The following is a 72,089-nucleotide window of genomic DNA, read 5'->3' on the forward strand; positions in this document are numbered from 1 at the left end:
AGAATTTAACAGGGATAGCTCAATAACTATTTATTTATAAAGGATCTTAAACTGATGAGGATTTTTTAGGTGTGTTCTGGCTACCTGCAATGCTGTTAATTAAAAAATTAGACAGAGATATAAATCACTATTGATAACACTTCCATGTGTAAAAGAGGCTGATACAGTGAAGTCATAGCAATATCAAAACAATCAAAGAGAGATAACTGGATCATTTGGTGAGCTAAGTCCTTTCAAAGAAATGCAGTTTAATGTAGCTAAAATCAAAGACATACCCCTAAAAAGAAGTTCATGACTACATAATAGAGACTGTTCTGAAAATCAGTGATTTTGGGATAGAAAGGTCTTTCATATGAACACATGTTTATGCCAGAGGATACAGTGGTGATTTGTTCTAGGGTTAGCTGCAAACCAAAAAACTCATTACTTCCAGTAATCCCCTGCTGTACTTGGTGTGAGTAAAATTTAGTCAAGGTATATGGTCCCTCCTCATTATAACTGGAAAAATTAACTCTACAATTCATAGCACTTTGATAGGTTTTCCTGCTGTTTCCCACTCATAATTTCTCTTATATTCTTTTCACTTCTCTCTAATTGATTGAGAAACAGAACAGTGAGATTATCCACTACTGCAAGGTAAAGCAAATCATCATATAGGAAAATGAGAGAAATATTTGCAAACAGAGAAAAGGATATTAGTAGGTCCTGTGAGAAGGAGGACTGGTCTATAGGGTGCTATGGGGAATCTACATCTAACAGGGGAAAAGGCTAAAGGGAAAAGAACTAGACAAAGGGAGGCAGACCCTCACTCCCATCCATGATTTCTAAAACTTTCTTCAGATTATAAGAAATCTCAGAACAAAATTGTTGTGATTAAAAAAACCCCCCAATTTCAGCTATACAGCGGAGAAGTCTTAAGACAGTTCAGGCTAATGCTCCCCGTGAATGTATGATAGAAAACAAGTAAGCATAATCAATGCAGAAATTTTACCTTTGTACTATGGTGTAGGCACTGTTAGATTTCAAATTCTGAATGCAACTTTGTTATTTCTATGCTTAAAAATGTGTGTTAAAAAATGAGAGGAGCAGAGAATCATGAAATAATTTGAAAATAAATGAATCATCTTAAAATGAGAATTTCTATCTCTTAGCTTCTTAATACGTCACAAGCAAAAAAAAATATCTCTGATTGAAGGTATCTTTTCTTCTCTTGAAGAAGAGAAAATATTGAGACTTAAGTAACATTTTTTTCCTAGTGAGAGTGAGCTATAAAACAAATTGGTGGTTAGAAAATTATTCAACCACATTCAAACATTCAATATTTGTTTGAATTAATTTTGAAATAAATTTGACCAATGGCTAATTTCTCAAGGAATCATTGAGAACACTCTTCACCATTCATGGAAATATACAGTACCTGACTAGACATGTTCTTGAGCTTCCAGCTCCAGCTGGCTTTGCTTAGAGCAAGACGGTTGGTCCCCTTTGAGAACACCTTCCAACCTGGGTAGTGTTTCTGTGATTCTGCAATTTTATCATACGTTATGCTTTATGGTACAAAGATCCTTGCAGTTTTTAAATGAACACCTTAACCTGGCTCCTAACAAAACCTAGAATTGAACCCATGTTACTTAAAAGAAAAACACTCTTAAGATAGTTTTCAAATACTGCTTTAAGGTGATGAGGGAAGATTTATGCAAAACACTGTAATATCAGGAAGGGACATATTTTCTAACATTCCTCTCTGTAGACATCTTTCCATAACATAATGTCATATCTAGGGTCAAATGTTAGCAGTGCTAAGGAGTTTTAGACCAGGTTGTACAGATGACTAAACCTCTAGTATAAAGTTATTCTGCAGTAACTCATAGATCTGCAATGTTTAATTAAGTGTGCTCCTGTCTCTAAATTTATTATATGTTACTTTTAAATAAATGCTATATCAACTGGATAATTCTTAGATATTAGAAATTATTAAACAATACTAAGTTAGTGTTAAAGTTTCAAATCCTTTTTTCCTCTATCATTAATAATTATGTTAATTTAAAAAGACATTAAATCAATTAAATAATTTTATTATTAAAAAATCAATAATATTTAATTTAAGCAACACATTTTAGTTACATTAATCTCTTAGAATTTCAAAGGTGTCAGAAAGCTCTCATGTGTACAGTAATATAAATTTAATCTTGCTCTAAAATCTTCACAAATACAACTTGTATATATAGTAAAAGTTTGAAAAAAACGTTAAAGCTAGGCAATAATAACACATGCAAGTTTATTTTCTGCATATACTTAAGAACTCTTTAAGTATTTTCAGATTAGATATTTTTTTGTAAATTTCAGGGGGCAAAATTATATGTATTGAGTTGAAATTTTTCCTAGAGAAAAATGGAAAATGGAAGTTGTGTATATTTACTTTATTCAGTGTTCAGAAGGAAAGGTTCTGATTTTTCATGGTGGAATTACATGTTTATTCTTAAACTTGTTTCATACAGAAAAAAGAATCTGAACACTTATTTAGTGAAATCAAATATTTCAAAACACTTAAAATCTTTAAAAAAGGAAAGCTATTGTCTTGACATTTAATTCTAGCTCATCCCGGAAATCTGTAAATTTTAGTATAACCAGATTAATTTTCCTTACTATTGCCCTATGAACACTATACATGATATAGAAAGTTTTGTTAGGTTTCACTGATAAAAATCTTAAACTTGAATGCTTTATTTCACCTATTAAATTTAAAATCAAGTGGGTAGAAACAAGGAAAAAATTAAGAATTTGGGAAAATAAGTAAAGATAAAAATTAAATAAGACTACAGGAATTATTAGATTAGAGTTTGTTATGCAGATAAAAAGTTCTACACAATCTTGATGCAGAGGGATTAAGTCATAGGACAGGGAGCTGAATATCTCTCACTGTTAAAAAATAAGGTCTAGTTCCATTAAAAATATGTATTTGGTGTAGTTGGGCTCTTAAATTCCCGAAGGGGGAAAAAAAAAAAAAAAAAAGTGAACAAAACAGAAGGATTTTCAAAATTAATAAGAAAATCTACTAAATTTTTAAAGATTAAAGTCTACAGGGTATATTCTAGTTGTCTCTGCAAGAAGCACACAAAATTCTTCAAGAACACATAAAAGAGGCTTGACTCGGCACTTAGAAAAGGCAACATAATTGCCATGATATCATTTGGAATTGATCTCAATATTAATGATGTCTACTCTGCCTCAACAATTATTAAATTTAAGAGATTTTCCCTAAAAAATGTAATCATTATGCCTACCACAAGGCACAGTGAGCAATAATCCTACTTGAGGTTTACTCACATACCCGTGAGCTTCCCAGACTTCCTGTACATGGGAAGGAGAACATGTTTTGTGATTTTTCAAATATGAAATCTCTGTACACAGAGTAAAGAGTAGGAGAAGGTCACGTGGTCACACTTTCTGGGGAAAATAAAACAACTCTTAAGTGCCTTTTCCATGTGGTCTTTCTTTCGATTAATCATTCACAGTTAAGCAAAAGGGGGAGAACAGAAAATTCTTCATCCCTAACTTGCTGATAAAATTTGTTCCTCACTAATCCTTCGTTTGGATTTGCTTTGATGCTGACCCAAGTTTATGGAGGGGTTCTCTTTTCTAGATAACTATGTCTTGTAGTCAACTCTACCAATTCCTACTTTATTTTTTAGTTATTGAAACAACAGCATAATAGGAAAAAAGACTAACAAGTCATGCCAGAACAGAAACAATAGCCTATAAGTCACTGCCAAGTACAGTTTTATTTCATTTCCCTCTGACATCTCTTAGCAAATGCATTCATAATTTAAAATATCTACAGCAGTACAAATGCTAAGCCTGAAGTAGCCAAGAGTTGCTGATGGCAGATTTGGAATTAGAACTAACGTGGCTGCTTGCCCAGAGTGAAGCAAGCCTATTTCGTAGTATTTTGGCTTTGTGCTTAAACTGTAAGGAGAAATGTATAGACATGTGTCAGTTGAATCTCTTTTGTCTATTGTCCATTTCTGTTGCCATTCACATCCTGATGCACAGGATTATTGAACTATTCCCTTTTTTGAGTTAACATTTTTCCAAGTGGTCCATCCTTATTTTATCCCTTGTTTTATGCAATCAGTATATATATTGCATTTTATTTAGTTGTTAGGTTATAATCTCTACATGGTCAAAGGAAGTCTTGGAACAATCTTTTTCCCTCTTCCAATAATTAACAACATTTTGAAATGTTCCAATATTGGTCATTCTATTTACTGGTTGCTTATATTTCTTCCATAGAGAGATTTAATTCTCGTATACCATATTGTGAATTTTTCCCAGCTCTTCAGAGCCTTTCAGAGAAGCTAGTGCTGTAAAGGAAGACAATATGGCTATATTTGCTATTCTTGATTATGCAGTGATACCTACATGGTCAAGAAATTTACCACTTCCAACAACAAACTACAAATCCAAGGGTTTGTAATGAACTACTGGTTCAAAATCATAACTTCAGTTATGCAAATAGGATAGAATCATAAAATAATTGAGGTTTGAAGGACCTTTTGGAGGTTATCTAGACAAACTTATTGCTCAAAGCAGAGCTACACCACCATTGATTATGGTTTTGTTCATCTGAGTCTTGAATATCTGCAAGGATGGAGATTCCACAGACTCTCTGGGCAACTTGTGCTAGTGTTTGATAACTCCCATGTTAAAAAAAAAAAAAAAAAAAAAAATCTGATACAGGTTTTCCATATTCCAACGTTGTTTTGTTGCCTTGAATTCTTCCACTGTACAATTCTGAAAATCTATATCTATCTTTCCTGTAAATAGATGCCTTTCCCTCAGCCTCCCCTCATATTTCAGTTTCTTCAACACCTAACTGTCTTGGTAGGCCTCCACTGGAGTATCACCAGTCTCTCAATATTTTTCCTGTACTGGGGAGCCCAGATCTGGACACAACACTCCATGTATTGTCTCATGAGTGCTGACTAGAGAGGAAGAATCACCTTCCTTCACCTAATGGCAAAGCTTTTCCTAACGCATCCTAGGATGCTGTTGGAGTTGGCCTTATTTGCTTAAAGAACATTGAATGTCAATGCCAATTGCTGGCTCCCATTCATTTTGGTTTCCACCAGAATTATAGATCCCTCTTTGTTTTAATATATCTGCTTCTTGTGAGTTTCCACCTACCACTCATTCAAGGATAGCCTCTCAGTGTCTCTTTTAACATGCATCATGGAACACAAGCTTTTGTCTCTGCAGAGTCCCTGTGAAGATCCTGTTAGATCTCATGTTTATTCTCCCTAATTTTGTAATAGTAATTATTTATCCTTGAACATTTTAAATAAGGATTTCAGACATTGAATCTGACACTGTACAATCTGTTTTTCTGTGTTTGTTTTTTAATCTCTAGTCTGTACACCTTTTAATATGCAGCTGCACTACATCCTTGCATTTGCTGGTTATTGACTGCCAAATTTATAAAGTCCAGATTTTTCTTTTCTCTAACACTTGATTCCTTGTATATTTAAATGCCTACTTAACTTTAAGTTCGTGAGTAGTTTCTCTGAAGTCAGTTCCACTGATTAATGTTAAGCATGATCTTAATTGCATTCTTGGACTCTGTCCAGAACAACTGATGTCTCATCTGTTGCAAGGTATTGATGAGTCCCTGTAATCAAGGCAGATGTAGTGAGAAAACAGGATGACTTTTTCCACAGTGAAGGGATGTCTGTCTCTTAAATTTAGATATCTAAAACTCAGGTTAAAATTTAAGACTGGAAAGTCTAAACTACTAATCAATGCTCTCTGTGATACAATAGAGACAAAGAGCTTCACATAATCTATCTTCCCACTGCAAGGAAGGTGAAGTATTCTTGGGAGCTATATTTTTTTCTCATTGTTTCCATTAGAAGGAAGGAAGACAACCGGCTCAGAACGCACAATAAACTTCATATAACAGAGGCAATGAGAGATGAATATCACCTTGATAATCAAAATCATGTTGCAACACTACAATGCTTGATCTATGGCTATTAAGTATGTGGGATAGACTTTTTTTTTCTTATTCTTGTGCCATAGAAAGCACAATAATACAGAAGGCTGTCCTTAGCTGTTGATCTGTATAGAGAGGAAGGCATAACTACTTATGAGCCTAGACATTTGGGGACTACACTTCTTAGAGAAACTTTATTAGAGGATTCGCAAGAAGAAAAAGATATGTTGATCTAATTCTTAACAGCAGACTTATCAATTCATAGTTCAGTGTGCTAATAGCCATTAAGTATTCAAACTCAGCTTTGTGGAAAAGGTAAGGCTCACCCACCAATTTAATAATACCCAATTTTAAGTTCAGCATGTTAGAGGCTTTAATCAAGACTGTTTCACTAAAAGCCAAATAGCCAGAGACAAATGGAAAAAAACACAAAACAAATCATAACTCTACTGAACAGCGGAACATAGTCTTGCAGAAGGAAAATAAAATCATTCAAAATGTAGAACAGTCCAAATAAAATCAAGTGGGCAGAGAATAAAATTTGTAACTTAAAAATATTAAACCATAATAAAGTAAAAATGGATTGGTTATAAAATTTTCTTTGACCACACTGGAAGTAGGGTCTATACAAGTAGCTGAAAGGATTCATAGATAAACAGGGATTAAACAGACTACACAGAAGGGATGGGCTACATTAGAGTAGAAACATTACTTTTTTTTTTTTTTTTTTTTTTGAACATACATATTTAGTATTAAGGAAGGTATAAATCATGCTAAAGTTGAAGCTTCATCTTTATGAAATGAGTCTCAAACTTTCTCACTTACGTCAATAAAGGTGGTTTTAAAACAAAATTTAAAAAAATAAACATTGTCTGGACCAGAGATTGTTCACACAATAGTTCTAAAAGAAATCAGATTTAAAATTACTGAACCTTTAGATGTGGTGTATATCACCCATAGCATTCTTCCACAAGAGAATGGAAGGCAGTAAACACAACATCACTTTTTTAAAAAGGCCTTGGCTAACCTGGGGAACTGTAGGCCAGAGGAAATGCAACAGAGAACAAAATAAAAACTAGAATACAAGGCCAAGAATCAATACACAGAGCATTAAAACCCACCGAACTTTGAAGTGATTTTCAGATGCAATGTTTGAATCCATAGCAGGAGTGGAATTAGTGGTTTTGTTTGTAAGTATAGTCTATTTGGAGAAAAATAAAATTTTCATAGGTAATTTGTGTCTCACACACCTTTGAAGAAGTTAGCCAGGAAAGGAAGAAACATGATCCACTCAACGTCCCTGTATCACTTTCTAGAAACTCTTCCAGTTTCCTAGGTCCTTATGCACAGTATCACAGAACCACATAATGGTTGAGCTTAGAAGGGACCTCTGGAGGTCAACTTGTTGAACTCCCCTGATCAAATAGGATTGGCTGCAATAGGGTTCCCAGAATCATGTCCTGTCAGAATGGTCACAATTGCACTTAGTACTGGAGAAGGATCATGGTATCAGAAATATCTCTGTGCTGTCCTTCCCTGCTGCTGCCTACAGCAATGAACACTAGGTGATTAGACTGTCTAAAAGCTCTGGTAGAGTTCAAAATGACCTAGAACACGACCAAAATTGCATCACAAGGTATGCTGCAGCCAATACGTAAGTGCAGATGCAGCCATAGCATATGTAATCTGTTGAGAAAAAAATATTAACTAGTTGTCTTGCTACCAAGCTAGGTAAATTAACAGTAACAGAATAAAGGAGAAAGTCTTTCAATAAGTAAAAAATATCTGAAAGGTAGAAATAAAGGAGGAACAATTTGATGCTTCTTATAGTGGAGACAAGGTACAGTGAAGTTCTCCAAAACTAGTGTGGAGTTGTTAACATGTTTATAAAGTATGTGGAAAAAGGAGTAAAAACTGAGGCAACAAGATTTACTGATGCAATTAGTGAAAGCTAAAATGTTACTAAAAATCTTCAGAAGAACCTCAGAAGTTTGAAAGACTGAGTGATAAGTGCAATTTAGTATTTTATTTGCAAAGCAGAACTGAAGAGGACAAGCAGCCATAATCATACATGCACAGTGATATGTTGGTAATTATCGCAGTTCAGGAAAAGGGTTTTAGGAATTTCCTATATAGTATTCTGAAAACAGTAGAACAGAGGCCATAAACCCAAAAATATTTATAAAGGGTCTGCCTGGAATGGAGTTGATCCTCTTCATAGCAGCCCATATGGTGCTGTGTTTTGGATTTGTAATTAAAACAGTGTTGATAAAATACCAGTGTTTTAGCTGTGGCTGAACAGTGCTTGTACAGCAGTGAGGGTTTTTTAGTTTTGTTTCTGTTTGAACTATTTCCCACTCTGCCACCCCAACAAATAGACTGCGGTGCTCAAGAATTTGAGAGGGGAAAAATGCCAGGACACTTGACCCCAAATGACTAAAAGCATATTCCATACCATATGACATTGTGTTCAGCAATAAAAGCTCAAGGAAAAGAGGGGGAAGGGGGTAGTCTGTGGTTATATTATTTGTCTTCCCAAGAAACCATTACATGTTCTGAGACTCTGCTTCCCAGGCAGTGGCTGGACATCTGCCTGCCAATGGAAAGTAGGGAATAAATTCCTCATTTTGCTTTGCTTGTGGATTTGTTTCACGTGTTAAACTGTCTTTAACTCAACCCATGAGCTTTTTTTCTCACTTTTGGCCTTTCAATTCTCTCTTCCATGTTGATTAGGGGTAATGAGGGAGTGACTGGGTGCGGACTTAGCTGCCAGTTGGGATCAATCCACCACAGTATTCTGAATTATTATTAAGAGAAAAAAAAACAACATAAGTTGGCAACTTTGTCACTCCATAGTTCCACAATGGACTTACATCTTGAAGATAAAATATATTTTGGGTTTTTTACTCAATTCACAGAAGATATTCTAGAACCAAAAATATTTACAGAAGAGGGAAAGAAGACTAAATTAACATATCAGATGCCTGCCACCACAGAAGGTATTAAATAAGCAGCTAGAAGAAATGGAGGATGTCGGGACATGCGTTAGAACGATGATAAAATTATGAATGGTGTATATGTTAATAAATAAGGAATAGTAATTCACAGCTGCTCATGGTTTAGAAAGATTGAATTATGCTTAATTTGCCAGACAGAAAGTAAATCAAAATAGTGTTTTTTCCACCCCAGCTGTAATGAAATTAATTAACACATCACCAAAAGATGTCATGAATGTCAAAAACATGAATTGGTTTAAAATGTATAAGGTGGAAGGTTTTTTTATTTATCATCTATAAATCTATAAATGGCCATTAAATGCTATGATATGGATGTTCATTTAAGAACTTTCATCTCCAGAAGCTGAGATGGAGCATCAGATATAAACTGTTTATATGTTTAATATAAACATATTTATATTAAATATGTTTATATTAATATATAAATACATATACACAAACAGAATCATCAAGGTTAGAAAAGACCTTGAAAATCATCCAGTCCAACCATTAACCTAACACTGACGGTTCCCAACTACACCATACCCCTCAGTGCTATGTCAACCTGACTCTTAAACACCTCCAGGGATGGGGACTCCACCACCTCCCTGGGCAGCCCATTCCAACACCTAACAACCCCTTCTGGAAAGAAATGCTTCCTAATATCCAGTCTAAACCTTCCCTGGTGCAACTTGAGACCATTATCTCTTGTCCTATTGCTTATTAATTTGGTTATAGAGACTCATCCTCAGCTCTCTGCAACCTCATTTCAGGTAGCTGTAGAGGGCGATGAGGTCTCCCCTCAGCCTCCTCTTCTCCAGACTAAACACCCCCAGTTCCCTCAGCCGCTCCCCGTACGACCTGTGCTCCAGACCCTGCACCAGCTTCGTTGCCCTTCTCTGGACACACTCGAGTCATTCAATGTCCTTTTTGGAGTGAGGGGCCCAAAACTGAACACAGGAATCGAGGGGCGGCCTCACCAGTGCCGAGGACAGGGGTCAGATCCCTTCCCTGTCCCTGCTGGCCACGCTATTGCTGACACAAGCCAGGATGCCATTGGCCTTCTTGGCCCCCTGGGCACCCTGCTGGCTCCTGTCAGCCGGCTGTCAATCAACCCCTCCAGGTCCCTCTCTGACTGGCAGCTCTCCAGCCACTCCTCCCCAAACCTGTAGCGCTGCTGGGGGTTGTTGTGGCCCAAGGGCAGCCCCCGGCATTTGGCCTCATTGAAACTCCTCCAGTTGGGCTCAGCCCATGGCTCCAGCCTGTCCAGGTCTCTCTGCAGAGCCTCCCTACCCTCGAGCACATCAACACTCCCACCCAACTGGGTGTCATCTGCAAACTGACTGAGGGTGCACTCGATCCCCTAGTCTAGATCATCAATAAAGATGTTAAACAGGAGTGGACCCAACACCGAGCCCTGGGGGACACCACTCGTGACCGGCCGCCAACTGGATTTAACTCTGTTCACCACAACTCTCTGGGCCTAGACATCCAGACAGTTTTTTACCCAGCAAAGTGTGTGCCCATCCAAGCTACAAGCAGCCAGTTTCAACAGGGAATGCTGTGGGAAACGCTGTCAAAGGCCTTAATAAAGTCAAGGTAGGCAACATCCACAGCCTTTCCCTCATCCAATAAGCAGGTCGCCCTGTCGTAGAAGGAGATCAGGTTTGTCAGGCAGGACCTGCCTTTCATAACCCCATGCTGACTGGGCCTGATCATCTGGTTGTCCCACATGTGTTGTGTGATGGTACTCAGGATGAGCTGATCCATCAGCTTCCTGGGCACCGAAGCCAAGCTGACAGACCTGAAGTTTCCTGGATCATCCTTCCGACCCTTCTTATAGATGGGCATCACACTGGCCAATTTCCAATCTGTCGGGACCTCCCCGGTCAGCCAGGACTGCTGGTAAATGATGGAAAGCGGCTTGGTGAGCACCCCAGCCAGCTCCTTCAGCACCCTCGGGTGTATCCCATCTGGTCCCATAGATTTGTGTGTGTCTGTGTGATGCAGTAGGTCACTGACTGTCTCCTGGATTGCGGGGGGGTCATACTCCCAGTCTCTGTCTTCTGGCTGAGGAGGCTGGATTCCCTCAGTACAACTAATCTGGTTATTAAAGACTGAGGCAAAGAAGGCATTAAGTACCTCAGCCTTCTCCTCATCACTTGTTACCATGTTTCCTCCTGTGTCTAGCAGGGGATGGAGGCTCTCCCTGGTCTTTCTTTTGCTGCTCACATACTTCCAGAAACATTTCTTGTTATCCTTGACTGTTTAAGCCAGATTAATTTCTAGCTGGGCTTTAGATCTGATTTCTGCCCTGCATAGCCTCACAGCCTCTTTGTAACCATTGTCAGTGGATAGCCTCTTTTTCCAAAGGTCACAAAATCTTCTTTTCTCCCTGAGTTGCAGCTAAAGCTCCCTGTTCAGCCAGGGTGGTCTACTCTGGCTTCAGCTTCTCTTACAGCACCTGGGGACCTCCTGCTCCTGAGCCATTAACACTTCCTTCTTAAAGAGTGCCCAGCCTTCCTGGACCCCTATACCCTTCAGGATCATCTCCCAAGGGATTCTGTCAAGCAGTTGCCTAAACAAGACAACGTCAGCCCTTTGGAAGCCAGGATAGCAGTTTGCTGCTCCTTCTGGCCTCTCTAAGTATAGAGAACTTTATTATTTCATGATCTCTGTGCCCTAGTCGGCCTCCAACTGCCATATCACCCACCAGTCCTTCTCTGTTCACAAAGAGCAGATCCAGCAGGGCACTTTCTCTGGTCAGTTCACTCACCAGCTGCATCAGGAAGTTGTCTCCCACACATTCCAGGAATCTCCGGGACTGGTCCTGCTCTGCTGTGTTGTATTTCCAGCAGATGTCTGGGAAGTTATAGTCTCCCCCAAGAACAAGGGCAGTGATAGTGAGATTTCTCCTAAATGACTATAGAATATTTCATCCACCTCCCTGTCCTAGTTGGGTGGCCTATAGTAGACTCCTACTACAACATCTGCCCTGATGGCCTTCCACCTGATTCTAACACAGAGAGACTGCACCCTGTCTTCACTACACTTGTGCCCAAATCAATCATAACAGTCCCTAACATACAGCACCACCCCACCACCTCTCCTTCCTTGTCTAGCCCTCTAAAGAGCTTGTAGCCATCAGTTGGCACACTCCAGTCATGGGAGACATCCCACCATGTTTCTGTAATAGCCATTACATCATAATTTTCCTGTTTCATCATGGCTTCAAGCTCCTCCTTTTTGTTACCCATGCTGTGTTCATTGGTACACATGCACTGTCATGTATCTCAATAGCTGTTATTAACCATTATTGGGGACAAGGTGTGAGATTAGATGTAGCAGACAGATCTTTCAGCTGTGTCATCATATCAATTGTCATAAATTTAAGTACCTCATAAATCTGATGTATTTGCATACAGTAAATGTAGTCAGTAGGAAGAGCCAGACACCTCTAGGCAGTTACTCATCTAGGTTTCTTTGTCAGAGAAACCTTAGGTAAATTTCCACAGTTGGATTGCATGAATTCTTCTCAATGATTTGCAACAAGAACACTCTGTTTGTGCAAAAGAAGAGATAAATGTCTTTTAAGTATTAGCAAGTATTCCATATATTGAGAAGAACAGAATATACAGTACTCAAGGTAGATGTGATTCTTTAGAGTTATTTTAGAATTCCTTTTCCTCACTTGTGCTATGCACAGATAAATGCATCCTTTATGCTTATAGAAAAACAAAATAATATTTATAAGATTCTGACTGCAGATCTGTAGCATATAACTCCATTCTGGTCATAAAAAATGTGATAAAAGTGTATCTTGTTAATTTCTAAGCAATCTTGTCAAATGGCCCTTCTTAGAATCACACAGGATCAAAGGGGAAAAAAACAAAAACAAAAACAAAAACCCAAACAAACCCAAAACTAAAAAAACCCAAACAAACCCACATAATTTTCTTCCAGACCTCACACATTTCACTAATAGGTCATATCAAGGTGCTGTACTTGTTCTGCTAACATCTCACTACATGCTGTATTAGGATGCTGCTGTTTCAGGTACTTAAAAGCCTTGCTTTAACACTCTCTGCCAAGACATGCCACAAATGTCAGAGTGTTTTAAATCAAAACTGAAAACTGTCTTGTTTTTCCCTTTGCTTTCCATCATTAGCTTGGCACTGCAAGCTCTGTTATTAATTATTGTACATCTCTTGTAAAGCACCTTGAGATATCTTGCTGAGTTAAGGCACTATGTCCTATAAATGGAAAATGTTGCTGTTATTCGGTCAAAAATGAGTCTAAAGTACAGTAGAACAAAGTCTTTCAAAAGTTCCATCAAGTATAGAATGTTTAATATAAATTAATACTATAAGGCTGATTCTAGAACCTGTAGCTTATAGTTTCCAGCTCAGAGAACCATTTACAACTGTGCATTATGCCTTCAAAATAATTGTATATTTATAGTGATTTACATCAACCTGGCACATCATTATTCAAGTACAACCAGCCACATAAAGGGAAGGACAGAGGAGATGCAGATTTAAGATTTTTGTTAGTATTCATACAATTCATTTCCTAGGCATAAGATTTGTACCATATGTTACTGTTAATGTGGAGGGACTAATGAGGAAGGTAGATAGCTCAACCTAACAGGGTAGTTACAAAAGCAGAATAGTTTCCTCAAGGAAGAAACTTCGTTAACACTGCTGAGCTATTTTTATATTTTAGTTAAACATTACAGGACTTTAAAAAGCATGAAAGACAGTTTATTTTAAAATGGGATTAGCTGTTGTTTTAGGATGCTGGGTTTCCCTTTGGTTTCAGAGCCAACATTATCCCTAGAGAAACTGTTTCAAAAATGTACTTTTTCTAATTTAATTGCAATTCAGGCTATGTCTTTTCTACAACAGAAGAGGGTTGACTTTACTGCTGAGGTCAAGGCTTGTTCAACTATACAGAGGACTGAAATTTCTCCTCAGTTATTTCTCCTTCTGGCTATGCATGAAATAAATATCTACCTCCTATATAAATCTTTTTGCCTGTACATCTCTAAATATTTAATATACAAAAATAATTGTTTCTCAGAAAGCCCAGAAGACCACTGACACAGCTGGACATCGAACTCAAGCCTCCAGTGAGTGAATGCAGCTCTCTGCTTACTCATTCTAGTTTTATAAGCATGTTTTCAGAGATTCTTTAATAAAGGCAACACAGATAATTATCTGCAGAGGAGCTCTAATGCAAGCAACTCAGCTGTGGCCAGGTGTTTATTAAAATCAATCATTAGTAAAAACATTTTGTCTGTCAGTTATGGAAATTGAAATACAAAATTGGAGAAACACATTCATCACTATTTTTCTAGTTCTTCTGTGTCTCAGAATTTTTGTCCTGTGTTTGGCATGAAATGAACAGCTATTGCAGGTACCCTGTGGCCCCCTCTATGCTCATTTCTGTCAGTGAATCATCATATGTCAAATGCCATTGTACTGTAGAGATGGAAGAACCAGATTTTGTGGTATCCACAGAAAATTGCCAGGGAACACTGAGACGTTCCCAGGACAAATATTACAACAAAATGGACAATTTTCACAATTGTAGCCTAGACATTGTTGGTCAGCAATGGACAAGCATAGAACAAAGTGATTACAGTATCCCAGCTGCAACTGAAAAATTTTCCATTTGGTGTCAGATCTAGTCTCAGGAAAAGCTTGGTGGTTAATAAATATTTTGCCATTAAGTATGGGATGACCATGCATGATAAAAAAGAATTCATTATGGTGAAGCTGTCAGTTATGGCAACATTTATCATTCTAAGCCTATGTGTAATTAAATGAGTAAAAAAGATGAGGCTAGTATCCTGATGAACAAGAAGGCACATTCTACTTATTTCTTGCTATCTATTTTTCATTCCTCAGCTGTGCATGACCATAAAGTGAAGAATATCACTTCTAACATCAAGGACACAGAGTTGAACTTAATGACGCAACAAGAACTGACTGGGCATTGACAGAGTCAGCAGTTTATCCCTATCTCTTGAAATTTCCAGGCTCAAAGCTCAGATCTGCACTTTATTTTGCCATTGCATCTTGCATAATGCTTGCAAAAGCATGTGTAAAACACAGGCAGAGGGCTTCAACAGCAAAAGAAAGTGTGACATAAGCTAAAACCATAGAGTGGTAGAATTTCAGTGTGATTTCAATTAAAGCATGCACTGCATTTTCATTTCCATAATAGTCAGAACACCCTGAAGATTTGACTAACTTTCTCTTCGCCCTTTTCTCATCACTGCATGTTATATCATTAGAGTTATGGAAACTCATTTACCCATGAGGCTGATGTGGTATCTTGTAAAAACTTGTACACTTCCAAAGACTGTATTTGCAAAAATTACACTCATGTTGAAGATACTTAAGAAGATGAAATGTGATGATGTTTTCCCAAATGAGGCTTTTATGAAAGACCTAATTCACATTTATTTACATTCATTTTCTTAAAATTACTTTCTTTCCTCTGTGAAGAAATTGTAAGTGGTAGTTCAAAAGAATCTTGATATCAAAGCTAATGTTTGAACTGATTGGTAAGCCATGTGCACTTAACAAACCCTTGTGATATACTTGCTGTACAGTTATCTCACAGAACATTTGATTTCAAAAGCAAATAATGAGCCTCAGATTATATCACATAGCTTTTGGTAAGCAGACATATTTTGATGTCTCTTTCAAATTGAACCTGAAGATTTAAATACTGGTCCAGCCACTAGCATAAGTAAGTGTGTTTCTAACAAGACAATTCAAAATAAATGATGCTATTGACTAGATGAAAATCCAAATCTTAACATTTCTTACTTTCTGTTCCTATTCTGTTCTCTTTAACATATAATTTATGTTTTATATACAAGTGTTTCATTATAATGTTGACAGAATTAACACTGAATAAATATTTTTACAATTAAATCTTAATTACCTAATGTTTCAAAGCGAACCTGGGCCTTATACTGACGGTGAATAAGAATATCCTCTAAACAGGAAGATCTTTTGCTTTCATATCTACAAGTCCTAACAGGCTTAAAATTGCTATAAAGATTGTATACCTTTTTAAAATAAGCATTCAGTTTCTCTCCATTCTTTCTTGTATATCAATGTCACAATACAGGCCTGAACAGCTTTGCATATACCAATTTTAACTAATTCAGAAGTCAATTTTTCTATACAAATATGTGTGATGAATTAATTTATATGTTGTATGTATGAATACATTTATATGTTCTACAGTGCTCAGCTGGAACACTTCTGCAGTACAATAGTCAATGGTCAACCTATCGTCTTGTGTTGTTATTCAGATTTAATTATTCACTGCTCTTCAAAAAGTTAAATGTCACCACATGTTCATGTGTGAATAAGAATGAAAAATTCAGGCTGCAGTAATTATTCACTGACAATTGTAGCTAACACAGGTGAGTAATGATAGATAGCTGCAAAACTGATGGATTTGAATTTTTAATCATATGTCAATTACTTCTTATAAGTAGTAAAACTGTGAAATAGTAAAATATTTTATTAGAAACTCAAATGCTTTGAAAATGTATTCATTTTACAAGAAAATATCCAATGGTATCAGAATGCAACATTTTGACACTTTAATTACTTGTCTGAATTACTGCTCTTTTTTAAAATAATCTGTAATTTTTACAAAACCTCCCAAGCTGCTAAAATATGAAATATGTATCTTTATTTGAAATTTTTTTCCCTGATAAGTTTACTTAGAAAGTTTTCATTGAAATTGAAAAAGAAATCCCTAACAAATTCTGTAAACTCAAAATACTTTACAACATTAAACTTGTTTTCCTTCCACCTCTACTTTTTAGCTTTTTCCCTTTTCAAATGCCAGTTTGTCTTATTTATTCTCATTGATTTCAACATAATTTCTAAAGACATTCAAAAATATTAAGATATATATAATCTGTCAGATTCACAGTAATTTAAATAATGGGGTCACATAAAATATTTTAGATCAGATATAATCATCACATTTGTTCTGACCTTATCTATGTCAAACAATTGCACTCATACTGTTACCCTTTACTGAACTCCAGTAACTATTTGTGACTAAATCAACTCGGACAACATCTTTGACAGTAATAATCTGTCCAATTTTTTAGTTTTTTCAGCTTCAGAATTTAGGAATCAATTCTTGTCATGCTTTGTAACAATAAAGAGGCTGTGAGAATTTAGCATTTTCTCTCGAGATTAATAAATGAAAGAAGGCATGTTCTAATTTTCTCACTGAAAAACTAAACAGTTCTATACGTTCAGTTCCTCCTCAGAAGTCTTCTTCCTTCATGCTAGTCACATCATCTTACAGGATTTTCTAGAATCTTATAGACAAAACTTCTAGTAACAAGCAGTATAAGGTATTGAAGAGTTTGTGAAAGGCATACAGATCAAAGCAGCAAAATAAACATCCTACACCCTGACACTACACCATTGTATTACTATCATTCAATTATTTGTATACCATGACCCCAACATTTTTTTCTTAGCCCTAGCGAGCTAGGATACAGTCCCCTGTACAGTAAGCGTGACCTGTGTTCCTGGCTTCTAGACAGACTTGTGTTTGGCAGCTTGAAATCATGTTTTGATTTAGTGAACTCAGCTTAAGCAGTGACCCAGATCATTGTGTATGACAGCCCTGTATGGTTCATTGTTTTCCACTCTGTCAGTCTTGTATTATCTGCATATTTTGTCTGTAATTATTTTATATTTACATCTATGCCACTGACAAAAGTATTGCCAGACCGATTATTTTACACTCCAGAAATCCAACGGAAATGTCCTCATTCAACGTCTAATTGTTACAGATGACTTCAAAGGATATATCAGCCGGGCATTACTATGCTTTAACTGGGTCTTTTAAAACCCTAGTATTTTTCTATACTGTTAAGTGCTATAAACAAGCCTATTCTTTTTATCAAAAGATAAAAATAGAGAAAACCTATTGATAATGTTCTTTACAAAGAATAAACTGTCGAAAGAAGTATCTAATGAAATGAAGAAGCACGTAGTGATCAGGCAGTATAACCTTATACTTCTAAAATGCTACGAGACATCTGCATTTAACCATCTGAAACCCACTGTTAAGAAATTATCAACACATTATTTTTTTCTTGATTAAACATGTTTCACATTTGGAGGTCAGATCAGTCATACTAAACACTAGCCTTTAATATTTAAAGTATCTGGCTTACTCACCAGCTGTGTCTCCAGAAGGAAACAGTATTGTTTGTAAGGTCCTGTGTCATGTGTAGCAGCACTGCTGAACTTCTGAAAAGGTTAGCTGTAGCTTGGTGGTATAATTATGTCCTGGTTTTGGCTGGTATAGAGTTATTTTTTACTCTCAGTAGCTAGAATAATGCTGTGGTTTGGATTCAGTATGGGATCTGGTATGAGAAGAATGCTGACAATCCACATTTGCAGTTGTTGCTAAGAGATCAAGGACTCTCCAACTCCCCATGTCCTGACCATGCACAGGTGTACAAGAAGCTGGGAGGAAGCAGGGTCAGAGAATCAAACCCAAATTAGCCAATGGAATATTCCATATCATGTAACATCATGCTCAGTTTAGAAAGGAGGGTTGGCTGGAAAGGAGGGGGTGCTCTCTTGCTTCCAGGACTGTGACTGTGGGATCTAGGCATTTTGGGATTTCGAGCTGGGAATGGGCTGATTATCAGTCAGTGAGTGGTGAGCAATAGCATTGTGCATTACTTTCTATTATTGTTTTATTTTATTAGAATTATTAAAGTATTTTTATCTCAAACTATTAGTTTCCATTTATCCCTCCAATTTTCACCTCCATCTCCTGGGCAGGGGAGGGTGAGTGTGGGGCTGCATGGTGCTTGGTTGCCAGCCAGGTTTAAACCACAACAAATTAAAAGAGCATTAGACCCTATGTTGACATGACTGTATCCTGCTCTCAGTGAGCTGAATAATTCTCCAAATTCCACTGGCAGCATTGACCAAGAGATCATTTTGTTTGCCTAAATATATACATTTACTGGTATCTGAGATACCATGTAGCACCTGAAACATGCACGCAGGACTGGTAGATATTATGTGGAACCTCTGGGATATTCACATTTTTTGCAGAAGCCAGACAATGAAATGAAAAGATGCCCCGATCTCCCTTGACTATAAAAGACACATCTAATAGTTTATATACAGTGATCAACATTCAACCAAGATACATGTTTATGTCTTCAATCAAAAGGTAAATTCCAACCTTTTGGCTTGTATAAATTTCTGGCACAAAGGCATATAATATAATTTGGGACACCCTAGGATGACAGGTCTGGCTTTCTGTAGCCATAGAGTGGTGAGCGTCTTCTATAGGTCCTGTATAATATCTGCAAATCCACATTTATACACCTTGAGGCTCCTTAAACCATCCTACATGTGGGTAAATGAACTAAGCTTCTTTTCACAGATAATAATAAAGAATAAGGCATGCTTTCCCAACTAAACGGAATGCTCTCAAAATGATTAAAACCTTCCATTTTATCTTAAAATTCTATTGCCATATGTATGTATGTATATACTTATATTCTGTTTTAATTTGTTTTAATATTCAAATATAGTTAAGGTATCACAGATCTAACATCGTCTATACATGCAGAAGGAAAGTCTTCAATTTTTCTTCCTGAAAATGTGCATGTTAGTTACCCCCTCTACATTTATTTGAACAGCAGTTCTTTAAGAAAACATCAAAGATACTTTATTTATTAGGAAGTATTTGTATTTCTTAGTATTAGTATTATCATCTTCATTGTCACTAGGTATTTTTTCTGCTTCATTTATCAACTGTAATTGAAAAATTGCTTACCGACAAGGACCTGTGCCCAAACTCATATACAAGTTTATTTTAGTTAATAGTCATATTTTCATTACATTCAGTGTGTATTTAAAAGTCCTATGAAGCCTACTGAACTGCTACAATATTTTTCATGTATTTTGAACAAAAATAATTGTTATATTACAAACATGTTCTTTATAAATGCAGATTCTTCTTTTACTTTAATTGTAATAAATTTATAAATTACAACAGCTATAACTGTTGACTAGGGGAAAATGTAATCTTCTTAAATAAGTTGAAGAAAATAATTAATATTTGCCAGCCATTACAGCAAGTTTCCATTAACATTTCCTAATCTAAATTCTATTTTTAAAAATATCAAAACTACACTACATTATTGCAACAAAACAGTTCTTGAAAACGGTTGTATCTTTCAAAAGTGTCCTCTCATGAGAGATTCATAAATTTTCATGAAAACATTCTTGGAAGCTGAAAGGCAATTTTATATTATTTAAAAAGCAATGGAATATTGAGAAACCACATTGTTTCTCATTATTTATTAGTTTTCCTTAGGAAGGACCAAAATTTCCCCTTACCTGTGCTCTACCCTGACATCAGACTAGGACTGTGTCCTAACTTGTACCTGAAGAATCTTATTGTCCTCAGTATCATGGTAATGACATAAAACTATTTGAAGACAAAGTCTTTTCAATGTTCAATTAAAAATGAAAATTATTAGACATGTAGATGGAATCTGATTGAAAAGTCTTATTCCATTAAGTTTTGATTCTGCAAAGTAACCAAGAAAAGTAAGAGGTAGAAAGTTTTTTGTGAGTGTGCTGTCTTTAGTAGATTATCAATTGCTATTATTTATTACTTGTTATTAGTAGATTATTATTTGCTGTCTTCACCAAACTCTTTCAGAAGAAAATGACTAAAACAGGTTTTCACATGTGATGAGGTTAGTTTAGAATCAGGTTTTAACTCTGAAAAATTATTCAGGAGTGGACTGAGGAAAAAATTGGGGAGCTCAGGAAACTTTATTCAACCTCAGTTTGAATGAGAGATATGTTTGAAAGAATACCTCTCAAGAGTCTTCAATTCTATTCTCTGAAAAAAAAAAAACAAACCACCCAAAAACAAACAAACAAACAAAAAAACAACAACAAAAACAAAAAAACCCAAACCCAAACCCAAAACCACCCAACCAACCAACCAAAAAACAACCAACCAAAAAAACACTAGACAAAAAAAAAAATCAAAAAACAAAAACCAACCAGATTACATTGCCAGGACCGCTCCATAGCATCTGATCATCTTTTTTTTCAAAATAGAGTTACCTAAAGATCAAAGATATATTGTATTAAGCCTGCAAGTTCAAAAAGCAGGGTTGCAGATAGTGACCCTGAAAGTTTGTATAAAACAGTAAAACATCTGTGAGGGATAAAAACTGTCATGGACTGAAAATTTGTGCAGGTTAATTCTATGATATCTGTGTAGTTCCAAAACATGACATAATCTCCACCCTTTTCTCCATGACAACCTTTGCTCTTCCTTTCAAAAATTTTGTAGACTTTCTTTCTTCATTCTGCTTGCCTTTAATACAATACGATATTTGATTTATCATGGTTTCCAGTTCAGTTGTGTTTTGCTAGTTACACACTTAAGACCCTTACGTGAGTTGCTGATGCCCTCTGAATCTACAGTTAAGACTTCATTTTAAATGAATATGCTTTCACCTAGCAACTCAACTTCAGTTTTTCTGATTTATGACACCAGCCTTTACTTTACATTCACTGCTCTTGGCAAAAAAATAGGGGTTTTATAACTATTAAAATACCATATATATGTAAACAAAAATATAATATTTACTTATATTTATATATTTTATCATATGTATTTACCTTGTACATGCTATATTATGTTTTTTTTTCAGTCACCAAGCTGTTGTGTAAAAGGATCTGTACCATTATGCACTCATCTACTCATAATTTAAGCAGAAAAAAATAATTCTTTAGTTTTGTATGAAAATTACATCTAACTTGAAAAGGATAATTCAAACAGGACAAATACTAATCACAAGTTATTTCACTAACTATTGAAGACTCAGAATTTCTTGAAATGGTTAGCCTTTACCCTCATTGACTAGTAATAGGCATATGCATTAACTACCTTTTCTGTTGAAGATGACTGGGGAAAGGTAAAATGAGAATCTTGAACCATGCAACATGGGTTTAAGATGATTTTCATGCATGCAAGAGGACTGGACAGAAAACAGGGTTTGGGGTTTTAGATATAAGTTTCAATAAAGAGAACTGAAAAAAGGGTAGGTGCTAGAAATATAACTATGTACATGTGACTGCATGTCACATTTCAGCACAGTTTATTGGGGTATAGAAAAACTCCACCCTCAGACATGACCACAGTGAGGTCCTCCAGGTATTCATCCAAAGATATTTCTTTCCATAACATGGTATTATGCGAAATCTTTCCTGTTTTATTTTCTTGAATGTCCTTCTAATTGATTAACCTTACTCAGTTCTGTATTGGATCCTAGGGTGCTATCAGATCAAGAACTTTTTATTATTATAAAATAAATGTACAAAAAGTTTGAAATGTCTGTTATTTCTGAGTGTATCAACTATGGTGCTATCACTGGTTGTAAAAACCACTGTTCACTAAATCTTGTTTTAACCCAAAAACTTGTCTTGACTTCTGCTTGCTTTAATGCCAAACCAGATTTTTAGCGTCAGTCAGGTGGCACAGGGGATAATGATTAAGCATCAGCCCTATTCTCAATGCTTAATCATTGGAATTGGAGCTTGTCTGGATTTGTTCCACTGAAATTAGTGGTCTAATGATTGTTCATGTCACACAAGACATAAAATTTAGGGCAAAAGTCCAGCAAACAGCATAGAGTCAGAAAATAATTAACATAATGTAGAACTGCTGAATTTTTGCTGAGAAACACCAGAAAAGGAAAATGACAAAACCAATGACACTGACCTTTTCTCAGCAGGAGCTCACCAACCAGAACATTGCTCGGACAACCACCTCCAAGTCGCTTTTGGCAAGAGTTAAAAACCTCAGGAACCCATGGCGATCCAGAAAGGTATGAAAGTACATCAGGTAAGAGCAGTGGTTTTAAGATGCCATGTCCTGACTATTAATATTAGAACTGCCTTATCAATTTATCAACCTTTTACATTAATGTTGGATACTGGTTATAGGGGAGTCACTTTTCCAGAGCCAGTTTGCCTTACTGAAGTTGGATTAACAATAAATTCTTGAGTCCACACATAAAGTGTGTTTTATTTTTGCTCATAATTAAATGTTATGTGTCACAAAAGGTAAATGCAATTTTGGAAGGAAAAAAAAAAAAAAAACAAACCAACAACTACCCTTAAGAGGTTTACATTAAGAAGATCTATGTCTACACATACAAACCCCCCAAATTTTTATCTTTGGAAAGAAGAATACTTTAGATTTTTTTTTTTTTTTTTTTCCCCTATGGTATATTCCTCTTCTTACTCAGCACAAAATTAGAGAAAATCTTCAGGAAAAAAATCTAATCTTTAAAATAAATGGGAATATTCTCTGAATAATAATTGATGATTAATTTATTGTTGCTCCCTTTATTGCTATGGTGCTCATCTAGTGATACACTTTAGACAGAGAAACAGAAGTAAAGGGGAAAAAAAATCAAAATGAATGCCTAAAACAATGGATTTATGTCTATAAGAATTTAAATAGCATATTTCCACATTGTAACCTGAAAAAAACCCAAAACATAAGAATTGTACAGAGAACTTTTTAGCATCTCACATAACCTTGCAAAATTAATACGTTTTTATGAAAAGTAAAAATAATTCTTTTCAAAAATGACAGTCTGATCTCCTACAGCAGTTATAACTTCTATAATAGCTGTTTTCATTCTTCTTTATGAGCAATGTGTTCTAGATTAATCACTTTTTAATACACTGCAGTGTCAACTTATATGAGGTGCTGTGTATCATTTTAAAAAATATTCTAAAGATGTCAGTGAAGTATTTTTGTGTGTTGAAGTTTATTAAAAAAAATTAAGATTGAACTTTTATAGAAAATATTTTCATAGCAATCCTTTTGAAGATCTTTAAGTAATCTAAATCATATGAAAAAACATAAATTTGTTTTTGATAAATGTATTAATGCATTTCTAACTCTCAGAAGCACAGTATTGGTGCTTAATATGCAGAGTTTCTAGTCCTCAAAATTTCCTGGGTTTTTTTCTTCTTCTTTTTTTTTTTTTTTTTTTTTTTTTTCACGTCATATTATACCAATCAAATATCTGTAATAGAGCCTTAGAGTTGCCTTAGCTTCTTTCTTTCATATGGGGAACCTTCTACATTTTTTTTTTCTTGCTTGTTTTAATTATGGTATTATTTATTTCTCCTCTCCCTCTTAATCCAGTTTAGTGTGCATAAATACGAATACATTACTTCCTTCTTATTCTTCCCTAACAATCTTCCTTAATCTCATTCCTTCTTTTTTTTTTTCTTTTTTTTTTTTTCTGACATAAGAAGTGCAAAATAATGGACTAGATTCAATTTAGAAGATGAAAATTTCAGTCTCAGTACTGCCATTCATATTTTGGGTGATATCAAATAAACTATCTGTGAAGGTGTTTTGTTTCTTTTCCCAAACTTTAGCTATCTGGAATACAAATTCTCAGTATATATGTTGTCTTTGTTTTCTATTTTGTCAACAATAACAACAAAAAAAAGTACTTTGAATGTGGTAAGATTTCCCTGTCACCACAGTGATATGAAGTATGTTCTTTTTCAATTAGTCTATCATGTTATCACTTTTTTTGACCCTCAAACCACCTGAACTTCCCTTTCTTCTGATAAAAGCCCTTTAAGATTACAGTATAATTCTTAACCTTCAAACTATTTTATCCATGATTTATTTATCCATGAGTAGTACCATCTTTTCTTGCCTTTATCAATTGCTATTTCTTTATTACTATTTTCTTCTGATTTGCAGCTTTTTATTGACTGAGTTCTTACTCCAGTGCCCATACCCAATATACCCAAATTTCTTATTGTCAGTAACAGTAAATCTTAACTGATGCATCTTCATGAAGAATATTAACCAGTGAGAAACACAAGTAAGGCTCTATTAGTAAGCATGAAACTATCACTGCACAGGATGACTGAACTGTTAGAGCTAATGACATTTTCTGTAGATTTTATGTACTAAGACCACTTAAAAAGAGATAGTGTTTTCTTTCAGCTTTTAAAATTTTTCAGGGTATTCCCTGGACTGGAAAGGAGAAACTCTTCATAAAACTTGATTTTTGTGACTTCACACAAAAGAACAGTCTACAGGAATGTATTTGTTCAAATTTAGAGAGAATTTCAAAAATCAGATACATTAGTAGTGTGTCTGGTAATTAATACTGAGTAAACTAGCAGTAAGTAATTGTAGTCAAACAAGCATACTGGATTTGGTCTGCCACACATGGTCTTTTAACATCAATCCATTAGATAATAACCTTACTCTCTCTTAAGAATGCAAATTCGTTGACAAGAACTATACCATTTATGTTTGTGTTGGGTTTGAGTGTGACAGGGTTTCTGGTAGCGGGGGAGGGATCTACAGAAGTGTTTTCTGTGTCAAGCGTTGTGAAGCTCCCCTAGCTTCAAGTCAGATTTGCTGCGGCCAAAGCTGAGCCAATTAGTGATGGTGGCCGCACCTCTGTGCTAACATGTTTAAGAAGGGGAACCTGAGAAGAGTGGGAGTTGTGAGGGAAACACCTGTTGCAAACATTGAGGTCAGCCAAAGAAAGGAGGGAGAGGTGAGCCAGAGCTGAGACTCCCCTGCAGCCCATGGAGGTCACTGCTGGAGCAGATACCAAGCTTCAGCCTATGGAGGACCCCATGCTGAAGCAGATGGCTTCACCTGAAGAAGTCCACGACTCTAGGAAGCCCCTGCTGTTGTAGTTCTTCATTGGAAGGACTGCAATACATGGGAGGGACTCATGCTGGAACAGTTTGTGAAAAGCTACATCATGGAGGACTGTCTCCTGTGGTAGAGACTCCACGCTGGAGTAAGTGAAGAGTGTGAGGAGTCCTACCTCTAAGGAGAAAGGAGCAGTAGAAACAACTGATGAACTGACCACAGCCTCCATTCACTTCCCCTCTGTGCCTCTCAGGGGTAACAGGTAGAGAAATCAGGAGCAAAGTTGAGCCTGGAAAGAAAGGAGGGGTGGGGGAAGCTATTTTTATGATATGATTGTATTTCACACTGGCCTCCTCTGCTTGATTAGCAAATTACTGGTGGTGTTCAAATTAGATTAATGTTCTTTTTATTCCCCAGTCCAATCTGTCTTTTGCCCATGACCATAACTGATGAGTCATTCCTCTCTGTCTCCACCCAAGACTTTTAGGTGGGTTTTATTTGCTTTGTGGTGTTGGGGGGTTTTGGGTGGTTTTTTTGTTGTTCTTGTCATTTGTTTTTTTATCTCCTCCCCATCCCTGAGAGGGCAGGTGTGAGCAAGTGGTGCTCAATTGCCCTCTGGGCTTAAATCAAGACAATATTATTAACAGTGATATTTCCTTAGCCATTTTATGCTCATAACTGTACTTTTTATGACTTAAAAGAGTGTTGGAAAGTGAAGTCTTGCCTATTGGCCCTAGACAAGATAATGATCAGCTTTTCTTTAAACATTATTTGTTTTTAGGGAAAATAGCCTTTAAAACTTTAAAATCAGTTGAGGTACTGTTTTTTCTTAGTCTTAAGACATTGATTATAATTTTTCCCCTTGGTAGATTTATGAAAACATAGTGACCATTCAAAATATGCTTATTTTTCTAGATTCCATGTTTCTATTTTCATCAATAGAGTTAGGCGTTGATGTGCTTTGTGCAAGCAAAAAAGTAAGCCAATAAATACATGAATAATACCTTAAAAGCTGCTGAAATCAGAAGGCCTATAAAAAGGCATGATTAACTTCCATCTAGAAGCAAAATAATATTGCTTCAAGTGATTTTGCTTACCACTTAATGTGACCTCACAGAAATTTCAGTAGAAATTAAATGAATTTAAACCAATGTTGCAAGACAGAAAGGATCAATTGTGGAAATGTCAGTATCTATACTTTAGTCTAATTTTATTTTTAGTTTATATCTTTGGGCTAGAAGCTCACATGTAAAAGGCTGCCCCATAATCTGTTGATAACCAGTGTACGAGACAAAATGAGATATACGTCAATGGCAGTGCAACTCCCTCCCCCACTCTTGGGCCACTCAGCACTCGGTGCTATTTCCACCCCCCGGGCCACATGCTAACCTAAGTTGAATTGGAAGAGGTAGTGGACCAGAACATCAAGGCACTCCCTTGGTGTATCTTGTTCCTATCTATCTCCCCTGTTTCTTGGAAATGGATTACATGCCAAATCAAAATGAACACTGGACAGAGTGTTAAGGCACTCCTTTAGTACACCTTGTTTCTGCCCCCTCCCCTATCATTTGGGAACAGTAATGACAATTAATACCTCCTGACAGCCTAGTACATCCGTACTTATGTTGTGGCCCAAAGGGGGTGATACCAGAGCTTCAAGATCTACCGATTTCTGGTCCTGCACAGCTGGTAGAAAGTACCAGAGTAATTTGTTATCCAACCTGGGCTGAAACAGAAAAGCACCTGATAATTATCTAGTATCTCAGTTCCTCTAAATAGCAATTCTAAGCAAGACCCTTTGAGCTCTCTTGGATTACAGAGGGTTGTGACCGTCATCTCCCCTGAGTTGGGACACCTCTCAGGCACAGACTCCTCAAGTTTTGAAGATCATCTGCCTACAAAGCGAATGAAAGGCCAGAGTGAAGTTAGACTTCTTGAGTCTGTTATCACCTGCTGAGGAATATTGATGTATTGTGGGTGTTTGCTCCAAACTCAAGAAGAGGGAAATTTTAACTATAGACTACTCTCTTCCATCCACCTTTCTACCTAACTATGTGTTTAACTATGCACATTTATCTTCACAGGTGTGGATGTCTATATATTTCACTGGATATCCAAATTTTTCCATGCTGTTTGTGTGTTTATACATGTATACATATATACACTTTGATTTAAAATATCTTATAGTAAATTAGTGTGAATATAATAATTCTCAAATCTGTAATTTAAGTTGCTTTTTTAATGCAACATATTCTACCAAATCAGCTTGTTAATCTTTAAATTGGTGCATCATTAAGTGCTGCTAAAATTCAACCTTTTGATCTATTTCACACTATTAATAAATCTTAAATTGCTAGTAAAACATAACTGTGTCAAATACTTTCATCCTCAACAACCTCATTTGCACTACTATTGGGGAATTTTCTGTTTGTTTGTCTTAAACTGCTATAAATTATATCTGCAAACATAAATCAGTACCTCTACCCTTATTTTGAAATTAAAGAAAAAAAGAATCTGAAATCCTTTCTCTGAATGTACTAAGCAATAAGCTATGAATCTGTGCTGTATTGATTTTTGTTCTCTTAGCCACATGAATTTTTCATTATCTCCTGTACAGTATCATGAGTTCAACAGCCATGATCTAAACTTGTCCATAGGTTGCTAATCTAACCCTGTCTAATTCTACTTTGTCTATAACATGGTTGTAAAAAACTGTCCTGGATGCTAGAAATACAGATCTGAATTCCTGGGTGTCAGAAATACAGATTTGAATCCCTTCTAGGTAAGGATAACTCCAGATTATTTCTTGGTGATTAGCCATTAGGTTATTTCATAAAAACATGATGGCCCACTAAACATGATCAGTGATGTAGGTTCATAAAAAAAAATCTTCAATATTAATAAAGATATTTTCCATGAATGTGAGTGAGGCTCAGGGAAGAAGATGGGATATAGCTCTTATCAGCATACCAGTCTGGACCATCCCGCTGAGATGCTCAGACCTTTTTATATTGTTCAGAGTTTAACTGTCTCTGTTTCTTATTGCTGTATGAAAGCCTTCTACCTAAAACCAAATACTGTACTTCAGCTACAAGTTCTTGTCCCATACTGGATCCAGCTCTAAATGTTCACTGACCTTGTTTTTACTTAGATAAGTCATACTGTAGCTTAAAATTAAGTGCGATCTTTGCAGAGCTCTGTCATTAGGCTGTATATCCTCTTATGAATTAACAGGATTTTCAAAATATAAAAATTGATTAGCTAATATTTACATATACTGAGAGAAACATTTTAATTAATATAAGGGTAATTTATTGTTATATAATGAAATATGATTCCTATTATGTTATGTTTTATTATAACAAACCTCCAAAACGTAATTTCAAATTTGGCTGTGTATGTCTATTCATTATGACCTGTTCTACTGTGAAATCCTGTAATATTTAAAGCTGATTTTTAATTAAATTCTGTCTTGATGTCCTTTTCTTTAGAGACTTCTGCTTAGACATGTAAATATGTAAAATCAGCCTCAAACTTTTTGCCATTTTTAGTTTGAAAGACCTGTGTGTGTGTGTGTGTATACATGTAGAAAACAAATCAGTAAGCACTATCACATAGGGCAATTAACAATGTAGCCTTCTAACTTATTTACACTTTCTTCTGTGGTGTAGGAGTATCAATTTTCTCCATTGATTCATTCCCAGAATAATACAAAGTGCCTTGCAGTAATCTTTTTTTAAGCACTCTAAAAATTCAAGTCCAAAGCTTGCTGAAAGCCTATGCCTAATGGCAGACTTCTGTCCATGATCTATGAATATAGTGTCGGTCAGGACTCTGTTTGAAAGACAGAATTAATGTATCAGTCTTTGAAAGTATAAATTCATAAGCAGAGTAAGAAGGAGTTACACTTCAAGGAGAAGAACCCTTCAGACATATGCATAATCATACTTTCAGAATCACCTTAATATTGCTAAAATAACTGTGTAATTATTTTTGCCAATACACAGTGTTGGTATTTGCTGGTTGGACTCATTTCAATGTTGTTTTCAAAGCCACTTGCATAAAATTGTGCTATGGAGCACAATTGGGAAACAATTTTAAAGAGATAGTTATCAAATATTCCCTACATTTTAATGCAATGTATCTTCAGTGTGATACATTTTAATAAAAGTGCAAAGATTTTTAATGAAATAAAAAAAAAAAAAAGAAACAGTAATGTCACTCAGTGAGGGAACACCACATGAATATTCCTAAATACAAGCAAAAGATATTTACAAACCCTAGCCTTTCTTGGTTGTTCAAAATAAATGGCATTGGTAATTGGAGTGAATATTCTCCTGTTAATTAATCTGTTTTTCAGGCACATGTGATCAAATCTTCAGCTTTTATTGTACTATTTGTAGATTTGGCTCAATTTTTTTGAAGCTCTGCTTTGGAAAGCTCTGTGTACTGCCTACTGAATCTTATTTGCAGGCTGCTACATACACATTCTGATTAAGGATGTGATAAACAGATAGCAGTATAGCCTTGGTCAGGACATGTTGAAAACAAAACAAACCCCAAACCTAACTTCCTAGGTGTTATTTCTGGTTTTCCTTTTTCTGTAAAGGATGTCCTTCTCTGAATACCTGTACTTAGAAATAGTGCAACACTCAGATATCTGAAAGTGTCAGAGTCACTGTATTGCTTGATTTTATCCATGTAGTAGCTTTCATTGTGAGATTCAGACACAATAGAAAGTACCAAAGATGAGAATCCATCTGCAAGGCTGTCCTACGTTAACTACTGGAATAAATGTTTTGAGTATTTTGCTCATCTTTCACAATGTGAAAGTCAGAAAGGGCAACAATAAGACCCCTGAGGTGTGGAGAGAGGGAAATAAATTTAAAAAACAATTGAGCACACACCTAAGTATGTAGTAAGGAAGATTCCAGCTGGTGGTTTCTTCAGTGGGAGTAAAAATTCACTGTTAGAAATAATCATTTCTATTAGCAGTCAATTCTCTGTGTCTCTGGATAATTTATTTCCTGGGGCATCCTCTTGACTTCAATATTCCTTGCTGTGTTCTCCTAAGATGTCAGACTGAAGTTAAAAATTGATCTTCCATGTTAAATTCTGTTATTTTACTATGGTAACCATCTATGAAGATGATTTCTTCATGACAAGTAGGTCAGAGCTAATCAGTATAAAATGATACAGCATGCCACTGAAAAGTGATCAATATATTGTAGAAAACATACAAAGTGTTTGTCTACCTTAATAAGGAAATTGTTCTATGTCATAGTTCAATCTTATTTTAACTGGGGGTGTGATGACATTTGTTCAACGTATTTAACCCACATATTTAATTACTATTTGTATTGTGTCTGGCTGAGCTGGAATTGTTTTTCCCCTATAGCAGCCCTCATGGTGCTGTGGTTTATGCTGGGAGCTGGCAGGGTGTTGGTAGCACCCTGGTGTTGTGGCTGCTGCTGAGCAGTGCTTACACAGCACCAAGGCTCTTTCTGACATTTCCCCCAGTGGGACGGGGTGGGCGAGATCTTGGGAGGGGACACAGCCAGGACAGCTGACCCCAACTGACCAAGGGATATTCCAGACCATATGACGTCTGCTCAGGATAAAGCTGGGAGAAAGGAGGAAGGGGGTGGGGTCACCCTTGGTCCTCCGAGGCAACCACTCCGCGTATGGGAGCCCTGATCCTGAGAAGGCCCCACATCGCCTCTCCATGGGAAGGAGAGAATAAATCTGTTTCCTTTTTGCTTCTGCACATGGACCTTTGCTTTTCTTTGCTTACTTTAAAACGGCTTTTGTTTTAACCACAAGGGGGTTTTTTTGTTTCCTATCTTATTTTCTTTCCCCTCTTTGCCCTGTTGAGAAAAAAAAAAGGGAAGGGGGGAAGTGATAGAGTGACTTGGTGGGTACCTGGCATTTAGCCAAGGTCAAACCACCACACTATTATATTAAGTGAATCTATGGAAGAAAAGAGTACATTTTCTAAACCTAAATCTTATTCACAGATCTGATTGTAAACCATTCCCTTAAGCAAGAAGTAAAGCAATGTTAAATGGCTGAATCAATCACAGATTAGAAGTATGTACATGAGGAACAAGAACTTGAAATTAGATGTCTATGGAATATAGCAGAAAAGCAACGAATGGTAATGGAATCTACAATGACTGCAAAACCAAACACTTTTGAAGAGTGAGAGTAAGTAGCCATCAAGGAAATCTGCAGTGATTTTGTTTTCTATCATGGAAATTTAAAACAAAGTTGATTATTTTTCTCAGCTATGTGCTTCCATATAGGGAGCTATTACATATGCAGCAGGAAACTCCTATCTTTTCAGAAAGTCAGTCTAAATAATTAGAATTTACTACTTATACAGTTGACAAGATCTCATTTTCCTTCAACCACTGATGAAGTACCAGAAAGTATATATCCTCTCAGAAACACTGTGACTATAGACAACTACATTTGTTCAGCTCACTAATTGTCTGTGTTCTCTTGACTCTCTTGATCCACTGGAAAATAAATTGTCCGGACAAAGATGTATGGTGCCATTTTATGAGCCTAATTATTTTCCTGACCTCCATCTGCCCCTCCAGAAGAACACAGCTCTCCCACAGGTCCTTTGTAATGCCTCCTAGTTTTGTGCTGATGCTGCAGAAACCCTAAAGCATCAAAAATAGCCATCAATATTTAGACAGATGAAGTGAGTCCACTGACTAAAAAAAGATATTGCAGAGTGAGCTTATAAGTAAATGGGAATATATAAACTCCTACATTAGGACTCTAAAGTTTTCATATATTGCTTTTCCTAATTATTCTTCTTCTGTGCTAAATTTAAAGGTAACCAGAAGGTTTTATATGAAGATATGCTTTAAGTTGTAAAATATTTACCAATCTAAATACCAGGTAAGACTCAAATATTGTAAGGATTCAAGAAATAAGTGAAGTTTATGTAAATTACAACATAATACTTTGTCATAACAAGAACATATAAATCTTTTTTCCCCATTAATAATTTATCTTCATTAAAGATCTTCTGAATACAGTAATATTTAACAGTTTTTGACAAAGTGTATATATATATATATATTTGAGATATTTTTTCCCACAGAACTGAAGGTAAAAGAAACCCATTCATTTTCAATTTAAAGCATAGACCCTATGGCTCAGACTCCATGATTCTGAAAACCAACAACTAATGTATGCTGGTCTGCACTTAAAAGAGATTTTCCTTCACTTCAGTGACCATAGATCTTCTAGTATTACTTCCTTTCATGTTTAACATCTTCATAGATAGCTTTAAATTTAAAACTCCTATCAAATATTTAAGACAAAACACACACCCAAAAAAGCACAAAGCATATTTTTTCCCAAAACATAGCCTTAAAATAAAGCACTGAACATTAGAGTTATATAGTATAAAACCTAAATACGAGTTTCTTATAATCAGATGTTTTCCCCTTAGATCAAGTATCTCAAATCAACAGTATGTAAAGTCTTATTACATTTTTCAGAAAGCATGGACATTAAAAAACCTTAAGTATGAACGTTAAGTATATGCACAGACAAGGTCATCAGAAAGTGTTCAAAGAGTGAATGTACTCAGCCCAATAAAGCCTTAAAAAATTATTTCCTACACTCAAAGGAGAAGACCTATTCTTGCGTATTTGGGATTAACTTAAATATGTCTTATCACTCTCCTCAAGGTAAACAGCATTTTCCCCTCAGGCTTCCAATTTCAGCACAAAGACATCTGTGTCAATAGGCTGCTCAGAAAGACATATTACTTTTTAAACAGAAGGTCAGAAGTGGTATCTGGCCTAATTGTTCATCCCTAAAAGGAACAAACAAAACAAAGGAAAAACATATTTGAATATAAAATAGATTTTGTTACTCTGAAAATGCATTTTTTTCAGGATATAAATTTCTTTGTGTGCAGTTGACAGTGGAAAAAGTATAGCATAGAAAAACCAAACCAAACTAAAACAACTTATACCTAAAACTCCCTTCTCATGTTCTGGAGACAAGGCAAAATGCGAAAGCCAAGAAGATTCCATTCTGACTTCTTTCTTCTATCCAAAATGTCATCTGTCATAGGCGTTGTGTACCGAAATGCTCCCTATGGGGTAGCTATCTTAACAACACTTTTGGCACATTTCAGGAGGGAAAAAATAGTGTGAATGGTATCACTTATGCATATACTTAAAGTTCTGTTAAAGTCCTTATTTCATCTAAAATCTGTCATGGTCCAGTTATAATCATCATTCTTCTGTACAGCTAACAGAATTTGAACAGTCTTCAGACATCACGGCAATCTTTTTAGTCAATATATGTTTTCTTCATGCCCATGTTGGTATACTATGGTAGGATAAGCTATCAAAAACTAACATTTTAGATTGTTGTCAAATAGTGGGCATCAAAGCAAAGATCCTGCCAGCTTGTCTATTCTATCCAGGAATCTGGTATGTATATCAGGAGATATTACCTGAGGGTATTTTCAGTCACGTGTTAAAATACAGTGAATGGCTGAGAAGTCAGCCAATGAAATATTCCAGAGACAACCTTAAGGCAAATCTTCAGTCGTGTGGTATTATTTCTACAGAATTGAAGATTAGAATTAAACACCATCTGCTAAGGCAGAGCATGCATTCAATGCCATCAAAGCCTATGAACAAAAATAACGTCATTGCCCAGAATCCTGTGAATACCTTGCAGGTAAAGTGATGCTGGAGGAAATGGGAGTCTCCTCTAAAACCAAGTAAGTCTTTTACTTCTTTTTTTTTCAGTTCTATGATGCCTTCAAAGTCTTAAATAACACTGTTCATTCACCAGTCTGTTTTCCTTCTGTATCCAGCTTATCAAATTTCATGAAAGCATTACAGGTATTCATGAATAAGGTCTTGTTTTGTGTTCATACTTAAGATTTAAATTCTTGATGTTATGATATCTGAATAACAAAGTGTTTTGGTTTTTTTTTCTAAATACAAAAGAATTTTATTCTTGCATTATCTTATTACTGGTTTTGGTTTGTCCTTTCTAACAGATTTCAGTTTTTCCTTAGTCTTCTTGTTTCTTAGAATCATAGAATCATAGTATAATAGATTCAGAGTATATCAGTTTGGAAGGGTCCTCAAGGATCATCTAGTCCAACCTTTCTTGGCCAAAGCACAGTCTAAATAAGATGGCCCACCACCCTGTCCAGCTGAATATTAAAATTTAATGTTACAAAACCCACCACTTCCCTGGGGAAATTATTCTAATGGCTGATCGTTCTCACTACAAAAAATTTTCCTTTGGTGTCCAATAGAAATGTCCCCCAGAGTAACTTGAACACATTACCTCTCCTCTTTTCCATGTGACTCCTTGCAAAAAGGGTGTCTCCTCTTCTTTGTAGCCACCTTTCAAATACTGGAACATGGTGATAAGCTCTCCCCTAAGCCTTCTTTTCTCAAGTCTGAACAAACCCAATTCTCTCAGCCTTTCCTTACATGGCAGGCTTCCCAGTTCCTTGCTCATCTTTGTGGCCCTTCTCTGGACCCTCTCCAGCCTGTCTCCATCTTTTTTGCATAGTGGGGAACCAAAACTGAACATAGTATAGCAGATGTGGCTTGACAGATGCTGAGTAGAGTGGGATAATGACTCCTTTATCTCTGCTGGTGATGCCCTTGTTGATGTAACCCAGCACCCTGCTGGCTTTCTTTGCCTCAGCAGCTCACAGTTCACTCATATTGAGTTGTCCACCCAGACCCCAAGGTCCCTTTCCACGGAGCTGTTCTCCAGCCAGGTAGATCCCAGTCTGTGCTGCAACCTTGGATTATGTTTTCTCAGGTACAAGACCTTACACTTGTCTTCGCTGAGCTTCACAATGTTCTTGTTAGCCCACTCCTCCAGCCTATCCAGGCCTCCCTTCTGAAATGTACACTTCCACTCTCAGTTTGGTTTCATCAGTAAATGTCATGAAGATACACTTGATCTCATCGTCTTGATCACTTATGAAGATATTAAACAACATTGGGCCCAATATCAATCCCTGGGGGACCCCACTTGTGACAGGTTGCTAGTTTTAAAAGGAGCTATTTACCACCATCCTCTGAGTGTGACCTGACAACCAGTTCCCCATCCACTTCACAGACCACTTATCTAGACTGTAAAGCACCAGTTTCTCTAGGAGGAGGCTGTGGGAAACTATATCAAAAGCTTTGGAGAAATCCAGATGGACAAATTTCACTACTGAAATGTTGAAGTTTCAACTCCAAGCCCCAAATTAAGGTTGACATATGTGTGATTCCCACAGCCCTTCCCAAAGGGGGGGTGAGTTTGCCTTTAGGCTTCCCTCCAGGGTGGTGCCGGCCTTGCAGACAGAGCCATTGGGTAAATGAGCCCCAGGGGTCCCACATTCAGTAACCAAAGGTCAGGTGTCCCACTGAGGGATAACAGCTGGGACCACTTGCAGGAAGGGCAGTGTCTGTCTGTGAGGTGGATGCACTTCGCAGAGTTCCCTGTTGGGGAAGGAGCTCCTGCCTCCCTGGGACTGGGCTCCGGTCAGGTCTGGCTTTTGTAAATGCAGGCTGTGTAGAGATTCAGTATGTGGCTTCCTTGGTCTTATGTGTTTGGCTTGTTGACTTGGTTGTCTCCTGTCCCTTCTATGGGAGACTGCATGTCACCATTTATTCCACCCATTGTTGGTTGTGTGGTGTTGTTGTTGGGGTCAGTGAGATTGATGTTGATGATGTATAATCTGACTTGTTTGTACCCCCAGTGTTCACCCATGTACTGACCCTTTTGTATCAAATACAATTTGGTTATTGGTTCATCTTTATGCTGGCTGTGTCCTTTATGCTAGACCTGATAATTGACAAAACAACCACTCGCCCCACATCAACAGAGCAGGTTACTTTGTTGTAGAAGACAATCAGGTTCATCAAGCACGGTTTGCCTTTGGTGAATCCATGCTGGCTTTTCCCAATCACATGCTTTATTTGACTTGTGATAGCTTTCAGGATGATTTGTTCCATAAATTTCCCAGTGATTGAAGTAAGACTGATGGGTGTATAACTTTCTGGATTCTTCTTCAAGCCCTTCTGGTAGATAAGGATGACATTAGCCTTCTTCCAGTCTTCTGGGATGTTTCCTGATCTTCATGACTTCTCAAAGATTATGAGGCATGGTCTGGCAACATGTCAGCCAGCTCTTCCTTGCGTGGATAACATCAGGGCCCGTCAATTTGTAGGGGTCAAGTTCCTATAACAGTTCACACACCAACTCTTCCTTCACTGATGGTGGGTCTGTGCTTGCATCAACTTGATTTTTTTTTTTTTTCCGAGGCCTGTGGCCCAGCAGTACTGGTAAAGACAGAGGTGAAGAAAGTGTTGAGAATTTCTGTCATTTTAGTGTTGTTGGCAATTAATTCACCTCTCCTGTTTAACAGTGGGCCAGTGTTTTCCTTTACAAACCTGAATGCTTTCTTGTAGTTTTTGACATATCTGGCCAATTGCAAGTTGAGCTGAGCTTTTGCTTTTCTAACTGTGTCTCTACACAGCCTGGCCTTGTAGTTCTCAACTGGTATTTGTCCACTATTCCATCTCTGGTAGACTCCTTTTTTTTTGGTTTTGAGCAGACTCAGAAGCTCACAGTTAAGCCAAGGGTGTCTCTTGCTCTGCTGCTTCCCTTACCTTTAGAGAGCATGAACTGGTCTTGTGCTTCCAGGAGAGTGTTCTTGAAAAACTCCTAGCACTCACTAGGTCCTTTACCCTCTATGGAATCTTCTCACAGGACCCTCCCAGCTGAGCTCTGAGAAATCTCAAGTTTGCTCTTCTAAAATCTAAAACCTTAGTCTGAGTACTAACCTTCAGCATATTCAGCAGGATCCCAGACTCCACAATATTGTGATCCCTGCAGGCAAAGCTACCACTAATGGAAATATTACAAAGCAGGTTATATCGGGTTATGAGTGGGAAGTCCAGCAGTGCCTCTTTCCTCTGGCACATCTAACGTTTGTATAAGGGAGCAGTCCTCTACCCATTACAGCAACTTGATGGATGACATGTGGGCTGTTGTACTGTTCTTCCTACAAATGTCTGGGTAGTTGAAGTCACCCATAAGAACCAGGTTCTGTTGACTTGAAGCTTACTTAAGTGACCCAAATATTGCTTCATTTGCTTTAGCGACTTTTTTTTTTTTGAAATTGTTAGCAGATGCTTACTGTAAGATCCCCCTTGGAGACAATCCCCCTGATCTTGACCTAGAGGCATTCAATAGAGCTTCCACAACCAACCACTGTAGTGACTTCTGTATGTTCAAAGCTCTTCTTAACACAGAGCTGACTACTCCACTTATTCCCTCCATATCTTTATAAAACAGCCTACAGCCATCTATTGTACTCCTCCAGCCATGTGAGGTGTCCCACCATGATTCAGTTATTCCTATGACATAATAATTTTCTGGTTGGGCACAGAGCTTCAGTTCCTCCTGTTTGTTCCTCAGGTTGTGTGCACTGGTATATGTACACTTGAGGTGGGTGGTCTTCAGGCTCACATCTGGGAGGCAGCTAAGGAACATTTGCTGCTGCTCTGGTTGGCCTGACTTATTCCCCAGTTGGCTGCAATGGCATAAGCATTACCACTTTGGACCCCGCCCCATGGGTCCTTCAGTTTAAAGCCCACCTCACCAAGTTGGCCAGCCTGCCCAAGTTCCCCTTGCCTCTCCCAGACAGGTGGATTCCAACCCTCCCTAACAGGCTATAGTTATTGAAGAATGTCCTATTGTCATAAAAGCCCAAGCCCTCATGATGTTACCAGCCATGAAATCAGAAGATGATTTGCATTATATATTTATTTCTGGCTGCACCCTTTCCTCTAACTCGTAAAATGAAAGAAAACTTGGATGCCAATACTTTTTTTTTTTTTTCTTACACACACACCCTAGGCTTTGTAGCTTTTCTTGATTCTGCCCAGGTTCTGGCTTGTGGTGTTATTTGTGCCCACATGAAAGAGTAGCAATGCATAGTAGTCTGTGCTCTTGACAAGTTTTGATATCCTCTCAGCAACATCTCAGACCTTAGCTCCTGGAAGGCAGCATACCTCTCGTAATTCTTATTCTATCCATATCTATCAACTGGTATTCTTGGGGTCGTAGGTGTTGATGGGCATGTGCATTTTGATATCAAAGCTTGTATTGGTTGCTATTGAGACAGCATCCTGGAATGACTGTTTCCTTTACAGATAGAACACTGTATTTTGTTTGCTTCTCAAAGTTTTTTTGAGCAGCATTATTGTTAAAACAAAATCTGTTTGATTTCCTGAGCTATGTTGTTGTCATTTGACTCAATTCTCTCCTATAGGTATAAATTAGAGTCTGGAACATTAATTATGCCTGTTAAAATGTTTCCCTCCCTTGATATACTTTTCTGCTTTCTTTTTTATGGTCACTCTGTTAGTCTGACAGTGCATGAAAGATGATGTATCTTGATGAACTTTCTATATCTGAAATTTAAGCACTTTAGTCTGATCAACTCATTCTAAATTCTGTTTATCACCACGGGAGAGATCTGGACACTAAAGACACTGTTTTATCTTCCCTGATTCATATGTTGTCCTACAATGAGAAAAACTGCCTCTCGAAAACGGTTATTTCTATCCACAAAGATAGTTGGGTTTTAGGTAGTAAGTAAAAGCTTGGTGTTTAGCAAAAAATATGCTTCAAGGTAGATTTTAGGGGAAAAAAATACCCTCAAAACTGCTCTAATTTTAAGAACCAGTTGAGAACAAGAACAGATTTTCTAGAAAGATTGTGAAATTATTATTATATGTCAGAACATGTGAGATAAGAATTAGGGGAAATATGCTATCTCTTGCCATTTTTCTGTCACTATCCCTTATGTTTTTCTGAAGTTGATTTGTTCACCAAATGAACAAACAAAATGTTTATTATTTATTTTAATGTCTAAATATTTCTAGATATTTTTAGGTTTCAGCATGTTCTGGTCTACAGCTGGGCAATATTTAAAACACTCTTTAATATTATAGGACCTAACACTTCCCATTAATCTTGGTTTAATATTGTTTTTTTATTTTTATTTGGCCTGGAAATAACTATGTGGATTTCATGGGAAATGCAAAAGAAAAGAAAAAAAAAACCAAACAAACAAAACCTAATATCCCTATTCTTCTGTACAGCCCGTACATTATCTTCTGCCCACTTCATAACTGGCCTTATTATTACAGTCCTACTGTGTCTTATGGACGGAGACAGTTTTGTACAGAGTAATATACAACTTCATATCAAGAAAATCACTAGATATTAAGAGCAGGGAACACATTTCAGTTTAGACTGAAGACAGACTTCAATTAGTTCTCTAGAGGTGAAAATTCTACTGCATCACTATATGAACACTCTCTTTATAAATATTTTAATTGGGTCCCAGGGATGTGTATATTTTGAATATTTTGAATATTTTTTCAATATTTTTTGAAAATATGAGTATATTTTGGGACGTGTATATTTTGAAATACTGTGCTTTTTTCTGTTGTGTTGGTTGTGTGGGGGGGGAGTTTGTGTGTTTTAGTTTTCTTTCTTCATGCAGTTTATATGCAATTCTTCAAACTACAATTGCCAAAATGTGCAGAATAATAATTTTATCTGGAATACTATATTTATTTCAGAGAAAGAAATATTTGGGTTTGGTGACATTTTTGTCAGCCTTATTTACACCAGTTAAGATTTTACTTTGTGAGTAATCTAAAAAAAAAAAATTAACTTCACCTTAGAATATAATGTTACCCAATAAAGGAAATAAAGCATTTCCTTCAAAGATGTAAGATTTTACTCTTTTAATTAGGAATCTTGCCATATTCTAACTAGTTAATTGCTTCTGTTCTACTTCTCAAATTAGGTAGGTTTATTTTACTAAACATTACAAGTCATAGATTTTGTTTTCCTTTGTTGAAAGCAAAATTATTTTTCAGGTGTGTAAATAAAGCCTACCTTTGTTCAGTGCTGTTATTTTCATTGAAGTGTAACAACTGTGAATGTGGCATGATAGGACAGGTTAATTTTGGTTCAGGGGAAGGCACAAGTCTGTGCAATGGTGCCAGTTCTCACACTGGGAATCCAATTGCAGGTGTGTGACAAGGATCCACTTTTAGTCAAATGTGAGAAATGCTTCTGTTTAACTTTCAGGATATAAAAAAGGCCCTTCCCCTAAATGCAATATTTCTTACTAAGATTTCCTTCTGTTGCAAAGCTGGAAGAATAAGAATGTATTTGTGAAAAGCAGATGATGTTCCCAACACATGCAGGCCATCTTGATAATGGACAAGGAATTAAAGAAACCACAAATCTCGTTATATGCATTGAAATAACACACAGTTGATAAGATGCTACATTAGAACCATGAAAGGATAAAGAATTAAGAGAAAAAAAAATCATTAAAACAAAGCTGATTGATGCCAACATCATATCCTGCAGAAGAAAAAAGGAAAAAAAGGAAAAATCACACGCACAAAACCGCTGAAACAAACTAAAAACCAAAAAGCCTGACATATTCTGAAGTGTATTCCCAAGTCACTGGAGCATCCATGAAGATTAAACAAATGACAGACTATGAAGTCTATTTAATATTACTGAATATGAAAACCTCAAACTGCACATAGTTCAGTTAGTAATAATGAACAAATAGAAGGTATTTATGATTCACTGCGAATGTGACAGACAGTATGATCCATTCAAGAAAAAAAACCAAAACAACCAAAAAACCTGTAGTATTCTGGTTAAGCATCTTAATATATCTTCCTCCCTCCTGAAGAAAGGCATACAGACAGACCAAATACAATATGTGAAACTTTCTTTTAGGAAAATAGGGAAAGAGGAAGATGAAACACTGACCTATATGTGTGTCAGGTTACATCAGCTAACATCTGATGAGTTTGATAACAGAAGATGAAGCATGAAATGCTGTTCATTAACTAAAGCTTTTGAGTTTTTTTGGGCAAGGTAAGGAAAGATGTTGTGAAGTGAGGCAAGGTAAGGCAAAACGGCAAGGCAAGCAAAGAAAAGAAATACCTGGCATGAAACAAGAAATATGGAAAATTAAATGTGGAAATATTGTCATCTAGCCAGTTAGAGTCCAATTACTGCTGCAGTAACTGAACAAATACAGTTAATATAAAAAGAAAATAACACATCTTTATAAACAAAGACTTTTATCGTAGAACATATCAAAGTGCTTTGGAAATTATATGTTTCTTTAAAAAATTATTTAAAATTATTTAAAAAAATATTTTATGTTCTTTTCAACTATTTTTTTTCTACTTTTGGGCTGAATAATCATAGCTATTTAATAACATGAACAAACTCTGAACAACTTTATTACTAGAAATAGAAAAATAATATAATGAACTTTCATTTCCATTGAACTCCAATTTATATGACAAACTCTATCATGTCTCATGTTCCTGAATATCAAGGCAGGTACTAGGGGAACAAAATCCTGCCCATTATAAGAGAAGATCAGATTCAAGGTCTCCTGAGGAACTTGAACATACACAAGCCCATGAGACCCAATGAGATGCATCCCAGACTACTGAGAGAATTGGCTGATGTAGTCACTAAGCCACTTTTCATCATATTTTAAAAGTTATGGAAGTTGGGCAAAGTCTCCACTGACTGGAAAAAAGGGAATATTGAACCCATTTTTAAAAAGAGTAATAAGGAGGCACTGAGAAATGCCAACTAGTCAACCTTATGTCTGTGCCTAGTAAGATCATGGAACAGATCGTCCTGAAAGACATGTCGAGGTATATCGTGATTAGAGACAGTCAGCATGGTTTCTGTGAGAGACAACTTGTAAAAATTGGTCCTGAATGAAACAGGCCTGTGAGAAATAAAGACCAAGAAAAACAGCCTGAGAAAGAGATAAAGGATAGAGGGGATAATGGAGGCCCTCTGAGCTAAGGAATATCTCAAACACAAGTAATGAAACTATAGTCATGGGGTGGACAGTGTGGAGATCAAAGCTGATAATGTTGCCCAAATAACATGGAATGCATCTGGACGGGGGAGCCCTGTGGAGACAGGACGGTTCTGCTCTGGGGCACCTGGTCAAATTTCAAGGGCCATCTGTCCAGTGAATGACCTTTGCTTCATTATCCATAAAATGCATATTAAAGATAACACCCCTCAATATGCTAATGAAGGTTAACAAGATCATGCTAATTATATCATCCCATGAAACACCTTACCCCTCCCTGTACATGGGACAGGTAGGTATGTGGGTCGACCTAGGGAACAGACCCAAGGAAAGTGGGTATAAATCGAGGGGGGGGAAAGGGGTGTGGGGGTGGTGGGGTGAAGAGCATGAAGTGAAGCAAAGAAGATGGATGCCTTCTTGAACCCTTGCTGGCAGGATTGTCACAGGCACCCAGACCAGTGATCTTTATTTCTCTGTTCTCTCCATCTGCTTCCTTTATTTTTCCCTTTTCCCTTCACCACCACTAAGCAATGCCAGGCATATGGTATTGCTTGCCACAACTCACTATGTACTTAGCCAATTATCACGTGTCCAAATAGTACATTGTGGACAGTTAATAAATGTTTGGACTTTGAGACTTGTCTCACGTTGTCCACTCCACTGGGGATTTGTGAATCTGAGTCACTTGTCTCCCTCATTTGAGCAGGCCGTGACAGCTTCACCAAGGCAAATCATACCTGGCTAATCCAGTGGCCTTCTATGATGGATTGACTGCATCAACTGACAAAGGAAGAACTGCATAGATCATCTACCTGGACTTCTGTAAAGCATTTAATACGGTCCTTCACAACATCCTTTTCTAAATGGGACAGATAGGGATTTGATGGATGGACTGTTAGAGGGATAAAGAAGTGGTTGGTTTCCCACATCCAAACAGTTAGTTACAGTCAGTGACTCTGGTAAGACCTCACCTGGAGTACTGTGTCCAGCTCTGGGGCCCCCGCACAAGAAAGGCATGAACCTGTTGGAGCAGGTCCCGAGGAGGACCATGAGATGATCAGAGGGCTGGAACACTTTTCTTATGAGGAAAAGCTGCAACAATTGTGGCTTTTCAGCCTGGATAAGAGAAGACTCTGAGAAGATCTTATTGCAACCTTTCAGTACTTAAAGGGATCTTATAGGAAAGACAGAGAGACTTTTTACCAAAGCCTGTACTGAGTGACATGGACAATGGTTTTAAACTGAAAAGGAGTGGATTTAGATCGGGCATGAGGAAGAAGTCTTTATGGTGAGACACTGGAATAGATTGCCCAGAGAATCTGTGGATAACCCATCACTGGATGTTTTCAAGGTTAAGGTTGGACATGGCTTTGAGCAAATTCACCTAGTGGAAGATGTCTCTGCCCATAGCAGGGGGATTGGACTACGTGATCTTTGAAGGTCCCCTCCAACCCAAACAGTGTTATGATTTTATAATTCTGTAATTCTATGATTTGGCTTCTGCTGATTTCAGTGTGAGGAAATCTCTGTATATTCAAACATTCTATTAATGGTGTGAGAATATATATTTTAGAGTTTTTAACAGTTTGGGAACATCAAGAAGGCACTGAAAGAGCATGTTGGTTTTTTTTCATTTAGTAATTTCTGTTTGATTAATGCCCTTTTTCAGTCATTTCAGACTTAGTCTTCTCCTGATATAGGCTGAATCTTGTCCTGGTGGATAAGTGCTGCTGCTTCTTTTGTCTCAACATTTCCTGAGCTCTGTCACTTCTGATTCTGATTTATTTTCTCATCATTACTTTCATTTCAGCCAGAAGGATGCAAACATAGTCTCCATATAGTTTGTCAAAAGTGCCCTTTCAGCAGCTGAGGTGGTGCCAACTTACAAAGCAATGAGGAATCATTTCTCCTCTAGGAGAGGAAGCTTGTTACTCCTCTTAGCTACATTAATCAGTGGGAATCTTAGGGTCATTTTTGTAACTACTTCCAGCCTGATGACTGTTGCAGCCCCTGACTCACAGAAAGGGGTTTTGGCGTTTTGTTTTGTTTGTTTGTTTTTTCCCCCATCATGTTCCATATCTTATTCAAGTCAGTTTCTTTTTCATTACGATTAAGTTCAGTGGAGACTCCTTATCCAAATTTATATCTTCTTGATAATGAAAATATTAGTCAGAACATGCATGTGAGAAGAAACATTTAGTACAATTACTAAAATCACCCATCTGTAAAGAACCTGTAAGGTTCTTTTCCCCAACAGGCCCACAGTGCTCCCCTCAAAGCTCAGCCATCTCTTGTGTATCGCCCCCTGAACTATCTGTGTTGTCTGGCCATTTCTCGCACCACTATTTGTCATCTTCTTACTCTGTTAATGTAATGTCCAGCCTTTTCTAATGTCACATCTAGCAGTCTCTCATGGTTTGTTCTGTTAGCTAAAATTTACATCAGGCTCTAGTCATCTGCTTACATACCATAACAAAGAGCGTAGCTTCATATTATATGATTGACTTTTTGGTTTTTCTTTCTTTAATAAATAAACTAAACCACTGAAATACCACCAAAAGAGCCTCAAAAAAGCAATTACTTAGAAGATTCATGCTTATGTCATTAAATTTAAAAACACAGCACATATTGCATTAGAGAATAGGCGAAAATCACTGTTTAGAACAGTGAGTACTTCACCTCTATTTTTATCTTCTATATTCCATCCTATAGCATCACATTTATTGAATAAGAGTCCTTTGAGAACTTATCTATAATATATTGTTTGCTCTTTTTTTTTTTTTTCTGAAAAGTTGCCTTTCTCATTATTAACCATAAAGCAGAAAAAATCCTCCACTTCCACTCCAGACCCTGTAGCTAGTGAAAAAAGTAATATTTATCAGAAAAAAGGAGAAAAGTTCTGACTTCATTCACCAAATCTACTTGTTTGGGAGCAAAGTCCAAAATAACAAAAGCTTTACTGTTTCTTTGAAAAATGAGCTCACTAGAGGTATGAAAATAAAAGATTAAAGATAAAATAGGAATATTGTAGGATACAAGAAATATAAGATAACAAAGAGAATGTAGACAAATTTGGGGAAAGAGAGGGAGTAGCGATAAGAATGGTGGAGAGAGAAGAAAAATATGCAGAAAATAATAGACAGGGAAAAACAAGATTTAAGACATAGGGAAAATTATGAAAGAGCAGAATATCTGTTTCTTAATGTCGGTATATGAATTGCTCCAGTGACAAACTGAGTTGTCAGAAAAGTGCCCTGGTTAGAAATCTGGACTGAGACATAAGCAAAATCTTAAAAAAAAGATATTTTTTTTAAAAAGGGAGTCAATTCAGAAGGAACTATAATGAGAAACTGAATGTCTGCAATAGCCTCAGAATGTAAAAATTAGATAATATATATACATATAACATTTAACAATATAAACAACTAGGAATAAGCATAATTGATAGATAACAGAAATTGAGGAAATTAATGAAAAGTAAAAATAGAAAAAAGGTAAGTAAACTTTAATGACAAAACTTTTAAAATATTTTTAATAGCGGTATAATAAATTGGCTATTATACATTTAGATTTTCTTGAAAAAAACTGACATTGTTTCAAATATGCACCCCAATGTATAGTATTTTAAAATACAGCCTAGCAGAAAACCATAATAGCAAACTGTTAACTAAATTGGGGAGTAATTTTTAGAGCTGGTTAGGAAAAACTTTTATCACAAAGCATTTTATATAAGGAAAGCAACATGACCAAAATAAGATGTTTAAAACAAGTTGTTTTTTATTTTTATCAAATCTGATAAAAATTATTTTGATTTTTTTAAACTACATTTGTTTTAACTAATAGCAAATATGTTGTTTAAATTATGTCCTTAATATTTTGTCAGATATTTTTTATTCCATTGCTTTGAATCTTTATTAACTTAATTTCAGCTAGGCATGCACAAAAATGACAAAACTTTTGTGTTTATTTCTGTTCCCAAAATAGTGCAAAAAATATCCAAATCCTGACATTTAAGACCACATAAGTTTTTTACCAAACTTCTCTACTGGTATCATCCTTCTTTCTCAAAGTTACTTTTCTTCTAGGATTTTATAGGACTGAACCTAGAGAGAGGCACAATGTATTGATTAAAGCTATCTTGTTTACGTGACTGTAGCTGGAATTTTTACGGATGGCTGTTCTTGAAATACTGACATACAATAAAGTGATGTAGACTAGCCTGTTTAGCACAATTATCCTGTCTTGAACTGCTCTGAAAATGTGTATATAATATTACAAATACTTAAACCTCTATGGAATAATTAATAATATACAACTTTAAGGATTTAAAAGTGATAGCTCTACTTTAAGGTAGAAGTATTGTTTCTCTTCCTTTTTAAGGGAAATTATTCCTGAAGACAGTTAATCCCATCCTAAGACACTTTATGCAAGTAACATAATTCAGATACTTAACTTCTGAAGTCTGTCAGTTTGTGTTACAAATTTTCCCTGTGTTTTTGCTTAATCTCTGTTCAGTGAAGAATCCAGACTTTTTTTTTCTTTTCAAAATACTTTGAAACACTTTTCTTTTGAAACGGTATTTATCTTTTTCCCCCCAAAAAAGAGAATGATGCATTAGAGAAATATTTGACTAATGACAAAGAGCTGCCGAAACGAAGTTAACATGAGGCCAAGGCTTGCCTCACCTGAATAACAAAAGCCCATCTCCCTGCAGACTTCCAATACTTTAAAAATGTAGTGGATCAAGAGCTGCAAAACTGTTTATTAATATTCTTCCTGGGCTGTGGCTTGCCTTACTCATCACATGCTTTCATTCTTATTATTCAGTTTAACACATGCAAGCGCAAATAAAGTATGCTGGAAATACAAAATGCTTCTTACTCTAAAAGCACAGAGGATGTCAATTACATTTGGCGCAAAGTTGCTAAAAGTTTCAAATGACAGCATTATATACCGAGCTAAGGATAATTATCCAAGTTCCTCACTACTTCTGCCAAATATGTGCCAGCAGTTCACAGTTGTTTAGCAAAAGAGCATGTGAAAATGAAATTGTGTGTGGTTTCACTATGGCTTTCACTAAACTTTCTTGCTAAGTGCACCTGTACATCTGTTAGAGTTGTGATCCACACTGCATAATTTTTTGTCATATTTCATGCTTCCTGTGGTTATGTCTAGACAGAGAAAAACTACAGTTGTTATTTTAAAGTCCATCCTTTTATAAATAGAATCCTAAATATATTTGGCTGGTCTATCATTTAGGTTGAGGCAGTTTTACTGTTTGACAGCTACAGGCAAGTTGACAGCAACAGATACTTTCAGGGAAATCTATTGAAAATGCTATCCTCTCTTGCCAGACCACTGAGCAGATCTCCACAGGAGCTGTGCAAGGAGACAGTTTCCTGTTATCAGCTAAAATCCTTGAACCACAGGGGCTAGAGCAGTATCAAAACAATAGGATTTTGCTATAGCTTGATTGGTCACACAAGTTCTGGCCGGTATGCTCTACAGGAGACAGGATAGGTTATATGGTAGAGTTCCCTGTCTAACAGACCCTATTTCAATGCTTAAACTATGAACAATGTGACCTGCCACATCTCAGTGACAACAGACAAATTAATGACAAGCTGATACAGCACTTAAACTATCTAAATTGTTTAAAGAATACCTTTGTTGGTAAAACTGTTATCGATTGATAAAGAAGTTGATCTATATAGAAAAAGAAAACAAATTTTCATAGTTTTGACTTGAAGGTAGATGTTGTATTAAGTCTCTATTCACTCATCTGAGTGTCTTGGATTCCAAATTAAGCTATCTAAAAAGATCAGAAACGGAATATGTACTCACAGAGGAGTTCTTGTTGTTTGTTTTTAGAAGGGCAGACATTTTTTTTGTATCTAGATATGCTTATCTCTAAAATAAAAACAATGACAGACTTTGTTCTCAGATTTTATGGTTCTGCCCTAGTTGGAGAAGAAAGTAGATGCCAAAGTAGAGGCCTGTTGCACTCATGAAGCGGAACAGACCACAAACTAAACAAAGCATAAATAATATTGTCCTGAATCCAGAAATGAGCACACCAGAATAGCATGTCTAGAAGCAGGCATTGACATTTTGTAGCATAGTTAAACCTAAGTATTAAAGTAACACATAATGTCAAAGAAGAAAAACAGAACCTGTGGTATAACTTCTCAAAAGGAGAACTGGAAAACATGTTCTATCAGTAAAATCTGCAAGATAAAAATAAAGGCTATAGAAGAAGTAGGAAAGATGCCTGACAAGTTCTGAACCATTCTTAGTGTCCAGAATAAATTGAATTATGTTAGGAAAAGATAAGAGCCCTCCCTCCATCTCTTTTGGGGAAGTGGCCAGGAGCATAAAAAAAAAGCAGTGATGAGAAGAATGATGGGGAAGAGAGTTTGGTCACTTCATAAACATCCATATGTGAAACGACTGCCCTTGTCTTCTTTCATATTCAGTGAAGAAAGGTTTGCATCCTTAAGGGGAATTTAGTCTGATCTATGTTAGTTACCTACCTAGCTCTACAGATTACTTGTCCTGTGGAGTGCATATCTCACCCCACGGAATATAAAAGGCAGAATAAAATAGTTATTTCTATATTTTCTTTACATTTACCATCCTACCTTCCAACACAAGTAGCAAATACAGTATCTAAGAGAACAGAATCTTCTGAGTTTCAGCTCACTTCTGACTGCTCTGGGGAGAGATCACCTTCCACAGAGGCAATAGGTGACAATTAGCTTTTTTTAAAGTCTCTTAGTTGTAGAGTCAGGTAGACCAATGTCCAGCAGCTGGCAGAAAAACTGGGACAGAATTTTAGTCTGGAGTGAATCCAAATTTTTTTTTACCTCCTGGTTGTTGGAAGCTCACTACACCTGGCATGTGCTCTGCAAATTAACTGCCTCCCTGCTGCCAGACCTTCCAACCCAACAATTGGGCTTGAAACCAAATCATCTAGAATGCATCACTAGGAGTCATAGGATGAAAGTGGTGAGCTGATGACTAAGATGTACTGTTACGGAAGCAGGAAGGCAGCAAAGGGAAAACAAGCTGGATATATAAGAGGACTTTCAGGAAGTGAAAGTGCCGTTTGATGAATTTTAGAAAGTCACTATTGAGAGAGTAAAATGAGAGGAGAAAAGTTACGTCAGAGACCAGCAGATATTGGGAACATGAAGGAAAAGTGGTGAAAAGACAGATTTTGATGTAGAGAAACTGAAAAAAAATCTTCCTGAAATACTTATTTTTCTGAAATTTATCTTCTCATGTATTTTTATAGTTTGTTTAGCCTTTGAAATGCAAATAATTTTCAAATTTGCAGAGTCATACTTTTATTAGCTCTCCTTGAAAGGCTTAAACAAAGTATTTCAACTTCAGTTACAGTTTATACTTTCCTTACAAGTTTTACAGATATTTTTTTCTGTGTATAGCTGTCACAGTGGATTAAGGAGTACTAGTACCAATAACTACTTAATGAAATTATATGGTATCTGTCCAAGCACTCAGTTATTCCAGCTAATATACTTACACAAAAGAAAAATCCTTTTTAGAAAAAAAAAAAAACAAAACAAAAAACCAACAAACCAAACAACTAAAAAAAAAAGCCCTTTCCTTTTTTTTATGATGAATCTGACACTTTCTGTGTCCTGAGTCGTGTCCCATACATTGATAGGCATTGCATGCTTCATATTCTAATATGCATTCCAATGCATGTTAATATCAAGGTTGTCAAATAGTTTAAAAATGGAAGATGACATCTTAATGAAAACTAAAACCTGTCACTTGTAATACAAAATTTGTTGATGGAAAAACTCCTACAACTGAACAGTCTCTGTTTAGCACTAAAGAATGTATGGAATTTTCTGAGTAAAGCATTTTATTTTGGTAGCTGTTCATTCAACACAGAATACACTACAAAGCCCTTTGCTGAAATAAGTTATAAAACCGTGAGTATTCCTTTAGTAAACCATTATATCTGAAATGTTTCTGAGTTAACACAGATGATAGTTTATTTTTCCTTTATGTGCTGAACTATAGTTCAATGTAGCTAAATTAATAACTTGAAATACTGCTTTCCAGTCATAAACATTTTAAGTCTCAATAGCTGACAAAATCAATTTAGCAAATGTGAATAACTTGACCTAACACAGCTTACAGTAGCCTGTTTAAATAAACAACCATCACAGCGCTCTCATGTTGGTGGGATTGTTGAACGTAGACTGGATTGATGAATCACAGAGAAGAAGGATCACAGTGCCTGAAACACTGGGGTGCAGATGGCTTCAAAATATATATTCCATTTATTTTCCATTTCAGTGAGGGTAGATATAAGCACTGACCCTTCAGAGCTGTCAGTCAGAGTCCCACTAGGTGTATCTACACTGCCAAATAATAAAAGGTGAGGAGCAACTCAGAGGATGAGATGCCTGTTCATTTACACCCTTTAACTGTTATTTCCCTACCTATGGTTTAGACACATGGAAATAAAAGCACCTCAAGGAGAGGTGCACAACTGGGAGCAAGAGGAGATCAGGGACTGAAAATAAGGAAGAAAAAACACGGTTAGTCTTCACTAGAGCCTAAGCAGTGTTAAGAGAAGACAGCCTGTGAAAGCTAGTCTGTGGTTCAGCTAATGAACGTTAATCTTCTCTTATTTGGCAGTGTAGACATACACTGTCAAACTAAGCAGATTTTCTAAGTAAGAAATATTCATAGGAGTATTGATGGTAGGACTGCAACCTTATAGTGCACTGTTCAATATGTTTTATATGCTATTCTAAGAAAAATATATGTTATTCCAAGGAAAAAAAAAAAAGAAAACAAAACAAAACAAATTTAATGGATGACTGTTGACAGCATGACAAATCAATTAAAATTGTGTAGGATGCAATTGTCCTTACTCAATTTACATAAAAACAAGTTTTCCTAAAAATGAAGGTATAAAAATAAGTATTTGCAGAAGGATAAAAGGGAAAAGGAAAGGAAAATACAGTCAAGACCAAAATGATAGTCAGATGGAAATCCAGACTTGTAACAATGACTTTCTATGTTTTTAGCAAAGAGAAATGAAAAGTGAAAAGTCTTGTAAACTTAAAAATAAATCTTTCATATGGAAGTTATTTGTTTCCCAATAAACCTTGAAATGCTGTTACTATACACATATGACTTTAAATAAAGTTGATGACCAAATGAAACTATTTGGTTTATGCATGGGTAGTATCACAAAAAGAACTTCTTCCTTTTTATCTTCTTCAGCGACAGTGAAACTTTTTTTTTTCTGCCCAGATAAGGCAGCACAACTTACCCGTGGGGCATCAAAAGCGGTCTGGGATGGTAGCATGGGGGCAGCACACAGAGACCCCACCTCAAGGTGCAGGGTCACCCACAAGACACCTCCCCACCAGAAGGGTAAACTGGCACACTGTCAGGAGAAGCAGGGCGGCACTCAAAGCTGGGGCAATGGAATCTTTCAAAGAAGAGGAACCTCCATAGATTGGGAGGAGGTGATGGTAGCCCCTGTGGCCAGGGGGGTAATATTTGCCACTGTGTGAGTGTGGTATGTGTGTGTGACTGAATGTGTGCCCGTGCATGCAGGGACAGAGGATGAGACCTTCTTGGGAATAGTTCAGGAAGGATATTTAGAAGATTTTATTTACTAACATTTTAAAATATCGCTTATTGTGGTTTATCTGGCTTATTGTTTATATGGATTATGAATATAGACTTCACTGATTCCTGGTTAGTTACACATCATTAATAAAACAATAAATGGCTCTAATCCTGGTTTGGTTGAAATCACAGAAGTGGAATAGATCTTTCCTGAGAAAAATATCATATATATTTTTCTTTACAGTTAATCCCATGGAATATCCATTATTGGGAGATTTTAAGACAAATGGGAAAAAAACCCTAAACTTATATAAAAGGTTGATTTCATGATTCTCATGATTTAGACAACAGTGATTTGTTAGAATAATATTATGCTTTAAGATTTTTGTCATTTGAGGCTGTCATTTTGTGAGAACAGTTCCTTGTGTTTTTCACTGTCTAATCACACACCAGAATTAACCCTCAAATAAGATATTTCATGAGCTTTCACACCTACTGAAGAAACTGATTCTGCCTTTCCTTCCAGCTCTAGGGAGTATACTTCCTCATGTTTGAAGATAGCACCATGAGTTCATTATTAGACGTAATAACAACATTGATGATCACTTCCAGTAACACAGCAACATCTCAGCTGTGTGTTGTTCTCTGTGCAATATCTATGTGTCATAGAATTGAGACAGACTGTTCAAAGACTTTTTTTTTTTTTTTTTTTTGAGACAAGGTGAAAAAAATGTGTGGAACTGAGACAAGGAGGAGGACGTTTTGGATAAGAAATAGTGAAGAAAGTGTCAGTATGACATAGTAACGTAAAGAAATACAATAAGTAGAGATATGCTCTATATATGAAAGATTTTAACGGTATCAGCATATTGTACATGCTATGGCAACATAGCACATAAACCAGTGTTTTAGATGTAAGGCTATATATGGTTATTGAAATAACTTCAGGCAAGTTCTAAAACTTGATAAACTTCTTCCTTGTCATTGTCAGTTACCATCTTATAATGCACATTACAATGCATATGTCTACTTTGAAGGCAACAGAACTAATTGCAAGACTTATCTCTTTGTTTAAAGTCGGCTTTAATACTGTGAGAAAATGGAAGGGGCTGCAACATGAAGAGATACTTGTGCCAGTAAAGGCAGAGGAAAATAAGCAAGTAAAGGAAGTAAAAATAAGTTGTATTGTGATCATAGGAGTAAATCAGAGGTTGCTCCACATTTACAGCATTTACATTATAATGCTGTATTGGGTTTGTGTGGCAAGGTTTTGGCAGCAGGGTGGGCTACAGAAGTGGCTTCTGTGAGAAGCTGCTAGAAGCTTCCCCCATGTCCAATGGAGTCAACAGCAGCCAGGTCCCAGAAACCCACCACTGGCCAAGGCCATCAGCAACTGTGGTACCACATATGTGATAACATATCTAAGAAAGGGAAAAAAAACCCTCCTGCCCAACTACAACCAAAAGAGAGGAGTAAGAATATGTGAGAGAAACAGCCCTGCAGACACCAAGGTCAGTGAAGAAGGAGGGGCAGGAGGTGTTCCAGGCACCAGAGCAGAGATTCCCCTGCAGCCCGTGGTGAAGACCCTGGTGAGGCAGCTGTGCCCCTGCACCCATGGGGGTTAATGGTGGAACAGATCTCCACCTACAGCCCATGGGGGACCCCACACCATGCCCAAAGTAGGCTGCAACCCCATGGGAAACCCACACTGGAGCGGGCTCCTGGCAGGACCTGTGACCCCATGGAGAGAGGAGCCCATGCTGGAGCAGGCTTTCTGACAAGACTTGGGACCCTGTGGGGGAACCCACACTGGAGCAGTCTGATCCTGAAGGACTGCACTTGGTGAAAAAGATCCATGCTTGAGTAGTTCATGAAGAATTGCAGCCCATCGGAAAGACTCACATTAGAGATATTAATGGATGACTGTCTTCTGTGGGAGAGACCCTAGGCTGGAGCAGGGGAAGAGTGTGAGAAGGAAGGAGTGGCAGAGAGAACATATGATGAACTGACTTCAACCCCCATTCCCTGTCCCCCTGTGCTGCTGTTGGGGAGGAGACAGAGATATCGGACATGAAGTTGAGCTTGGGAAAAAGGGATGGCTGAAGAGAAGGTGCTTTAAGATTTGATTTTACTTCTCTTTAACCTACTCTGATTTGATTGGCAATACATTAAATTGATTTCCCCAAGTGGAGACTGTTTTTTCTGTGATGTTAATTGCTGAGTGATCTCCCTGTCCTTAACTCATAATCCTTTTGTCATATTTGTTCTCCCCTGTCCAGTTAATGACAGGACTGACAGAGCAGCTTGGTGGGCACCTGGCTGGTGTCAAGGTCAACCCACTGCAAATGTATTTAATATTTATGAAATTTACCTCATGCTACAATGTAACAGCTACGGTTGTCATTGAGAACAGCTACTAGCATATGGGTAATATTTTATTCTTCAAACATCAACTGCCACATATAACTTTCTTCTGCACCTAGTATTTCACTAAAATACCATTGAAGCTATGCTGATTAGTCATACCATAATTTGGAATCCTGTTATTTTAAGTAGAATATTCACAGGGAAAAGTGATTTTAGAACTGAATTTAACAATGGATTTCTCCTTTTTAACATTGTTTATAGTTATGAAAGAGCTAGTATTTGAAGTTTGCTCCTTCCTTTTTACACTGTATCTTTAAGCTGAATTTAGCAGGAATTCATGATTTGAGTCACTGGGAGGTACATGAATACAACAATAAATAAAAATGATTGTTCTTAAATAATATTTTGAAAAGCATATCTGTAATCCTTGAATCAAAGCTTCTTAAATAAAAATATTTAAATAATAATAATAAATGCCAACAAATAAATCCACACATATCCTAATCCTAAATCTGAACTGCAGAGTAAGTGCTTAGTTTCCATATTAGCAAATTATTTTTAAAATTAATTAAGATTAAAACCTGATACTGTTGGTCTCAGCTGAAATACTTAGATCTCATTAAGCATTTTTGTTACTTGGAACCACGTTTAGGATGGATAAATACATAGATGTGTAGATAGGTAATATCTATCTATCTATCTATCTATCTATCTATAAAGATATGTGAATATTTTCATAATCTCTAAGGGCAATTATGTACTCAGACCATTCAAAAATCACTGTAAATTTTTAGTGATTTTTAAAAATCACTGTGATTTTTAATCACATTTTTAGGATGTAAATTGATGTAAAAATCTGTATCTTCTCTTTTCATCTTAGACTATAGCATGAAACAAAACACTGTACTAAGAGCCTGGTGCAAGGTCCAAAAAGGCTGATTTGTCCACAGAATACAGCATAACACAAAAATGATAGCCTGGGTCCTTAAAGTAGAATAGCTGTGTTATCATGATAATAGCACAGCTTCTAAGCCTTGCTCTTGACATGGTGGTGCAGTATCATGCTGACATAGATGCTATAGGTATAGTACATCGTGTTCTAAAATTACTTCAGCCAGCAGTGCTTGATGCAGACACACATTACTTCAACTAGTCCTATCCTATTTCTTATATTTTTTGTGTCCTTATTCTACTATTTCACAGTATTGATAACACTAATAACATACATTGTAGAAATTAAATAAATATGTGATGACTTGCAAACACTGTACAAACAATTCATAAAGCAGTAACATAATTTCTTGTTTGTGATATTAGAACTGCTTTTCATAGTGATGAGTCATGGAATCAGAATAGTTATTTGTGATTTGACCAAAAAAATCAGGAAGGAAAATTAAGCTAAAGATGAAGATTATATACATTAATGTCTTCCATATTGTGACAAAGAAATGCAGAATAATTTATAGTTAATGTAATGATGAATAATTGTTTGAAAATTTTTCCCTTTACCTTGTGGGCCTCTTCTAGATAAAAATATAATTAAAAATTAAGAAAACTTTGTCTGTATGAGGTCTGTAGCATGAGTCATAATTGCTATAATGGCCCGTTAAAATAATGAAAACTTTGGAAGCAGGACTTCTAGTTCCATATTAATAGCTTTTTCTCTTTTCCACTATGCTACAGCACAAAATCATGCTCCAATATTGTCCTTATGTGACTTCCTGTAACGGTTTTGCATCCAGTCCAATAGCAGAAGGAAAATAGTTGCCTTTTAATTCAATGTAATCTCTTCCAACTCATTTTGATATTCAACAATGTACTCTAAGAAGATTAATAGATTCAGTTTTTAATTGCGGCTCGTTTCTATAGCCCAGGTCTATACTCGGCCTCACAAAACTGCTGAAAATAATAGGTGACAGTTCTCTATTACCTCTGACATTCCTTATGCTTTGTCATTTTATGTTACTATCTTTTCCTTTACAGAAGCTCATACAGAATTTTAAATCTGCAGTAAGATTTAAAATTCTATATGAGTCTGTGATCCTACCCATACAAAGAAAAGACAGTACAACATGAAAGTATTTGGCACTCTTCATATTTTACCAGTATTACATCCAAAGCTGGTGTCTTGCTGCATCTTTGTTGTCTGTTATGGTAAGCCCTGAAGCTGCTCATAAATTACATTGGTCTTAAAGATTTTATAAGTGACCAAGCAGATGATTAAACTGTCCCATCATCACAAAGGGGTTATAAAGAGATCAAGCCACGATCCTCTATATTCCATTATTCTTATATCAAGCAGAGTATATATGAGAGAAAAAAAAAAAAAAAAAAATTCTGAAAAGTGAAATACATAGCAAAACCAAAGAGTATTTTTGTGTGTAGAAACTGTGAGAAAAAATAGTTATTAAACCAAGAAATTGGTCCTTAAATGTTTGTCTACCACAGTTTGAATAAAATTAACTAAATTCTTCAGTGACAGAAATGAATGTAAGGGTAACAGGCCTGTGGTGACCTATGCTGGCTGAAGATTTGGCTATGATAACTTTCAGGTAAGAAGATAGAAGAATTCAATTTTCCAGTTAGATGGACTGCCAAACTAACAATTTTTCAGAGGCAGAAACTAGATAATTGCTTCTGTGGTTAGAATGTTCAGTGCCACATTTCCAACAGAAGCATCTTTATTCCAGCTGTTCAAGATCAATGGAGATAAGAATTAATAGTAGAAACACTTGCAGATTCTTAAAAAAATTTTTTGCTCATAGAATGTAATAAAATCAATAAACTCGTTCCAGAATGTGTCAAGAGTTATACTCATCAAATATGTACAACAGAAGAAATAACTAAAATTGAGCTAAACAGTTAATAAACATCCCACAGGTAAACTCTGGAACTATACATGTTCTACAAGGAAAGCACCATACTGAATGGTAACTTTTTCTTAAATACAGGGGAAGGCTAGTCACACATTAAAAATCTTCAATTATATTTTGACTCTATTTCAAACTAAAACCTGCAATTGTTATCGCCAATGTAAAGGTTAAAATTATTTTTAGTTCTATATTAGTTATTAACATTACTCAGACTCCTTCCTCCAACAAACCATTCCTTTATGTCAATATATTTTGTTTAAGAAATTTAATGAACAAAACATAAGGATCATAGAATTTAGACCTTCAGATTTAATACAGTTTAGTTGACAAAAAATGTCATACGTAATATTTGTGGGGTTTTGTTTTTTGGTTTTTGGTTGTTTTTTTTTTCCTGTGCCTGGTATAGCTTAATATTAAATTGCTTCTCACAGAAACAATCAGAAATATTTTAAAAGCTGAACTTAATTATATATAATTCATAAACATTACTTATTTAATAGTTATTTGTGCATATTCAGCACATTCTAACATTTTGAGTTCCTATCTAAGTTTTATACTTGACGGGATAAATCTGCAGCTGTTATGTAAAAATTAAACCTTTTTTCATTAATGTAGATTTCATCTGGATTAACCTTCCTCTTTCAAAATGTACCATTTAATCAGTGCTGCTATTTTCTTGTAATGGAAAAGAGCAAAGTTTACAACTGTTTGCTTTGTATAAGCATACTGTGCAAATAATAAAGTTTTCTGTTCACACTGCAATATCATGCAACCATAGAGAAAAATACTGTAGTATGGAAGAGTATATAATTATGAAAGAGTGCTACTAACTTTTCAGTTGACTATATTTGAAATGGAGCAAAGACAAAATACTTGTAATGTATTTCACATTTGTATTTTAAAGAATTAAAATATTCATTTTAAAAATTATTCCATGGAAAAGATTTCTTCCCTGGATTCAAAAGTCAGTTAGACCCTGTGAAGAAGCTAAAGTAAATGAGTGTGCTGATTTATATATGGAACGAATTTGATGCAGTAACTTTAAAAGCAAGCCATTCTTCATCATAAGGCTAAATGGCATAACATACAATATTCTAGAAGGGGGAAGGAAATTGTGTTTTTCAGGATAGATGATCTTCTAATTTCAAAAATTATGCAGCAAAATTTAAAATGACTACAAAAGCTTAAAATAATTAGTTATTGCTGTCAATTGGTAATAAACCATACATTATTAATAGCTGAGATATTAACAAAATTTAAAAATATAATATTTGTGGTTTTTTAACAAAGTGATGTATTTTGAAGTTAGAAACATGCAGAAAGTGCAATGGGTTTCAGGCTGAGAAATTCAGGGAAATATAGAGAACCACTATGCTTTACTGCTGGCTGAGTAGAGATGATGTGAAAATGTTCACATTTTGCTTGAACTGGAAGATATAACCATTGATCTACATTCAAACTTAAGTTGTGTTGTGCTTTGGAGGTTTATCTGTGTAAGGGATGGTTTCCCTAAAAATTTCCATCTATTTTCAATTAGAAGCTGAAGAAATATCAGTTCACTCAAACTAATAGTTTTATTGTTACAGTAAATCTGAAATAAAATCGAAAAATGATTATGTTCAGACACAAGACTCACACAATTTCTCTTCAAGTCTTCCTTTTATTATTTTGTTGCTTTTGCTTGTTTTAATTTTACATTTCCTCCACACACACAAAAAAACAAAACACAAAAAACAAACCAGCCTTGTTATCAAACCTGCAGCTTCATCAGGTGAATACCAAGATAATCACTTGCTAGTGATAAATTGATATTTTAATATTTTTCTGCTGATTTCTGTGCATTATTGCTCATTGATTTGCTGATACTAATTGAAATATTTAAATTATGCTACAATAATTTTATTGTGTTCATTGCATATTAGTTTTTGTAACCCCAGCTGAAATAAATAATTATATTAACTTAATTCGCCTTCTCAAGCTATTTTTAACTCAATTTTTATAACTATACATACATATTTTCATTAATTGTAACAAGTTATCTTAGGATTTGGTTTTTTTCACCTTTTTTTTAAATTTTTCTTACTTTCCAGAGACATGGATAAAGCTATGTATGAACCATATAGGAGTGTTATTTATTGTAATGTTAAGATAAAATTAATGACTTTTTTGGTTGGCTTTGAACCACATACTAGTATATTTATAATCATATTAGTTGAAAAGTTTGAGGATCTTGGTCCTGCTTTATAAATCTCCTCCAGAAAGTTATCACCCACTTTTTAGTCTGTAATTTGACTGGAATTTGACATCCTCTACTTTCTCATTCTGATGTGCACAGCAGACTTAAATATGTTTACCTAGGAATCAACCAAGATGCTTCTATTTACCTGGTAATTAATGACAACTACAGATTCAGAGTGTATAATTGGGTGATATATCAATGATAAATGGTATTATTGTCTCCTTCCACATAGATGAATTGTCACATACGGAATTCTGAGAATATGTCTACTTAATTACAAAACAGTGATTAAATTCTGTGTTGCTCAGAACCTGTTGCTCAGGGGGTTTTTATATATTGACAGTGAAAATCAGGATAAAATTATTATATTTTCACTTGAAAATTCTTAAAAAGAGTGATTCCTTAAAAATGTTTCTTGTAATAACTAGTAAAAATACACAAAAGACAAAATAAAGCAAGCTGATGGCAAAGAACAAGCTAACAATGTAATCAAGGAGAAGGTAATGTGATTATAAGGAACTGCATAGGTATTTTTCCTGTAGAAACTGTATGACTGCATAACAGAGAGGAAATCAGCCTTTGTGGCTTCTCCTCCACAAGCAGACTCACATGTGCGGAACCATTTGGGGTACAAGGAGATTTTGCTGACTCTGACTACTTAGGGGAGAAGATTTTCAAGTGTAGGGTAGGATAGGTAAAATGCAAAAGAGACAGCAAGAAAAGATGGAAAGAACACTTTAAAAAAAAAAAAAAGAGCAAATAAGCACTAAGGATTCAGAAATTATTAAAAATATACTTTTTCTAGAATCTTGGAGTTACAATGAAGAATTTCTTGCCACCCATTCAAGATTGCTGGCCTGAAAATAAAGCGGAAGGAAAGGAAAGAGTGAACAAGCAGATTAATTTTCAATTCCTTCTACTTTATAACTTGGCTCACACACTGGAAGTTACACCCCACAGATGAAACTATTCTAAAAAATTTCAACTGGAGTAGCTGCATTTTTGTTTTTTTCAGTTCTGCCTTAGGTCCAGCTCCAAAACAAAAGAAGCATACAAGTTTCAACTGTATTCTTCACTAAATAGTTTCAGCACGTTTCTGACATGCCTATTTTAGGGGAAAAGAATGAAAAATATGATGAATAATTGTTAGTGAAGAAAGTGTAGTAAAGTTCAGTTAAAAATATGTCTAACCTTTCCTCTCTCTTCTTGAAGAACGTAACATGGATTGCTAATATGGCAAGAGAACTGTTGCCTGCCATTCTTAAATTTTGGATTTCTGAGAACACGCTTACTATTAGGCTGTGTATCACATGTTAAAACCAAGATCTTTGTATGGATTTATACATCTGGTCCTTAAAAAATGAGCCAATTATCAATGTTAAATTGTTTCAGATACTGCAAAATGTACATAAAAACTTTATGAAGTAAGCAAAGCAAATCTGTACTCATAACTCTTCATTACTTACAAACTAAGAGTGAGGTAATGAAATGTGAACCAATAGTTATATTTAGAGTGTATTTTTCCAAGCTGCCATTTCCATACAGTTAACTCTTTAAAATTTGTGAATCTTCCCTGACTTTTAACAAATTCTTCATACAAGCAAGTTTTTTAGAAGCTAAATCTAATTTTGAATTATCAGCTGGAAGGCAGAGTAAGAACACAAAAAGTAGATTGCTATGGGAAGAATTTGCAATAGCAAACTTTAGGAGAAAATAAAAAATTTCATTTTTAAATTTCAGAACCGTTATAAAAATTTAAGCAGTTTTCAAATATATATATTTAAAATTAATTTATTGTTTCCAAAATTAATCAGTGTCATTAGGTTCATAGCCAGGTTCATGTGTTTTCAGAAGATTTTAAAAAAGTGTGATTTTTGAAACAGAGACTGGTTTGAATCAAAACAATTCAGTGAAAAATAATCTATGACTAAACCAGATATAAATGACCTTAATATTCTTATAATGATGCTAAAATATCTTTATGATCTCAGACACTATATGATATGAATATCCCTGCATCTTTAATGTAATTATCCTTAGAAAAATCTTGTCAGGCAGGAAATTACTATTGACTTTAATTCAGAGCTTGGGAACTGAGGTCCAGAAAGCTTAACGGTATGCCTAGATGGATGTATAACATAGTTATACATAGTATACAAGCTCAGCCACTGAATGCTAGCATATCAAATATGGGGGTTTATTATATATGTTTGAGTAGGATAAGCCTTTCTACAGTGTCACAGACGTACTGTTTGTCAGTTGAAAAGCAGTATCTAACAGAGGAAGAGGACAAGCTTCTCAAACTGCTGCTAAATTTTGACTATGCAATCTCTGTTTATCCTGAGGCTAATTCCATTGGATGGGCACAAATCATTTGTGGAAATTCACCCAAATACAGAAAGGAGGATTGCATTTGAACAATAATTGAACTCATGTATCATCAGCCCACAATAAAGACTGTAATCACCAATGTATATGCCCATTACATGGCTGAATGTTGTAGCATTTATTGTACACTTTGTAACCAGAGTTTGTAGGATCAGATTCTCAACAGACAATACAGTAATTTCATTCAACTCAACCTATTATTAATTTCTGAATTTACCTCTTTATTTGTTATTGAAGTAAAAATTTTCAACTTTGATCTCCTGGTCTGAGAAACAACTAGGGGGCTTTGCAGTACTTTGGAGAAAGTTTTATACCAGCATTCAAACAGTAAAACATGTTAAATTTCAAATGTCAGTTTACATAGTTTTTGATCTTCTTGGTTTTTTTCCCCTCCCCAGGTTCTGATTATACTTGGAAATTAAATTTGTTCTGAAATAAAATTTTTACATAGTGACAAAACCTAAAGTTTAAAAAAACTAGAGCATCACTAGTATTTGCAACCAGTTCAAATTAGATTTTTCAGGTTTCGTTTTTGGAAGTAAAATTAACCATGCAGATAATAGTAAACTATGCCAGGTCTCCTTATCTGACAGGCTCTAGCTGTCCCTAGGCAGCATGCATCTTGTCTGTAGGGTCTGTCTGACAAATCTGAGCATTTCCTGTTAATTCTTTGAGTAGATACCATGACACTTGCTTACCATCTCCAGCAGCTCCTTCTCCTGGTGCTTCAGCCAGTGTCTCATTCTTGCGAGACTGCTGATGCCTCCAACTCAGCCTCAGACAGAAGCAGGAGGCACTCCCTTTAGCCTGAGACACGCATGACTGTATTCTCCTTCCATCTAGATTCAGATCAGTCATGTCTTCTAATATGCCAGAGCAGTTGTCCAGCTGGTCCCTTGTTCCACATCACTATAGTTATACTGACTCTATCAATCCCACACCAGTGAGAAATAGAGTAAAAAGTGTCTCTATCTCCATTTTGGAAGCATTGGTACTGTTCCAAGATAGATGTAAGGTTTCTAAGGCTGTAGTCAAAGAACAGGACATTTAATACTAAGACATCTCCCCAAAGAGACGACAGCTCTGGATACTACTTTGTTCTCATGACTGCTTACTTATTTTTCACTTATGAGTTACCAACAAATTTATAAATGGTACTGAGAGCATCGCCTTGAAAGGTTGCTTGGGGATATGTTGGGTTTTTTTTTTTACATTTGTACACAAAGATAGTTCACATAACATTCTTTGGGCCTTCTGCCATATACTGGCACAGTACAGTAATAATATTAATCATTGTTATTTAGAAACCATTTTTATTTATCTTCCTGACAGTATATACTATATTATTCTGGTGTAATCTCTTCTCTCTTTTTTATTTTCTTGAGAGAAAGTATATACAGTTTTAAGCTGTTACTACTACTCGATTTAAAATTGATACGGCTTGCTTAATCTTTTATTGTGAAGCAATAACATCCAAACTGCATACATAAATGCTATCAAATCAATAGTGAAATGTTTGGTATAGTTAGAAATGCTTTGGAGCTATGGCTGAAGACACTCTTTTTAATCATAAAACCTTTCATTTTATGCCTCCTAACTAATTGTTATATAATCTGTTAACAGGTACCTTCCTCAGGGGTTATATAAAGACATTTTACTTAGACCTTAGAGTGTGAAGCATTGAAGTTCCGCAGAGTAGAAATGACAGCATTTCCATCTCTCTTCTTACAGGCATTTTAAAGGATTCTTCTGTTTACTTAAGTCTTACTCTCACAAAAGTTTTCCACAATTACTTTTGTAAAAGGTCTCTTGGGTTTTGATGTGTTTAGTACAATTAATACAAACAACTGCAAAATAAGTAGAATGAAACAGAAATTTTCTGTCTTAGCAAAACTATGTGCACAGGTGATTTCTGCTGTTTAAACAATGCAGAATGAGAGACTGTAAGAGAAATGTGCAAGAGAGGAAAACTTTTGCAAATAAAATACAGAATTTAGGCGCATACATAGAAAATATGTTTTTATCTGAACTGGAATCTGAAATAGAATATTTTCATGTCTCTTGTCATGAGATGGTGAGAAGGAAAATGATATAGTCTTGGTAATAAATGTAAGGACTGATTTTTTGTTTCATTTTAGAGAATACAAAAAAATCCCAAGTTAACAAGACAAGTCTCTCATGCCTGTGAACATGTGTGTTGGTTACTCAAAAATTTCAACCATGTTGCAAAACTCTGCAGTGGGGTTAATCTTAACACCAGTTCCCAGGTCTCTCTTTCTGTGTCCACACCAGTGAAGAAGCTCGCTGTGATGTAGCAGTTACTTAGAAAAGCAATCCCTATATTCCAGAAAAGAGGAACACACACATGTTCCTGTGGATTTTGATTCATTTATGTCCAGCTGTTCACCTCTGCAGTGGCTTAAATCATTAAAGCATTAGCTGCCCATCCTGCTCTGCAAGAAGCACAATTAGTAACTAATTTGACATGAAACTGAAAAAGGGATTTTTCTGTCATCTTTCAAGGTGATATCAATGTTGTTCCATGTTTCTTGTATTTGGATTTTTTCTTTCTTGATACATAATAATTTATCAGATAATTTGTTCTCTGTGAGCAACACTATTTAGACTGATTTTGAATCTACATAGTTCCATTTTCTACACTAGTGTCCCATTGTTGTCAGACAACACACAAAACTTTTTAACACTTTCACAGCTGGCAACAAAATCTATGATAAATTTCAGAAGCATTGACTATATTAGAAATGCATGTAGGACATTTTGTTCCATGCACATTTAGAAATCATTTATGTTGAAATCTATATACTAATTCTTCACATAAATAAAGGATACTTTTCACAAAAACAATATAGATGGTTTTCCATCCAATGTATTTAAATAGCCTTTGTTACACACCAAGGGGGGTTCACTGCCAGGTGCTTGAGGGAATAATTCTGGTCAGCTCAAAAACTGACTCTGAGATATGTCAGCAAGGAAATCACCATAGAGATAGTGAACAGACAGCCTAGCTCACCATGACATTTAAAATTTCAAATAGTGACAAATTATGTTACCAGGCACCCAATATGTGAGTTGATTGTCACCAAGTACAGGATACACTAACATAACATTTACTGGAAATAAGCAAAGATGTGAGATTGGAGTTAAATCTAGGTGGTAGCTGGTCACAAGTGGTGTTCCTTGGGGCTTGGTGTTGGGACTATTTCTATTTAACATCTCTATTGATGATCTTGATAAGCACATAGAGTGTATTATCAGTAAATTCGCAGATGACACCAAGTTAAGCGGGAGTGTCAATCTGCATGAGGATAGGGAGGCTCTACAGAGAGACTTGGATAGGTTGGATCAGTGGGCCAACTTTAACGGGATGAGCTTCAACGAGGCCAAGTGCCAGGTCCTGCACTTTGCCCACAACGACCCCCTGCATGGCTACAGGCTTGGGGAGGAGTGGCTGGAGAGCTGTCTGGAAGAGGAGCTGGGGGTTCTAATTGATAAGCAGCTGAACATGAGCCAGCAGTGTGCCCAGGTGGCCAAGAAAGCCAACGGCATCCTGGCTTGTATGAGAAATAGTGTGACCAGCAGGAGTAGGGAGGTGACAGTCCCCCTGTGCTCTGCACTGGTGAGGCCACACCTGGAGTATTGTGTCCAGTTTTGGGCACCTCAATACGAGAGAGATATCGAGGTGCTGGAGCGAGTGCAGAGGAGGGCAACGAAGCTGGTGAAGGGCCTGGGGAACAGATCATATGAGGAGCAATTGAAGGAGCTGGGACTGTTCAGTTTGAGGAGGAGAAGGCTGAGGGGAGACCTCATCACTCTCTACAACTCCCTGAAAGGACATTGTAGAGAGGTTGGTGCTGGTCTCTTCTCACAGGTGATTAGTGACAGAACAAGGGGGAATGGCTTTAAACGGCAAAAGGGGAGGTTCAGACTGGACATTAGGAAAAACTTTTTCACAGAAAGAGTGGTCAGAGGGTGGAATAGGCTGCCCAGGGAGGTGGTGGAGTCACCATCCCTGGATGTGTTTAAGGGTGGTCTAGATGAGATGTTGGGGGATACGGTGTAGGGAAGAAATTTGTAGAGTAGGGCTGATGCTTGGACTTGATGATCCAGAAGGTCTTTTCCAACCTGAATGATTCTGTGATTCTGTGATTTGATCCAATTAGAGGTGTCAGCAGTAGGGAATCCAGGGTCTTGTGTTGCTTCTCAAGTGATGATTTCTCTGTTACAAGGTCAGCCTTTTCTCAGTTCCTTGCCTGACAGCTCCTCACTAGATTGCTTTAGAGCTTGTAATAGCTTTGAATAACAATGTCTCACATTAATTTTGTAAAGCCTATTTATGACTTGTGATGTGATGCAAAAGTTGTTTAGAAATCTATGAAAAAGAGAGGAAAGAAGAGAGGAAGCTATAGAGGAAAGTGGAAAAAAAGGAAGACAAGATAAAAGAAGGAAGGGCAATTAATGACTTAGACCTAATGATTTTAGTGGAATGATTTCAAAGCCCTTCTCGATTTAACTGAGAATAGAAACTCAATTTGTATTGCAAAAGACTATCATAGGTCACACCGTACTGATCATCTGGAGGTTGTTTTCCTTCAGCTGCCCTAGAAGATGCATCTCATCAGTTTTGTATAAATAACTTACTATGAATTGAACTAGAAAGAGATAGACATTATTGGAAGTATTCAGCCAAGTTACTTTTTATCTTACTCTGATTTAGGCAAAATGTGTTGTCTTAGGTTTTCTGTCATCTGTGGCTTCCTTATCTTTGATGAATATAATATTTTTCATTGATTCTATGCAAAGTTCTCTAGGCAGCTAATCAGAGTTTCCTAGACGTGCTCATAAACTTTCCTTTTTAAGTCAGTGGATGACTAAGAACATCTTTGATTCAAAGATAGGCAGGCCAGACGAGACAACATTCTGCTTTAATTCCTGGAAAAACTAATCCATTAGATATGCTTAAACCATAGCCTTGAATAAATGATAGTATTAAATTCAGTGCATGAAACTGTCAGACATTTATAAGTAGTTGCTGAAGAGTTTAAGTGCTCCCATATGTAACTAAACTGATACTACTACTGCTGGTTCCTCTTCCATACATGGATATTTAAATTCATGATTTCACCTTTTAAAAGATATCCTAGACAAATTATAGAACATATTTAGAGGTATTTATTTTTCCACTCTTCCTATTGAAGCAAAGAATGCAAATTAATATTGGGAGAAAGATTCCTACCTCTGTGACCCACATAAAGAGCCAAATTACTGGTGCATAGAGATAATTAAAGGTTGTACATTTTACTTCAGGCAGTGTTTATGGACTGTATGCTGAATGGACAGGGGACTTGGTAAGAGGACATAAAAGAAGCTACTTCACCTACTATAGGAGGATCTATTGACTACAAAAATCATGGGTCTCTCAGACTACTGGGAGAGTATGGAGCGAGTAAGACTTACCTTCAGAAGAGAAAGTTAGGGAATCTTTGAGCAAACTGTGAAAAAAAAAAAAGGTTGTCCACAGATAAATCCACAGGTGCTGAGGGAGCTGGCCTCCACACTGCAAGGCCACACTGATAATCTCTGAAAGGTCATGGCAACTGGGGGAGGTTCCTGAGTACTGGAAGGAAACAAATATCTCTCCTATCTTCAAGAATGGCAAAATCATCCAGGGAACTTGATCCTTGAGAGGATGAAGCAAATTGTCCTAAAAACTATTTTGAAGGAAACAAAGGCCAAGAAGATGATTGGGATTAGTCAACATGTATTTACAAAGAATAAAACATACCTGACTAACCTGGTAGACCTGTGCCATAAAATATCTACGCAGTTCATGAGGGGAGAGTAGTCAGTGTTGTTTCTCTCAAATACAGCAAGACTTTTGAAACTTCACCCATAACATCTTCATAGACAAAATGAAGAACTACCTGATAAGTAAGTGGACTGTGAGGTAGACTGAAAAATGGCTAAACCGCTGGGGTCAAAGAGTTGTGAGCAACAACATGAGGTCCATCTGGAGTCCAGTCACTAGTGACATACTTCAAGGTCCATACTGGGGACAGTAGCTTTTGTATTTTCATTAAGGACCTAAATGATGGGACAGAGTGCATGCTCAACAAGTTTGCAGATGATACAAAACTGGGAGAAGGAGTTGATACACCAAATGTTTTTGTTGTCATTCAGAGGGACCTTGGAAGACTTGGAAATTGAGCAGACAGGACTCTTATGACAGGACTCTTATGAATAAAAGTTCAGCAATGGAACTGTGAAGTCCTTAACCCTGACAGGGGAACAACCCCATGCACCGCTACAGACCAGGGGTTGACCAGCTGGAAAGCAGGTCTTCACAGAAGGTCTGGTGGGCACTGTGTCCTTGCAGAAAAGAAGGCCAATATCACCCTTTCTGAGTTTGGAAAAGCATTGCCAATAGGTATGGGGAGGTGATCCTTCCCCACTGCTTGGCATGGGTGAGACACATTTGGAGTGCTGGATCCATGTCTGAGCTGCCCAGTAGTAAAAAGGCATGGACATACTGGAGCAGACATACTGGAGCAGACACCCCAAAGGGCCACAGATATGATTAAGGGATAGGAGCATCTGTCATACAAGGAGACACTGAGAGAACTGGGATGGATTAACATGGAGAAGAGAAGGCTCGGGGAAGATCTTAGTGATATGTATAAGTGTCTGATGGGAAAGACTGAAGAAAACAGATAAACATAATTATGCCAGGAGAGCATGATTGTGGTCAAGCCCTGGAACAGGTTGCCCAGACTATTCAGCTATGGAGATCTTCAGAATCTGATTGGACACAGTCCTGGGCAACCAGCTCTAGGTGCCCCTGTTTTGAGCAGGGAGGTTGGACTAAAAGATCTCCAGAGAACAGGTAGCAGTCTCCTAAGGAAATAGTCTTATCAGTAAGCTAAAGAGACAGCTTCCCCAGAAATTGTTCTGTCAATACCTGACTAAGTGCTTGAAGTATTCTGTTGAATTACTACTATAGAAAAGGCTTATAAAGTAACTTTTTCATTCTACTTTGTAATGAACTCAGTCACAGGAAAATATGTTGCATTCAAATCCCAGGTGAAGATATGTGAAGACCACTCAGCTTGGAAATGAGTGATCTTTAACACATCCATATAACCTATATGTCTCATGGCTGATTCTATGCAGCTCCTGATCTACTGTTAAAGAGGATTAAATTGTCTACAGAGGTGCTTATGCCTGTTATGGTCAATAATTCAATGCATAAAGAGGTGGATGTTTCTTTTCTGTGCTCTAAATTGTTCTTCTAAGGCACTTACAACTTTCAATTGACCATATAGGGCGTCCCAGTACTGTGAATCACTCTGATAATCCTGTAGAACATAGATTTAAAACCAGCTAAAGTAGAATGCAAGCTAAGCACTGATTCCGAGACTTCAGGCTAAAGATTAGAAATGTAATTAAACCTCAGTTTCCAAAATATTAGGCATTTTTCCCACATTATTGCCGCCTACGTAGTCTTAGCCATGTTCTGTTAACAAGGCTTCTACCTGATTTTATGCTCCAAGTAATTCATACAGGAAGATTGACTAACTATGTATGCTTATGGAGTGTTAGAACTTGAAGTACTTTAGACAACAAAATAGCTTTTTTTTTTTTTTAAAAAAAAAAAACACAACAAAAAACAAGGATAACAATGATGTATAAACTGGCAAATAGATGCTTACATACCTTTCAAGGTGAGGTGGAGTCTCTAGTTTAACACTTGATTTCTCTTGCACAGTTAGGCCTCTTACCAATTTCCCCCAATTCTTTGAATTTGTGCTTGTAAATGAAAATCACTAAACTGGAGTTCCATATAAGATAAAACTGTGACTATAAGCCAAAACAACTTGTTTCAGACATTCAAGAAACATGATAATCGAGAAAGCCAAATAGTTAAAAAAGTACTCAGCAATCACCAAGAATTTTAAACTGAAATAACAGCTTAAAAATGTTTCTGAATTTTTAAATTGTTTTCAGTTTAGATACATCAGCCTGGTTTTTGTGTCGCTTTAACCTTCAGTAATCTGAAAACTTTGACAAGACTGTTGGAAATGCTGAGTTGTTATATCCATTCCCCCAACAGTTGACTAAAACTATTTAAGAATGTAAAAAGAAAAGCAAATATTATTATCTAAACTACCTAATTACTTTTCATAACTTCATGAATGCATAGGGAGTTTCAGAAAATAGTAGAAGGCTGAAAATGGGAATAGGTTTTCAAAGTGAAAGTCTGGATGATCAGAACTGTTCTAATATGACATACACCTCTGAATAGAATAAAATTAATTTTAATATGCTTTCAAAGTACAATGGTATTGCTATATCACGCCATTACTAAAACTTGCTAGCTGAAAGACTGTGAAATTTTTCACCTTGAAAACATTCATAAGGTGTATTGGACACAGTTTCATCAGTTTAATGTACTGAACATTGAGTTACTAAGCTTCCTTGTTAAAACCTTTGTATGTCACTTTTCAAAATCATCCTTTCTGGCCTTACAGTCTTGATATCATCTCCAGTTTCTGTCTCATCTCCATAGACATGTTATTCAACACTAGGTTTCATAACTCTTCTTCTTTTAAGAACTTAAAAGTCTTTGTCACTTTAAAAAAAAAAAAAAGGAAAGATGGCATACTTAAAAAGAATGGCACTGGACTCTGGTCCAGTTACTCATCATAAGCTATCATAATAAACTTATCATAGTTTATTAAAATATAATAAAATGCAAACGAAAATTCAGTAGATGCCATTGGGCTATTTGGGAGACCAAAACTTTGCATACCAATTCCCTGAATAAGTCCGCTCTCCTAAAGTTCAAATTCCTTTCTACTTACCGCCTTCTCTTCCCTTAGGATTTTCAAGATCTATTATCTCATGCTTACTGTAGTCACAGCTGCCATTTACTATCATTATAATGAGCCAGCTATTCTTTATTTATCAGCTGCAGGACAAGCACAGGAGCACCTAAAGTTAGTTCATCCAGGACCTTCATCCAGCTACTCCTTACACTCCTCATCACCTTCCCTGTCTATCTTTTCTAAAGATCTACTGTCCATACATCACAATACTTCAGTTGTTCATATTACTCTGCCTTATATTTACAATTCTTTGTAACTTTTTATTGACATCCAGTTCCTTGTTTCTTTTCCATACTGTACGTATTACAGCAAAGGCATTTCAGATAGTTGTCTGCTCACTTCATTGTTTCAAGAGGAATGCAAGCATCTCCCTCATTGCTCTTTCTAACCCACATTGTCCTACTTTAGTTCAGACTTTGATCAGCTTTCTTTGATGAAACTTGTTTTAAACTCTCCTCACTGTGTTAGCAAGAGACAACTGTGTTGCCCCACTTTACCAGGTGAACCCTGCTTCTCCTTAACAGCTCTTATTCCCTTATGTGAGGTTCATGGTTATAGGAGCAAAAGCCCTGAATGTGACAACTGTGCAGCCAGCTGTTGTCCTTCGGGATACATGTGTTTCTGTTTCCTTTCCCTTTAACAGTATGATTGCAGACATCACCACCTGGGCTTTGTCCTTTTCATCAAGCCCTAAGAGTCCCAAATTTACAGATCTCATAGTCCTGGGAATCTTTGTCCTACCCCTGCTTAAGCACAGCTTTTGAACTTTTGTCCTTCTGTGTGACATGAGGCTCAGGCTCTGGACTCAAACACATCTCTGCAAATATCCTTTCACTTTCCCATATATCTTACCTGATGTTATGCAATCTGCTCACATTCTCCCTTGTCTTCTTCCTTTTGTGGCTTAGCAGCTTGACCAGAGCACACCTGAAGGTAAAGCTCCA

The sequence above is a fragment of the Athene noctua genome, chromosome 1 (assembly GCF_965140245.1).
Source record: "Athene noctua chromosome 1, bAthNoc1.hap1.1, whole genome shotgun sequence".
Classification (NCBI taxonomy): Eukaryota; Metazoa; Chordata; class Aves; order Strigiformes; family Strigidae; genus Athene; species Athene noctua.